Raw genomic sequence first — 50,662 nt, forward strand, 5'->3', positions numbered from 1 at the left:
TGTAACGTCTAACGTAGACCGTAGTCGAATTCTCAAAAAAAAAAAAAAAACTTTTTGTTCCTATATCTTAGATATGTTGAATATTTTTAACTTTTTATTATGTTAATTGTTATTCAGACAATTTTAACCATGCATACTCAATCAGCTGTGGTTGAAGGAATTCCAAGGCCGTCTTTATCATCCCAATTGAGAATAGTAACAGTATCTCTACCGGCAACCATAAAGTAAGAAATATCTAGACCGACGACCATAAGATGAAGTAACAAATATCTAAACCGACGACCATAAAACACAATAAGAAATATCTAGACCGACGACCATAAAATAAAATAAGAAGTATCTCTTTCCTCAACCACTCATCAAAATATCCCTCTAAAAGAGTTTTTTATTTCTCTAATTTTATTTTATAAAGAAAAATGTTCCAAAACGGAAATTGAGTGAACCAAAATAAATCATATGTCAATTTTATTTGTACCTCGCTTTCTTCAATAGGCGTGTTTTCATCTTTGAACAATAGTTCAGGAAAACAAAATTTTGGACTCAAAATTATTACTAAATGTGAGGGCCGACCCAAACATTTGGAGCGGCTGAAGCACCATAAAAAATTGGAGCCTTCGTAATAGAGGTTAGAAAAATAAATAAATAAAACAAATCATATGTCAATTTTATTTGTATCTCAGCTTTCTTCAATAGGTGCGTTTTTCATCTTTGAACAAATAGCTCAGGAAAACAAAATTTTAGACTCAAAATTACTATTAGATGCGAAGGCCGACCCAAACATTTGGAACGGCTCAAGTGGCGTAAAAACTTCCTCAACAAAGAAAAAAAAAGCATAAAAAATTGGAACCTGCACAATGGAGGTTAAAAAAAATACCATTCGTTGCAGGATCATGGAAGAAAGGAAGTTAGTGGAAGAATGAAGATGGGAATTAGTGGAAGAAGAAATAGTTAGTGGAGGAAGTGAGTGGAGAAATATGGAAAGAAGAAATTTTATTCTTATTGTTCTTACAAGATTACAAGGTTACAAGGTAAATTGCAAGGTACTCTTACAAATAAACTAAGTCTCCTTATATAGATGGAGCACTTACAAAACAACAAAACCAAATACATAAGCAATGACGTATTACAATTGCTTTTAATAAAGTAAAGGATTCGCATCATTGCTGGTAACAGTAAAGGAATCGCATTATTGCTGGTAACAGTAACCCCGGGTGCTCATTGGGCCCCATCGCCAGGTTATTAGTACTGCTAAAGCACGATTCTCTACCAAAGATAACTGGCATTTTATGCCGACACCTTAAAGTGTGAATATAATAATATTCTTCTTTAGACAAAATGCTTCACTTTAATAAAAGCGATCATGATTGAGATTTAGACTTCTATGCAAATGGGTCCTGGGAGTCTTGCATAGAGTCATCATCTTCAGTGTTGTCATCTTCATCAGATGAGTCGCATAAAATTTCCCTTAACTGCTTCTTTAGGTCTGACTTTGAAGAAGAAGCGAGCAGTTCTTTAAGAAGATCCGAAACATCCTTTTTAGGAGCCTTTGGAGGGGGTGCTGGTTCAAATGAAATAATTCCCTTTACCGAAAATATCGAATCCTTAAAGAATTCGAATTTATCCCACCATTTAATGAGAATTCTTCTTCCCAAATAAGGGACATGAGAGACAGTTATTTCAAATTTTTTAATAGGACAATTTGCAATAATAACGTCCCATTTAACTATCCACGGAACCTGATAATGAGCTGCAAAGATAAGCTCTGGATTTTTTAGTGATGGGTTGGATTTAATAAAATCATCAAATATACTCCTGACTTTGTCAGGGAAAATTATGGGGTGTGATCCCCAAGTGTAAAACCATTTGATAAACCACTGTGGAAGATTAGTGGTATTGAAATCACGAAATTGGAGGAACCAACTGTGTTTCTTTAATCTGTTCTCATAACAGAAGGCCCCTTCCCAGGCTTTTATGTAGTCGAAGTAGTTAAACCAATATTTGTCCAACTCTCTTCTCCCAGCTCTGGGTATTTCATGATATTTAAATAAATCACCCTGCCAAATTTCAGGGGTAACAACTTTCTTGATAAAGGCTTTAGAATAAGCCCATTCTGTGCCTGACCTTGTGACAGAATCAAATTCCACGGATTGAGTCACTTGCAGGATTGCGCAGTAAAAATTGTATTCCTTAGGATAAAGGAATGGGTCCGCTGATTCCCTAAGATAAAAGGATGAAGCTTCAGCTGGAGAAAGATGAGCGTATTTTAGCTCAATAGGTGCTATCCATAAAGTAGTGTAAGGAATATATGGATAGATATATTCGTTAGTCTGATTAGACTGAATTGCTGCTGAATAAGCATCTTCTCTTAATTTTAGCTCCTTAGGAGTCGCCTTTAAGGCTTCAGCTTTAAGCTGTTCCGTTGTTTTAACAATCATAGTCTTATAAGACTGAGAACTTGCGCTTGAGGGAGAAACTGCAAATTTAGCTTTCCCTTTGCCATTATCAGGCTTTTTACTCATGATCCTGCAAAAATTCACGAGTTAAGAAATCAGGTAGTGAATTACTACTTCCTTTGATAAATTCAATGTCAAAATCAAACACAGACAATATGCCCTGCCATCTAGCAAAAATTTGTTTTGATGCTATATTTTTAACATCTTTTTCTAAAACATCTTTGGCTGATTTACAATCAACCCTAACCAAAAATTTTTGGTTTAATAAATCACTTTCAAATTTTTGTATACACAGAACTATAGAAAGGATTTCTTTTTTAATTGTGGAATAATTTTTCCTTGGCCCTTGCCATATCCCAGAAGTAAATCTTACTAGGGTTTCTTTGTTATTAATCCTTTGTTTAAGGATTCCACCATAGCCTAATTCTGAAGCATCAGTTTCAACAATTTTAAAAGCTTCTGGATTAGCAATGGCAAGACAAGGGATTTCCTTAATCTTTAATTTTATCTTTTGGACTGCTTCTGTATGAACATTAGTCCAATCAGGAGGATTTTTCTTAAGCCTGTCAAATAAAGGCTTAGCATCAATTGCTAAGTTCTTATAGAAGTCAGAAATATAATTAAGACTTCCTAAAAACCTTTGCAATTGAGTTTTTTCTTTAATTTCATCTGGAAATTTATCCGCAAAAGTAATAGCTCTATCAATAGGGAAAATAGTCCCTTCTTTGATGGTATGGCCAAGAAATCTTATTTCTGTTTGAAATAATTTGATCTTTTTTGCTGACACAACTAAACCAGCATGTTTGACAGCATTAATAAATGCTTGAAGATGTTTAAAGTGTTTATCTATATTTTCAGAAAACACTAGAACATCATCGATATAAACAATACAGAATGACGTATAAGGACTGAAAATGTCATTCATTATATTTTGAAATTCTGATGGGGCATTCTTAAGCCCAAAAGGCATTACGTTCCACTCATAATGGCCAAATGGAACCGTGAATGCAGTTTTGTATCTATCCTTTTCATTAATCTGAATTTGCCAAAACCCAGATTTCATGTCAAATTTGGACATAACTTTGGCTGAAAACAGCCGATTTAATAAGTCCCTTTTATTAGGGATTGGATACCTTATCCATCTAAGAGCTTTGTTCAGAGGTTTGTAATTAATTACAAGCCTAGGAACACCTCTTTCAAGTTCAGCAGCATTTTCAACATAAAATGCAGGACAACTCCAAGGGCTGTATGATTTTCTAATTAAACCTTTGAGTAATAACTCATCAATCTCTTTTTTGCAAATTTCCAAATGGCGAGGTCCCATAGCAATAGGTCTAGCCTTAGTGGGAATTTGCCTTTCATTGAAGTCTGGCTCATAAGGCAGACTAACAATATGTTTCTTTCTTTCCCAGAAGGCATTGGGGATATCAGAACATATTGTTTTGACAATAAGATCATAAAGATCATTTATTTTCCTTTGAATTAAAGGATGTTTGATTTTTTCAGTAATTTTCATGTAACTGATCTCCTGAGATAAGGAGTTAAGAAAATTCTCTTTTCTTTGAATTTTCTTTTGTAACAAATCAATCTCGTGATAACGAGGTTTAGTAACGAAATTAAATGTAATTTCCTGAGAATTAATAGAACTTGTTATACCTTTCTCACTAATGCTTTTAATGGGATATAACATGTGAAGAAAAGGATTTCCCAAAATAACATCATGAGAAAGATTCTTTACCATTATAAATGGCATTTCTAAACAAATTCCATTATTGCAAACTGCAGTATTTTGTAGCTTGTAATTTACAAGCATTTTTCTACCATCTGCAGCATTTAAAATTTCAGTAGTTTTTGAAAAATATCTGGAGGGTATCAATCCTTCATTGATACAGTTTAAATCTGCTCCAGAGTCTACCATGGCAATTGCAGAGAGAGTATATTCTCTATGAACAATGATTTTAATTTTAATATGCCATTTATGGGTAATAACCCTATCTAACATATTAACATATGTTAAAGATTCATCCTTCGAAGATCCTTCGTCTTTTGAAGATTTATCTTTAACAGATGTTAAAGTATTTAATTTTTCCTTTAAGGAATTCCATTCTTCTTCATCTGACTCATGATCAGAATCAGGCTCAGAAAGAATAGATTTATCCTTTTTAATTTCAAGAGAAGTTACTCTAGATTTAAGAGTATTAATTTCTCTTTTGAGAATTTTGACTTCATGCAGTAATTCATTAATGCGAGAAGATTCTCCCGGAGTTTCTTCTTTTGATGTTGAAGCCTTAGCTCTTTGTAAAATTTCTTTTAGACTATAAGTCTCTGGTTCTTCAAATTTTAACCTTTTGTCACCTTTCTTTCCATTGTAATCTTCTAAATATTTTTGAAGCATTTGTCTTTTAACAATGGGATCAGAAAGTTGATCAATAAGGTCAAGGATGAAATTATCCTCTTTTGTTAAAGGAAATAGACCATTTGCCTGACATAAGGCTTTGTAGTAATCACAATTTCCCTCACAAGAGTCATCCTCAGATTCTTCTGTTTGATCAACAGATCCTTCTGACGATGATTCTTCCTCAGGATTATCTTCTGCAATAGCAGCTACTCTAAAATTTTTTCCTTCTTCATTAAGAAGTAATTTTTCAAGTGACCTCTTAAGGCCTTCATCAATATTCAGACTATTGATTTTCTTTTTCATTCTACACTTATTAGCGTAGTGGCCAGGTTTCTGGCATTTCCAGCAGACCGGGATAGTTTTTTGCCGAGAATTATTCTCGGGTTCAGACTGCCTTTTCTTCCCTCTAAAAATTTTTTTCCTTTTTTGTTTAGGAAAATACTTTTGCTTGGCATGGACCTTATTAGTCCTTTTCCCTCTATTTTCGATAGAGGTTCCAATAGGAGGTAAGCCAATTTGCTCACAAAAGTCCCCTATAATTCTTTTGCCAAGGACTTTCTCCTTTTGGATTTGTCTATGTAATTTTATTTCATTGCATAAATTAATGCCTTCAGCAACCACTTCCGAGGATAAATCCCCATAAGTGTATTCGGAATAAGGAATAATTCCATTGTGTCTTTGCTTAATACGATTGCGTATTTTTTCCGCAAAGAAATGAGGTAGTCCTGATAAGAACTTTTCTTTCCAAAAATCATTTTGACTATCATGTCTGGTGAAGACCTTCGAAAAGAATACGTCTTTATACCATTTGAACTGAGATAAGTTCTGACATTTTAAATTCATTAGTTGCTCTTGAGATCTGTCAATGAGCAATGATGTAGTGCCAATAAAATGTTTTGCTATAGTATACAAAAGTGTATTGACACAATCTGTAACTTGTACAGGCTGATTTTCTCTAACTTCTGTTTTAATAGCCTGTGAAATATGTATTTTGGCTTCTTCAGGAAGGTAGAAATCCCACCATCCTTTCAATTGACCAGTAAATCCTTGAGTTAAGGCTTTGGCAATATTTTGATCAGAATTACCATGTGTTTTACAAGCAGTTGCATACATAGTCATGTAGTGCAATACCGTTTGTATTTGGTATTCTGACATGCCATCTATATTCCATTCATTAATGGATTTTCCATCAAATTGAACAGTCATGAATTCATCATGTTGTTCTAATTGGAGATCTACAGGTGTAGGCCTATGATAATAGGGCTTTGCAGGAATATTATAAGCCATTTTCTTCTTGTATGAAGATGCAAGCTTATTTACTTGAAATTGATTTTCATTATTTTTTTGTTCTGATAAGAACATATTTTCCAGAAGATTGATTTTATCTTCTGTTTTTGAAGAATTTTCTGCTTCATCATAAGAAGCATCAGAATTATAATCTGACTCATGTGTCTCTAGAGGAGCACATTCATTGTCTTTAATTCCAAGATTTTTTAATCTTTTCATAATCTCATCAACCATTTCGGAATTCTGAGGATCCATCTTGAAATCAAAGTTTTCAGAACTCATTGGTTTGAATAAAACCTTTTCTTCAAAAGTAGTTTCTGAAATTTTAGAAACATTTGAAGCCTTTTCTTGTTTTTCAAAATCAATATTTTTCTCAATTCTATTTAATTGATCTCCCATTGTTTTGAGAGTTAAATTTGTAAAATTGTTTTGTTCAACAACAGCCTCAATGTTGTCGCTTTTCCTGTAAGGAGTTGCAACAACTTCTTCGTTGTTGATTCTTATTGCTAATTGGGTTTCCGGGGGATGAACACTCCTAAAAACTTTTCCATTTTTAGCAATAAAATTCTTATAAGAAGCTTCAAGAGAAAATATGAAATCTTGATCCTCGAAGTCAGGAAATTTTTCATAAGCACGTTCCATAAAATTGAAGAAATCAATAACTTCTCCATTTTTTATTAAAAATCTTTTATAGCGAGAAAACCATTTTTCATGACTCTTAGAGTCTTTAGCAAGGGAAAACCATTTTCTCTTTAATTTGTTTTCTTTGGAATAAAATAATTCTTTTGGAAGTCCCCTAAAAGGAAATTTAAATTTGAATTTTTCTTCTTCATGGATCGTTATAGGCGAAAGGCTATAATAACCCATATCAGAAGGAGTGGGGGATGTTCTTTCACTATTAATTTCAGAAGTGGGTAAATTAACCCTATATTCAGGTTGGTTTACTCCGTCAGAGGTAAATTTTGTTCCAGAAATTTTCTCAAAATTAGTTGTTGGAACTGACGAAGTAGAACTTCTACCTGGAATAACTTTGTTGTTTAGGCTTTCCAATTTTAACCTTGCAATTCTCTGATTAGAGAAGACAATTTCAACATCACCGTCAGGGAACTCTTTGATTTCTTCGAGTTCACGGTTATCTTTTTTAACAGGCTCATTAGCCTTTTCAAGTATCCAGTTTTCAGGTAAATTAACCTGATCCCATGTGATCGTTTTTGGGACCTTTAAATTACTTTTTTCTAAATTGGTTATAAACAAAGTAGTAGACCCCTTTTGATCTTGTAAAATATTTTTCATCTTGGGTACTACGGTGTTCATAACTTTATACTGAATCCTGTAAATAAGGATTATGTTTTCAGCTCCTTGCATCATATTAAATCCATCAGATTTAATGTCTAAGCAAAGAGAGTGCATAATTGTGGGGTCGTTTAACGACAGAGTAAAATTTGGAAAACACGAAAAGAATATGGGTCCGTCACAAAGACTAGACTCCACTATTCCAAGTAGTGAATCATGAAATTTATTGTGTCTTTTATCACGTACACAAATAATTGCGGACGTGTTTAAACCTAAACGGGTAGCAGGTTTCAAACCTACTTGAATTAACCCAATATGCAAGAATTTATATTGTTGTTGTCTATGTTTATCAATTAAATTTTTTGACAACAATTGGAATGAGTTGTAACCCTCAGTTAAGGGTATAGCCTCTTCTACCGTCTTTACGATATAGTCGGAGGTAAATTCAAAAGTTCCTTTCTGTTTATAAACAGAACTTTGAACTGGTAAATTCCAGTTTTGTAAGGATTTTTCGAAATTTTCTTTTATCAAAATTTCTTTATTATGGCTACTATTAGCCTTATCTTGTCTTTTAGACATAGCTCTAGTTAGCCCAAGCATATTTGCCTGATCACTGTCAACGCTTTAATGCCAATCCCTTAAAATGCCCTCACCGGCTACACGGGACTTCCAGGCGACGCGACTTAGGGTGAAAACCCGGGTTTCACAGGACAAAAATGCTTTAGTTCACCAAAGTTAAGCTTCAAGACTTAATAAGTATAGTAGTGTTTAAAGAAATTTAATTAAATAACAACTTAAACAAAGATAAGAACAAAAATATAAATGAAACTAAAAGAAATTAAAACATAAACTAAAAGAAATTAAAACTATGATATACACTAAACAAAAACAAAAACATAAATGACTACATACCTCCCTACGCACTTGGCTCTGATACTTATTAAGTCTTGAAGCTTAACTTTGGTGAACTAAAGCATTTTTGTCCTGTGAAACCCGGGTTTTCACCCTAAGTCGCGTCGCCTGGAAGTCCCGTGTAGCCGGTGAGGGCATTTTAAGGGATTGGCATTAAAGCGTTGACAGTGATCAGGCAAATATGCTTGGGCTAACTAGAGCTATGTCTAAAAGACAAGATAAGGCTAATAGTAGCCATAATAAAGAAATTTTGATAAAAGAAAATTTCGAAAAATCCTTACAAAACTGGAATTTACCAGTTCAAAGTTCTGTTTATAAACAGAAAGGAACTTTTGAATTTACCTCCGACTATATCGTAAAGACGGTAGAAGAGGCTATACCCTTAACTGAGGGTTACAACTCATTCCAATTGTTGTCAAAAAATTTAATTGATAAACATAGACAACAACAATATAAATTCTTGCATATTGGGTTAATTCAAGTAGGTTTGAAACCTGCTACCCGTTTAGGTTTAAACACGTCCGCAATTATTTGTGTACGTGATAAAAGACACAATAAATTTCATGATTCACTACTTGGAATAGTGGAGTCTAGTCTTTGTGACGGACCCATATTCTTTTCGTGTTTTCCAAATTTTACTCTGTCGTTAAACGACCCCACAATTATGCACTCTCTTTGCTTAGACATTAAATCTGATGGATTTAATATGATGCAAGGAGCTGAAAACATAATCCTTATTTACAGGATTCAGTATAAAGTTATGAACACCGTAGTACCCAAGATGAAAAATATTTTACAAGATCAAAAGGGGTCTACTACTTTGTTTATAACCAATTTAGAAAAAAGTAATTTAAAGGTCCCAAAAACGATCACATGGGATCAGGTTAATTTACCTGAAAACTGGATACTTGAAAAGGCTAATGAGCCTGTTAAAAAAGATAACCGTGAACTCGAAGAAATCAAAGAGTTCCCTGACGGTGATGTTGAAATTGTCTTCTCTAATCAGAGAATTGCAAGGTTAAAATTGGAAAGCCTAAACAACAAAGTTATTCCAGGTAGAAGTTCTACTTCGTCAGTTCCAACAACTAATTTTGAGAAAATTTCTGGAACAAAATTTACCTCTGACGGAGTAAACCAACCTGAATATAGGGTTAATTTACCCACTTCTGAAATTAATAGTGAAAGAACATCCCCCACTCCTTCTGATATGGGTTATTATAGCCTTTCGCCTATAACGATCCATGAAGAAGAAAAATTCAAATTTAAATTTCCTTTTAGGGGACTTCCAAAAGAATTATTTTATTCCAAAGAAAACAAATTAAAGAGAAAATGGTTTTCCCTTGCTAAAGACTCTAAGAGTCATGAAAAATGGTTTTCTCGCTATAAAAGATTTTTAATAAAAAATGGAGAAGTTATTGATTTCTTCAATTTTATGGAACGTGCTTATGAAAAATTTCCTGACTTCGAGGATCAAGATTTCATATTTTCTCTTGAAGCTTCTTATAAGAATTTTATTGCTAAAAATGGAAAAGTTTTTAGGAGTGTTCATCCCCCGGAAACCCAATTAGCAATAAGAATCAACAACGAAGAAGTTGTTGCAACTCCTTACAGGAAAAGCGACAACATTGAGGCTGTTGTTGAACAAAACAATTTTACAAATTTAACTCTCAAAACAATGGGGGATCAATTAAATAGAATTGAGAAAAATATTGATTTTGAAAAACAAGAAAAGGCTTCAAATGTTTCTAAAATTTCAGAAACTACTTTTGAAGAAAAGGTTTTATTCAAACCAATGAGTTCTGAAAACTTTGATTTCAAGATGGATCCTCAGAATTCCGAAATGGTTGATGAGATTATGAAAAGATTAAAAAATCTTGGAATTAAAGACAATGAATGTGCTCCTCTAGAGACACATGAGTCAGATTATAATTCTGATGCTTCTTATGATGAAGCAGAAAATTCTTCAAAAACAGAAGATAAAATCAATCTTCTGGAAAATATGTTCTTATCAGAACAAAAAAATAATGAAAATCAATTTCAAGTAAATAAGCTTGCATCTTCATACAAGAAGAAAATGGCTTATAATATTCCTGCAAAGCCCTATTATCATAGGCCTACACCTGTAGATCTCCAATTAGAACAACATGATGAATTCATGACTGTTCAATTTGATGGAAAATCCATTAATGAATGGAATATAGATGGCATGTCAGAATACCAAATACAAACGGTATTGCACTACATGACTATGTATGCAACTGCTTGTAAAACACATGGTAATTCTGATCAAAATATTGCCAAAGCCTTAACTCAAGGATTTACTGGTCAATTGAAAGGATGGTGGGATTTCTACCTTCCTGAAGAAGCCAAAATACATATTTCACAGGCTATTAAAACAGAAGTTAGAGAAAATCAGCCTGTACAAGTTACAGATTGTGTCAATACACTTTTGTATACTATAGCAAAACATTTTATTGGCACTACATCATTGCTCATTGACAGATCTCAAGAGCAACTAATGAATTTAAAATGTCAGAACTTATCTCAGTTCAGATGGTATAAAGACGTATTCTTTTCGAAGGTCTTCACCAGACATGATAGTCAAAATGATTTTTGGAAAGAAAAGTTCTTATCAGGACTACCTCATTTCTTTGCGGAAAAAATACGCAATCGTATTAAGCAAAGACACAATGGAATTATTCCTTATTCCGAATACACTTATGGGGATTTATCCTCGGAAGTGGTTGCTGAAGGCATTAATTTATGCAATGAAATAAAATTACATAGACAAATCCAAAAGGAGAAAGTCCTTGGCAAAAGAATTATAGGGGACTTTTGTGAGCAAATTGGCTTACCTCCTATTGGAACCTCTATCGAAAATAGAGGGAAAAGGACTAATAAGGTCCATGCCAAGCAAAAGTATTTTCCTAAACAAAAAAGGAAAAAAATTTTTAGAGGGAAGAAAAGGCAGTCTGAACCCGAGAATAATTCTCGGCAAAAAACTATCCCGGTCTGCTGGAAATGCCAGAAACCTGGCCACTACGCTAATAAGTGTAGAATGAAAAAGAAAATCAATAGTCTGAATATTGATGAAGGCCTTAAGAGGTCACTTGAAAAATTACTTCTTAATGAAGAAGGAAAAAATTTTAGAGTAGCTGCTATTGCAGAAGATAATCCTGAGGAAGAATCATCGTCAGAAGGATCTGTTGATCAAACAGAAGAATCTGAGGATGACTCTTGTGAGGGAAATTGTGATTACTACAAAGCCTTATGTCAGGCAAATGGTCTATTTCCTTTAACAAAAGAGGATAATTTCATCCTTGACCTTATTGATCAACTTTCTGATCCCATTGTTAAAAGACAAATGCTTCAAAAATATTTAGAAGATTACAATGGAAAGAAAGGTGACAAAAGGTTAAAATTTGAAGAACCAGAGACTTATAGTCTAAAAGAAATTTTACAAAGAGCTAAGGCTTCAACATCAAAAGAAGAAACTCCGGGAGAATCTTCTCGCATTAATGAATTACTGCATGAAGTCAAAATTCTCAAAAGAGAAATTAATACTCTTAAATCTAGAGTAACTTCTCTTGAAATTAAAAAGGATAAATCTATTCTTTCTGAGCCTGATTCTGATCATGAGTCAGATGAAGAAGAATGGAATTCCTTAAAGGAAAAATTAAATACTTTAACATCTGTTAAAGATAAATCTTCAAAAGACGAAGGATCTTCGAAGGATGAATCTTTAACATATGTTAATATGTTAGATAGGGTTATTACCCATAAATGGCATATTAAAATTAAAATCATTGTTCATAGAGAATATACTCTCTCTGCAATTGCCATGGTAGACTCTGGAGCAGATTTAAACTGTATCAATGAAGGATTGATACCCTCCAGATATTTTTCAAAAACTACTGAAATTTTAAATGCTGCAGATGGTAGAAAAATGCTTGTAAATTACAAGCTACAAAATACTGCAGTTTGCAATAATGGAATTTGTTTAGAAATGCCATTTATAATGGTAAAGAATCTTTCTCATGATGTTATTTTGGGAAATCCTTTTCTTCACATGTTATATCCCATTAAAAGCATTAGTGAGAAAGGTATAACAAGTTCTATTAATTCTCAGGAAATTACATTTAATTTCGTTACTAAACCTCGTTATCACGAGATTGATTTGTTACAAAAGAAAATTCAAAGAAAAGAGAATTTTCTTAACTCCTTATCTCAGGAGATCAGTTACATGAAAATTACTGAAAAAATCAAACATCCTTTAATTCAAAGGAAAATAAATGATCTTTATGATCTTATTGTCAAAACAATATGTTCTGATATCCCCAATGCCTTCTGGGAAAGAAAGAAACATATTGTTAGTCTGCCTTATGAGCCAGACTTCAATGAAAGGCAAATTCCCACTAAGGCTAGACCTATTGCTATGGGACCTCGCCATTTGGAAATTTGCAAAAAAGAGATTGATGAGTTATTACTCAAAGGTTTAATTAGAAAATCATACAGCCCTTGGAGTTGTCCTGCATTTTATGTTGAAAATGCTGCTGAACTTGAAAGAGGTGTTCCTAGGCTTGTAATTAATTACAAACCTCTGAACAAAGCTCTTAGATGGATAAGGTATCCAATCCCTAATAAAAGGGACTTATTAAATCGGCTGTTTTCAGCCAAAGTTATGTCCAAATTTGACATGAAATCTGGGTTTTGGCAAATTCAGATTAATGAAAAGGATAGATACAAAACTGCATTCACGGTTCCATTTGGCCATTATGAGTGGAACGTAATGCCTTTTGGGCTTAAGAATGCCCCATCAGAATTTCAAAATATAATGAATGACATTTTCAGTCCTTATACGTCATTCTGTATTGTTTATATCGATGATGTTCTAGTGTTTTCTGAAAATATAGATAAACACTTTAAACATCTTCAAGCATTTATTAATGCTGTCAAACATGCTGGTTTAGTTGTGTCAGCAAAAAAGATCAAATTATTTCAAACAGAAATAAGATTTCTTGGCCATACCATCAAAGAAGGGACTATTTTCCCTATTGATAGAGCTATTACTTTTGCGGATAAATTTCCAGATGAAATTAAAGAAAAAACTCAATTGCAAAGGTTTTTAGGAAGTCTTAATTATATTTCTGACTTCTATAAGAACTTAGCAATTGATGCTAAGCCTTTATTTGACAGGCTTAAGAAAAATCCTCCTGATTGGACTAATGTTCATACAGAAGCAGTCCAAAAGATAAAATTAAAGATTAAGGAAATCCCTTGTCTTGCCATTGCTAATCCAGAAGCTTTTAAAATTGTTGAAACTGATGCTTCAGAATTAGGCTATGGTGGAATCCTTAAACAAAGGATTAATAACAAAGAAACCCTAGTAAGATTTACTTCTGGGATATGGCAAGGGCCAAGGAAAAATTATTCCACAATTAAAAAAGAAATCCTTTCTATAGTTCTGTGTATACAAAAATTTGAAGGAAAAATTATTCCACAATTAAAAAAGAAATCCTTTCTATAGTTCTGTGTATACAAAAATTTGAAAGTGATTTATTAAACCAAAAATTTTTGGTTAGGGTTGATTGTAAATCAGCCAAAGATGTTTTAGAAAAAGATGTTAAAAATATAGCATCAAAACAAATTTTTGCTAGATGGCAGGGCATATTGTCTGTGTTTGATTTTGACATTGAATTTATCAAAGGAAGTAGTAATTCACTACCTGATTTCTTAACTCGTGAATTTTTGCAGGATCATGAGTAAAAAGCCTGATAATGGCAAAGGGAAAGCTAAATTTGCAGTTTCTCCCTCAAGCGCAAGTTCTCAGTCTTATAAGACTATGATTGTTAAAACAACGGAACAGCTTAAAGCTGAAGCCTTAAAGGCGACTCCTAAGGAGCTAAAATTAAGAGAAGATGCTTATTCAGCAGCAATTCAGTCTAATCAGACTAACGAATATATCTATCCATATATTCCTTACACTACTTTATGGATAGCACCTATTGAGCTAAAATACGCTCATCTTTCTCCAGCTGAAGCTTCATCCTTTTATCTTAGGGAATCAGCGGACCCATTCCTTTATCCTAAGGAATACAATTTTTACTGCGCAATCCTGCAAGTGACTCAATCCGTGGAATTTGATTCTGTCACAAGGTCAGGCACAGAATGGGCTTATTCTAAAGCCTTTATCAAGAAAGTTGTTACCCCTGAAATTTGGCAGGGTGATTTATTTAAATATCATGAAATACCCAGAGCTGGGAGAAGAGAGTTGGACAAATATTGGTTTAACTACTTCGACTACATAAAAGCCTGGGAAGGGGCCTTCTGTTATGAGAACAGATTAAAGAAACACAGTTGGTTCCTCCAATTTCGTGATTTCAATACCACTAATCTTCCACAGTGGTTTATCAAATGGTTTTACACTTGGGGATCACACCCCATAATTTTCCCTGACAAAGTCAGGAGTATATTTGATGATTTTATTAAATCCAACCCATCACTAAAAAATCCAGAGCTTATCTTTGCAGCTCATTATCAGGTTCCGTGGATAGTTAAATGGGACGTTATTATTGCAAATTGTCCTATTAAAAAATTTGAAATAACTGTCTCTCATGTCCCTTATTTGGGAAGAAGAATTCTCATTAAATGGTGGGATAAATTCGAATTCTTTAAGGATTCGATATTTTCGGTAAAGGGAATTATTTCATTTGAACCAGCACCCCCTCCAAAGGCTCCTAAAAAGGATGTTTCGGATCTTCTTAAAGAACTGCTCGCTTCTTCTTCAAAGTCAGACCTAAAGAAGCAGTTAAGGGAAATTTTATGCGACTCATCTGATGAAGATGACAACACTGAAGATGATGACTCTATGCAAGACTCCCAGGACCCATTTGCATAGAAGTCTAAATCTCAATCATGATCGCTTTTATTAAAGTGAAGCATTTTGTCTAAAGAAGAATATTATTATATTCACACTTTAAGGTGTCGGCATAAAATGCCAGTTATCTTTGGTAGAGAATCGTGCTTTAGCAGTACTAATAACCTGACGATGGGGCCCAATGAGCACCCGGGGTTACTGTTACCAGCAATAATGCGATTCCTTTACTGTTACCAGCAATGATGCGATTCCTTTACTTTATTAAAAGCAATTGTAATACGTCATTGCTTATGTATTTGGTTTTGTTGTTTTGTAAGTGCTCCATCTATATAAGGAGACTTAGTTTATTTGTAAGAGTACCTTGCAATTTACCTTGTAACCTTGTAATCTTGTAAGAACAATAAGAATAAAATTTTCTTCTTTCCATATTTCTCCACTCACTTCCTCCACTAACTATTTCTTCTTCCACTAATTCCCATCTTCATTCTTCCACTAACTTCCTTTCTTCCATGATCCTGCAACGAATGGTATCAGAGCCAAGTGCGTAGGGAGGTATGTAGTCATTTATGTTTTTGTTTTTGTTTAGTGTATATCATAGTTTTAATTTCTTTTAGTTTATGTTTTAATTTCTTTTAGTTTCATTTATATTTTTGTTCTTATCTTTGTTTAAGTTGTTATTTAATTAAATTTCTTTAAACACTACTATACTTATTAAGTCTTGAAGCTTAACTTTGGTGAACTAAAGCATTTTTGTCCTGTGAAACCCGGGTTTTCACCCTAAGTCGCGTCGCCTGGAAGTCCCGTGTAGCCGGTGAGGGCATTTTAAGGGATTGGCATTAAAGCGTTGACAGTGATCAGGCAAATATGCTTGGGCTAACTAGAGCTATGTCTAAAAGACAAGATAAGGCTAATAGTAGCCATAATAAAGAAATTTTGATAAAAGAAAATTTCGAAAAATCCTTACAAAACTGGAATTTACCAGTTCAAAGTTCTGTTTATAAACAGAAAGGAACTTTTGAATTTACCTCCGACTATATCGTAAAGACGGTAGAAGAGGCTATACCCTTAACTGAGGGTTACAACTCATTCCAATTGTTGTCAAAAAATTTAATTGATAAACATAGACAACAACAATATAAATTCTTGCATATTGGGTTAATTCAAGTAGGTTTGAAACCTGCTACCCGTTTAGGTTTAAACACGTCCGCAATTATTTGTGTACGTGATAAAAGACACAATAAATTTCATGATTCACTACTTGGAATAGTGGAGTCTAGTCTTTGTGACGGACCCATATTCTTTTCGTGTTTTCCAAATTTTACTCTGTCGTTAAACGACCCCACAATTATGCACTCTCTTTGCTTAGACATTAAATCTGATGGATTTAATATGATGCAAGGAGCTGAAAACATAATCCTTATTTACAGGATTCAGTATAAAGTTATGAACACCATAGTACCCAAGATGAAAAATATTTTACAAGATCAAAAGGGGTCTACTACTTTGTTTATAACCAATTTAGAAAAAAGTAATTTAAAGGTCCCAAAAACGATCACATGGGATCAGGTTAATTTACCTGAAAACTGGATACTTGAAAAGGCTAATGAGCCTGTTAAAAAAGATAACCGTGAACTCGAAGAAATCAAAGAGTTCCCTGACGGTGATGTTGAAATTGTCTTCTCTAATCAGAGAATTGCAAGGTTAAAATTGGAAAGCCTAAACAACAAAGTTATTCCAGGTAGAAGTTCTACTTCGTCAGTTCCAACAACTAATTTTGAGAAAATTTCTGGAACAAAATTTACCTCTGACGGAGTAAACCAACCTGAATATAGGGTTAATTTACCCACTTCTGAAATTAATAGTGAAAGAACATCCCCCACTCCTTCTGATATGGGTTATTATAGCCTTTCGCCTATAACGATCCATGAAGAAGAAAAATTCAAATTTAAATTTCCTTTTAGGGGACTTCCAAAAGAATTATTTTATTCCAAAGAAAACAAATTAAAGAGAAAATGGTTTTCCCTTGCTAAAGACTCTAAGAGTCATGAAAAATGGTTTTCTCGCTATAAAAGATTTTTAATAAAAAATGGAGAAGTTATTGATTTCTTCAATTTTATGGAACGTGCTTATGAAAAATTTCCTGACTTCGAGGATCAAGATTTCATATTTTCTCTTGAAGCTTCTTATAAGAATTTTATTGCTAAAAATGGAAAAGTTTTTAGGAGTGTTCATCCCCCGGAAACCCAATTAGCAATAAGAATCAACAACGAAGAAGTTGTTGCAACTCCTTACAGGAAAAGCGACAACATTGAGGCTGTTGTTGAACAAAACAATTTTACAAATTTAACTCTCAAAACAATGGGAGATCAATTAAATAGAATTGAGAAAAATATTGATTTTGAAAAACAAGAAAAGGCTTCAAATGTTTCTAAAATTTCAGAAACTACTTTTGAAGAAAAGGTTTTATTCAAACCAATGAGTTCTGAAAACTTTGATTTCAAGATGGATCCTCAGAATTCCGAAATGGTTGATGAGATTATGAAAAGATTAAAAAATCTTGGAATTAAAGACAATGAATGTGCTCCTCTAGAGACACATGAGTCAGATTATAATTCTGATGCTTCTTATGATGAAGCAGAAAATTCTTCAAAAACAGAAGATAAAATCAATCTTCTGGAAAATATGTTCTTATCAGAACAAAAAAATAATGAAAATCAATTTCAAGTAAATAAGCTTGCATCTTCATACAAGAAGAAAATGGCTTATAATATTCCTGCAAAGCCCTATTATCATAGGCCTACACCTGTAGATCTCCAATTAGAACAACATGATGAATTCATGACTGTTCAATTTGATGGAAAATCCATTAATGAATGGAATATAGATGGCATGTCAGAATACCAAATACAAACGGTATTGCACTACATGACTATGTATGCAACTGCTTGTAAAACACATGGTAATTCTGATCAAAATATTGCCAAAGCCTTAACTCAAGGATTTACTGGTCAATTGAAAGGATGGTGGGATTTCTACCTTCCTGAAGAAGCCAAAATACATATTTCACAGGCTATTAAAACAGAAGTTAGAGAAAATCAGCCTGTACAAGTTACAGATTGTGTCAATACACTTTTGTATACTATAGCAAAACATTTTATTGGCACTACATCATTGCTCATTGACAGATCTCAAGAGCAACTAATGAATTTAAAATGTCAGAACTTATCTCAGTTCAAATGGTATAAAGACGTATTCTTTTCGAAGGTCTTCACCAGACATGATAGTCAAAATGATTTTTGGAAAGAAAAGTTCTTATCAGGACTACCTCATTTCTTTGCGGAAAAAATACGCAATCGTATTAAGCAAAGACACAATGGAATTATTCCTTATTCCGAATACACTTATGGGGATTTATCCTCGGAAGTGGTTGCTGAAGGCATTAATTTATGCAATGAAATAAAATTACATAGACAAATCCAAAAGGAGAAAGTCCTTGGCAAAAGAATTATAGGGGACTTTTGTGAGCAAATTGGCTTACCTCCTATTGGAACCTCTATCGAAAATAGAGGGAAAAGGACTAATAAGGTCCATGCCAAGCAAAAGTATTTTCCTAAACAAAAAAGGAAAAAAATTTTTAGAGGGAAGAAAAGGCAGTCTGAACCCGAGAATAATTCTCGGCAAAAAACTATCCCGGTCTGCTGGAAATGCCAGAAACCTGGCCACTACGCTAATAAGTGTAGAATGAAAAAGAAAATCAATAGTCTGAATATTGATGAAGGCCTTAAGAGGTCACTTGAAAAATTACTTCTTAATGAAGAAGGAAAAAATTTTAGAGTAGCTGCTATTGCAGAAGATAATCCTGAGGAAGAATCATCGTCAGAAGGATCTGTTGATCAAACAGAAGAATCTGAGGATGACTCTTGTGAGGGAAATTGTGATTACTACAAAGCCTTATGTCAGGCAAATGGTCTATTTCCTTTAACAAAAGAGGATAATTTCATCCTTGACCTTATTGATCAACTTTCTGATCCCATTGTTAAAAGACAAATGCTTCAAAAATATTTAGAAGATTACAATGGAAAGAAAGGTGACAAAAGGTTAAAATTTGAAGAACCAGAGACTTATAGTCTAAAAGAAATTTTACAAAGAGCTAAGGCTTCAACATCAAAAGAAGAAACTCCGGGAGAATCTTCTCGCATTAATGAATTACTGCATGAAGTCAAAATTCTCAAAAGAGAAATTAATACTCTTAAATCTAGAGTAACTTCTCTTGAAATTAAAAAGGATAAATCTATTCTTTCTGAGCCTGATTCTGATCATGAGTCAGATGAAGAAGAATGGAATTCCTTAAAGGAAAAATTAAATACTTTAACATCTGTTAAAGATAAATCTTCAAAAGACGAAGGATCTTCGAAGGATGAATCTTTAACATATGTTAATATGTTAAATAGGGTTATTACCCATAAATGGCATATTAAAATTAAAATCATTGTTCATAGAGAATATACTCTCTCTGCAATTGCCATGGTAGACTCTGGAGCAGATTTAAACTGTATCAATGAAGGATTGATACCCTCCAGATATTTTTCAAAAACTACTGAAATTTTAAATGCTGCAGATGGTAGAAAAATGCTTGTAAATTACAAGCTACAAAATACTGCAGTTTGCAATAATGGAATTTGTTTAGAAATGCCATTTATAATGGTAAAGAATCTTTCTCATGATGTTATTTTGGGAAATCCTTTTCTTCACATGTTATATCCCATTAAAAGCATTAGTGAGAAAGGTATAACAAGTTCTATTAATTCTCAGGAAATTACATTTAATTTCGTTACTAAACCTCGTTATCACGAGATTGATTTGTTACAAAAGAAAATTCAAAGAAAAGAGAATTTTCTTAACTCCTTATCTCAGGAGATCAGTTACATGAAAATTACTGAAAAAATCAAACATCCTTTAATTCAAAGGAAAATAAATGATCTTTATGATCTTATTGTCAAAACAATATGTTCTGATATCCCCAATGCCTTCTGGGAAAGAAAGAAACATATTGTTAGTCTGCCTTATGAGCCAGACTTCAATGAAAGGCAAATTCCCACTAAGGCTAGACCTATTGCTATGGGACCTCGCCATTTGGAAATTTGCAAAAAAGAGATTGATGAGTTATTACTCAAAGGTTTAATTAGAAAATCATACAGCCCTTGGAGTTGTCCTGCATTTTATGTTGAAAATGCTGCTGAACTTGAAAGAGGTGTTCCTAGGCTTGTAATTAATTACAAACCTCTGAACAAAGCTCTTAGATGGATAAGGTATCCAATCCCTAATAAAAGGGACTTATTAAATCGGCTGTTTTCAGCCAAAGTTATGTCCAAATTTGACATGAAATCTGGGTTTTGGCAAATTCAGATTAATGAAAAGGATAGATACAAAACTGCATTCACGGTTCCATTTGGCCATTATGAGTGGAACGTAATGCCTTTTGGGCTTAAGAATGCCCCATCAGAATTTCAAAATATAATGAATGACATTTTCAGTCCTTATACGTCATTCTGTATTGTTTATATCGATGATGTTCTAGTGTTTTCTGAAAATATAGATAAACACTTTAAACATCTTCAAGCATTTATTAATGCTGTCAAACATGCTGGTTTAGTTGTGTCAGCAAAAAAGATCAAATTATTTCAAACAGAAATAAGATTTCTTGGCCATACCATCAAAGAAGGGACTATTTTCCCTATTGATAGAGCTATTACTTTTGCGGATAAATTTCCAGATGAAATTAAAGAAAAAACTCAATTGCAAAGGTTTTTAGGAAGTCTTAATTATATTTCTGACTTCTATAAGAACTTAGCAATTGATGCTAAGCCTTTATTTGACAGGCTTAAGAAAAATCCTCCTGATTGGACTAATGTTCATACAGAAGCAGTCCAAAAGATAAAATTAAAGATTAAGGAAATCCCTTGTCTTGCCATTGCTAATCCAGAAGCTTTTAAAATTGTTGAAACTGATGCTTCAGAATTAGGCTATGGTGGAATCCTTAAACAAAGGATTAATAACAAAGAAACCCTAGTAAGATTTACTTCTGGGATATGGCAAGGGCCAAGGAAAAATTATTCCACAATTAAAAAAGAAATCCTTTCTATAGTTCTGTGTATACAAAAAATTTGAAAGTGATTTATTAAACCAAAAATTTTTGGTTAGGGTTGATTGTAAATCAGCCAAAGATGTTTTAGAAAAAGATGTTAAAAATATAGCATCAAAACAAATTTTTGCTAGATGGCAGGGCATATTGTCTGTGTTTGATTTTGACATTGAATTTATCAAAGGAAGTAGTAATTCACTACCTGATTTCTTAACTCGTGAATTTTTGCAGGATCATGAGTAAAAAGCCTGATAATGGCAAAGGGAAAGCTAAATTTGCAGTTTCTCCCTCAAGCGCAAGTTCTCAGTCTTATAAGACTATGATTGTTAAAACAACGGAACAGCTTAAAGCTGAAGCCTTAAAGGCGACTCCTAAGGAGCTAAAATTAAGAGAAGATGCTTATTCAGCAGCAATTCAGTCTAATCAGACTAACGAATATATCTATCCATATATTCCTTACACTACTTTATGGATAGCACCTATTGAGCTAAAATACGCTCATCTTTCTCCAGCTGAAGCTTCATCCTTTTATCTTAGGGAATCAGCGGACCCATTCCTTTATCCTAAGGAATACAATTTTTACTGCGCAATCCTGCAAGTGACTCAATCCGTGGAATTTGATTCTGTCACAAGGTCAGGCACAGAATGGGCTTATTCTAAAGCCTTTATCAAGAAAGTTGTTACCCCTGAAATTTGGCAGGGTGATTTATTTAAATATCATGAAATACCCAGAGCTGGGAGAAGAGAGTTGGACAAATATTGGTTTAACTACTTCGACTACATAAAAGCCTGGGAAGGGGCCTTCTGTTATGAGAACAGATTAAAGAAACACAGTTGGTTCCTCCAATTTCGTGATTTCAATACCACTAATCTTCCACAGTGGTTTATCAAATGGTTTTACACTTGGGGATCACACCCCATAATTTTCCCTGACAAAGTCAGGAGTATATTTGATGATTTTATTAAATCCAACCCATCACTAAAAAATCCAGAGCTTATCTTTGCAGCTCATTATCAGGTTCCGTGGATAGTTAAATGGGACGTTATTATTGCAAATTGTCCTATTAAAAAATTTGAAATAACTGTCTCTCATGTCCCTTATTTGGGAAGAAGAATTCTCATTAAATGGTGGGATAAATTCGAATTCTTTAAGGATTCGATATTTTCGGTAAAGGGAATTATTTCATTTGAACCAGCACCCCCTCCAAAGGCTCCTAAAAAGGATGTTTCGGATCTTCTTAAAGAACTGCTCGCTTCTTCTTCAAAGTCAGACCTAAAGAAGCAGTTAAGGGAAATTTTATGCGACTCATCTGATGAAGATGACAACACTGAAGATGATGACTCTATGCAAGACTCTCAGGACCCATTTGCATAGAAGTCTAAATCTCAATCATGATCGCTTTTATTAAAGTGAAGCATTTTGTCTAAAGAAGAATATTATTATATTCACACTTTAAGGTGTCGGCATAAAATGCCAGTTATCTTTGGTAGAGAATCGTGCTTTAGCAGTACTAATAACCTGGCGATGGGGCCCAATGAGCACCCGGGGTTACTGTTACCAGCAATAATGCGATTCCTTTACTGTTACCAGCAATGATGCGATTCCTTTACTTTATTAAAAGCAATTGTAATACGTCATTGCTTATGTATTTGGTTTTGTTGTTTTGTAAGTGCTCCATCTATATAAGGAGACTTAGTTTATTTGTAAGAGTACCTTGCAATTTACCTTGTAACCTTGTAATCTTGTAAGAACAATAAGAATAAAATTTTCTTCTTTCCATATTTCTCCACTCACTTCCTCCACTAACTATTTCTTCTTCCACTAATTCCCATCTTCATTCTTCCACTAACTTCCTTTCTTCCATGCAATGGAGGTTAAAAAAAATAAAAAATAAAATTGTAATAATAAACATTGGAAGATTTTAACCCTTGTTCTATTGCACATGACATAAACTCTTGACCACTAAACTGCAACTTAAATCATGTTATAAGTTTGTTTATGATATAATTATTATTTCGAAACTGACATACAAAATCCAAAAAAAAAATCTTTTAATATGGTGGAGTCCAAAGCGACGACCCCTTTAACTGTTTCGGGTCCGGACCACCCTTGCTAAATGCACAAGCCAATACCAACCAAGAAGCTAGCTTAGTTTGGTGGACAATGCTTGTTTTCTTAGTCACCCTCTCAAAATGAGATACTTGGATCATGAATTGAGTTATTTCCCAAATAGTCCCTAATATTGTGACCAGTTTCCTGCCTAGCGTCCTATTTTATCAAAAATACTCAGATGATCCCCTTTTTCAGTTACCGTTATAATTTCGTTAACTAGTCATCACCTCTCTCTCTCTCCTCCATCTCATCACTTCTATCTCCCACCTCATCTTCTCGCCACTTCACCGGCGAAGGTCGTCGGCCCTTCAAACATTAAAAAAAACTCCTCTCTCTAAAAGAAAAGTTTATTTTTTTTAGAGAGAGAGAGGAAAGGAGAGGAATTTTTTTTGTTATGTTTGAAGGTTGCCGGCCAGCGACCTTCGCCGGTGAAGACGATGAGGTGGCGAGAAAATGAGGCGACGGAGAGAGACGATGAGATGGAGGAGAGAGAGGTGATGACTAGTTAACGGAATTGTAACGACAACTAAGAAAATGAGTCATCTGAATATTTTTTATAAAATATGAGACTAGGCGGGAAGCTGGTCACAAAGTTAGAGGATATTTGAGAAATAACCCTCATGAATTTAGATGTCTGTTTTCCAAAAAAAAAAAGTATGCCTATATGTTTTTGTTTTAACATATTTATCAGTAATAGTGTGAGAAGATGAGTTGGAAGAAAAGGGGGCCGACTAGTTTCGACATTTTGCTCTTTTTGAATGGTGTTTGAAATTTTACACTTTTTACCCTTTAGGAATGGACCCTACCTTATTTGTCTCCTAACAAAAGCCCTAAAAGTGAAGTTCTCTTTTTATAAATAACCACCACCACCCCTTCATACATCCTCATAATCTTCTTCCTTCATTTCAAAACAAACTTTCAAAAAACAATGGCTTTAACAATTCATTCTTCATCTTCTTTCATCAATCCAATAGACACCAAAACCCTAAAAACACAAGAAGAGTCCTTGGGGTTTGTTAGTTATTCTCAATTCAATCCACCATGTCGTTTACGTGCAAAAAGCTCCACGAAAGTCGAAGCTCTCCCACATGAGAAAAGCATGATTTTTTATGGAGAGAGAGATCATGAGATCTTGGAGAGGCTTCATGGGATATCCGGTGGCCGGAAGACAGGCTCGGAAGTGCCAGTTTTTGTGATGTTACCCCTCGATACGGTTTCAATGGGAGGGAATTTGAATAGAGCAAAAGCCATGAATGCTAGTTTGATGGCATTGAAGAGTGCTGGAGTTGAAGGGGTGATGGTTGATGCATGGTGGGGTTTAGTAGAGAAAGATGGACCTTCAAAGTATAATTGGGAAGGGTATTTTGAGCTTGTCCAAATGGTTCAAAAACATGGCCTTAAGCTTCAAGTTGTCATGTCTTTTCATCAATGTGGAGGAAATGTTGGAGATTCTTGCAGGTAAGAAAAATTTAATTTATAATTATTATAACTGAAAACTAAAATATACAAATAAACATATAACAAATTTTATTTAATAATATCTTCGATGAAAAGAGGTCCTTAGAACTTATAGTAATCTCTTTTCATCGAAGATATTATTAAATTTATTAAAACCTATGTGTTTGTAATTCTTTTCAATTATCAGGACTTTGTACTCACAAAAATACAATTATTTTATACAAAATACATTCAAAAAATGATCATTTTTTTAATATTTGTGCTCTGTGATTGGAAATTTGCAGTATTCCTTTACCTCCATGGGTACTTGAAGAAATAAGCAGGAATCCAGATCTAGTATATACAGATAGATCTGGTAGAAGGAACCCTGAATATATTTCCTTGGGTTGTGATTCATTGCCTGTTCTTAGGGGAAGAACACCCATCCAAGTTTACTCTGATTTCATGAGGAGTTTCAAGGAAAGATTTTCAGATTATCTTGGATCTGTTGTTGTGGTAAGACATCTATCTATCTATTTAAACTTATGTCACATGTTCCGACTAGAAGGTTGTTGGAGTCGGCTATGGGTAGAGTAAGAATCAACCCCCGATAACACGCCACAAATATCTCATATGAGAAGTTTGTATGTACAGACGTATTGAGACTCTGTCTATATAGAAATATCTAAGTTACGAGACGTATTATATAGAAATCGTTCTACAGTTTAGGTTAGGTCCCCGATGAAGCTAGATTTCTTGAAAAAATATCTTTAAATCATGCAGAAACACTAGAAAAGATTAGGTTTTATTTTTTAGTCATTTTGTGTCTCTAAAATATTATCTTGAACCACAAATATGGTTGGTTGGATTTAAAGATGAATAATACAATTCTTCTTTTTGAATTGAGTAATATCTTCAGTTGTCTGGGCCTACACTTTCAGTCCCTTTCAAAGAAAAAGTAGACAAAATATCTAGACTTTTTTGTTTGAGAAGAGGAGAATCTTTGATGAGTTGAGTTTGATTAAATTTTAATGTTTATTATTATTATTATTTTCCAGGAGGTGCAAGTTGGCATGGGACCTTGTGGGGAGCTTAGGTATCCAGCTTATCCAGAAAGCAATGGAACTTGGAAATTTCCTGGCATTGGAGAGTTTCAGTGCTATGACAAGGTATACTTCTTCAAAACCCTAATTTTATCAAAGATAATCCCAATCCCCACAATCTCCAGAACATAATACCACATGATCAAAATATAGACATGTATGAAATAAAAATATCATTCAAGTTGTTCTTTTTTCCTTTTTAATAATCTCTGAACAAGCACCATTTGATGTTAAAAACAGTATATGAGAGCTTCCTTGAAAGCAGCAGCAATGGCAATCAAACAGGAAGAATGGGGTAGAGGTGGCCCACACGATGCTGGTCAATACAACAATTTCCCGGAGGATACCGACTTCTTTAAGAGAGACGGAACATGGAAGACTGAGTATGGACAATTCTTTCTAGAATGGTACTCTGAGAAACTACTCGAGCACGGTGATCAACTACTAGGAGTTGCAGAGGGAATTTTCCGAGGAACTGGAGCAAAATTATCAGGAAAAGTTGCAGGAATTCACTGGCATTATGGAACTAGATCTCATGCGGCTGAACTAACAGCCGGTTATTATAACACGAGGGATAGAGATGGGTACGTACCAATAGCCAAAGTGATGGCGAACCGAGGGGTTGCTTTAAACTTCACCTGTATGGAGATGAGAGATGAAGAACAACCTTCATATGCAAATTGCTCACCTGAAGGATTAGTTAAGCAAGTTAAGATGGCAACTAAAACAACTGGAACAGATCTTGCAGGTGAAAATGCATTAGAAAGATATGATGAGAGAGCATTTGATCAAGTGTTGGAAACAAGTAGATCAGATTCGGGTAACGGATTGACAGCCTTTACATATTTGAGGATGAATAAGAGGTTATTTGAAGGCGAGAATTGGAGGAACCTGGTTGCATTTGCAAAGAGCATGTCTGAAGGTGGCCGGAAAGTCGGATTATCAGAGTATGATACTGGCCGATCAGATCTTTACGTTGGTATCATCATCAAGAAGAACACGACGAACAAGGAGGCTGCATTAGTATAGGTAATAAAAATGTAATTCGAAGTGTATTTTAGAAAGAAGAAAAGATTAGGAGTGGTACACAAGTACATATACTTATATTTCGAGTGTTATTTGAAAGACTTGAAATACCTAAATAAAAAAGAAAAGGAGAAGCATTATATTCCGCCAAGAATCACGAAGATTATATTTATGAGTTAGTGATATCAAGTGGTGTCTAAATGAATGGTTTTACCATAATTCTTTTCATGGTAAGAAAAACATGTCAAGTATATGAAATGAATTAGAACAAGAGCAGTATTTATATATTATAATTTACTCCCTCCAAAACAACGAAAGCCAATCCTATATTTATGATTTAATGTTGTCACGATATCTATAAGAGCACGGTTACTACTTCTACTCCCCGTGTGTTATCCCGATTTTTGTGAATATTCATAGTCGACGGTATGCTCTGGTGTTTCTGTATCAGTGAAAACATATAAAGCAATTTGTATTTAGTCTAAAAAGTTTGACAAAGATTGGTATGCATAATTGTTAGCATCGTTTGTAACTGTAAATGTTGACCCTATTTTCATGTGCTACGAATTGATCTACCTGACAACATCCTAATTGCTAACAACCACTGGAGCACAAATAAGGGTGTGAATAGTTGCAGAAGTTCAAAGAATAATAAGCCGAGGATAACTACGGTCTAGTTAATTGTCTAGCACAAGACCAATTACGCTGTAGGACTTCAGAGCTAAACTTCGTGTGTGCGAAGTTTAATGAAATAGACATTGTACGCACAACTTGCTTATGATCATTATTTATATGTTCCGCTTCCACTCTCACCTATCCAACATTAAAGCAAACTAACAGAAACAATACGGAATGAAGTCATTCACATTTTGAATTATCACCGAATGGTGCGCAGTTATGTACATTATAGAAGATCTTCTATAGGTCGTCCGGATTGGTTTCGTGAACATGTTTTCTCAGGTGCAATATTGCTTTCAATGTTTCCGAAAAATTTGTTACAAGAACATGGAAAAAAGAAAATTCGAACCCTGAAGGGCCTTATTGTCACTGAAGTTAGATATGAATATTTATGTAAGATGAAAAAGCACTGACTATAACCATACTTCAAAGATCATTTTCTACCTAACGACATCTATATCTAGATTAGATGTCGAAATTTGATTTCTCGACATTCAGACGCATATGAACACAATATTATCATTGTTTTTAGTCAAGGTCCTACTATTCAAAGAAGAGTATCCGTTTGCAGCTTATGCAGGAAGGTAATAAGACTTGGAATCAATCCCAATTTGAAAGCAATTGATGGATTGTTTAAAGGCTCAAAACTTCTCAAACAAAACGCTTAAAGTTACAAGAGACGAGAAAGCAACAATTAACTCACACAGCAATCTACTCTATAAATTAGAAAACTTAAACACTAATACCAATTACCAACTAACAAACAAAGACTGAAAGGGATGGACTAACAAGAGAGAAAGATAAAAACGCCTCTAACTAACAACCAAACCCTAATTGTATTGGACACAACGCGTTGCACAGTCATGGACTCATCCACGCAACTTGTATATATTGAATATTTGATGCAGTCACATATGTAGGATACGTGAATGACTGCGACTTCTCCATAAATTTCTATACACCTCCGCCTCATTTTACAATGAAACCCTTTTCATTCTAATGAAACCTCAGTTGGCAGTTTACTCTATTTATCTATGTCGTTGAGCTAGTGAGTCGATTCAGACACGGCTCGTCTCCCCTTTCCGTTCTTTATTTGTGTAAAATACGAAACTTAGAATAGTGATATATAATTTTTCGACATAGGAATTAATCACGATCTAAATTAAAAACCATTTTCCATGATCTTTACAAGAAAAGAGAACAAAATTTCACAATTGTTTTCATTCGATAAGTAGAAATACAATCTAAAGTCAAAGGTCAAATAAATGCACCTCATTATAAGATTGAAATTTTAGGGATTAATCACGAGTTACAGTGTCATTAGGATTGTTCCCTCGACGAAGATCATCGATGATATTCCCGAGCTCTTTACGAGAAGATTCTCTACCAAACATAAATCCATACCTGATTATAAATCATGAAATAAAAAATGTATTAGGTCATGAAAGAATTGAAACCCTAACCCTAGTTTAGAAACTATATATATTACCAGAAGGCAACAGCAGAAAAGACTCCAGCAGCACCTACTGTTTGAAGAAGACTGAATCTTTTATCCATCAAATCCTCTCTCTCTCTCTCTCTCTCTCTAAAAATTTCTTGTGTTGAAACGCTTCTGAATGAATACAGTATGAAGAGAGTGTGCAAGGAGAATAGAGTACTTGTGATATTTCGGCTTGGGACGCATTTTATTTGGCAGTTCTTGTCTCGAAATCCGAATAATATGAATTACTCGAAGTGGCTCTTTCGGGCATTCACGGAAAGGATGTAATTATTTCGAATTTGACCAATTAAACGAAACCTTCTAAAATCTGACTACTCAATTCAATTCAAACATCTGAATCTGACTTGGAGAAAAGAAAAAAAAAACCATTAAATTCTGACTTGGTAAAAAGAACCCATGCCGGAATGGCTATTTGATTTGATCCACCCATGGGATTCAAACTTGAAGTCAGATTTTAGATCTGACTTGAAAAAGTATGGCAGTGTAGTGGAGTTGGATACCGCAGAGCGTGAAGAATTTTGATACCCCAAGTCTTAGCAGTTATTAATATAGTTTCTGCTTTAGACATCGTAGATAAGGAGTTTTGTTCTTGGTGAAGACTCTATGAAACCATCAAAAAGACCTCAACACAGGAGTTTTGTTTTTGGTGAAGACTCCATGATCCCATGAAAAAGACCTCAACACTTACTAATTTTCGGCAGAACACCTATAGCCCCAGACTCTCTTGTTATCGATGTGGGAATTTCACTAGACTTGTTTAGCTAATCTGTGCGTTATATCAATTCTCCGTTCAATAGTTGAAGCCTCAGAAATTGAGATAATCTTTGAAACCTCTCTTTGAACTCGTTACTAGACAAATCCAAATTGAGTTTTCATTTAGATTTTTGGTTCAATCTAACGGTGAACTTTAATAATTTAATTGATTTGGAGGAAGTGTTTGCAGAAAGATAGATTACAACTCAACTGTAAGTTCATACCATTATTCACGTAAAAGGAATGGGCATAATTTTGGTTCACAAAACATTACCATCACTGCTAAATCCAATTAAAATAGTTGGATTCAAACCGAAATTGATTACCAAAACTGGTTCGAAGTCTACCATTCATATTTAACAACCTAGAGGGAAGAAAAGCTTTGTCTCATCAAATGGTACATCTTTAACACAAGTTGATATAATCTCAAATTGTTCAACGAAAGTAAATGAAAATACAAAATATTCAAAAATACCAGAGAAAAACCAGCTCACTCTGCATAAACACAAGTTCCCTCGCTCGCTAAAGTACACCAAGACATTAAATCACAAAACACAATCACAAGAAAACATCACAATTTACCGTCAACGAAGACACGCGCTTCATCGAATCGACTGAAGAAGAGAAACTGAACAATTATATCATCAGTATGGCGCAAATTGCATCACAGCAAAAAAACAGACGGTGACTTCATAAATATATTCTACATTCAACTCATTTATTTCCTTTAGCCCTGAATTAATCTGAGGTTAAAACTGGGTAGGTAGCTCATCTAGATAAGAAATGATTAACATCCACCTCTCATGCGTTCGTAATTTGAATGTGCACACGATATATGTTGAATAGATGTCCTTCTGATGCTAGCTAGACTTTGTCTGGGATCCAAAGAAGTTTTCGACTTTGGGCTGGTGGTGCAAGTCCAGGAATGTCACGAATGTCCTTGTTGTTTGGATTTACGAGCTGATAATCCAAAAAAACACAAATTATTTTAGAGCAGTTACATGAATTATAATGACAATCAGTAGAGCATATTATGTTTAATTAACATGAAAAGAAAATGCCAGAGTCAACAAGTAACGGCTGGTTCTTTTGCTTATTTAATCAGATCAGAGGATAATTCAAGTTAGAAATAGTTCGGAAAATACAGAGTTACTGATCACCAAAAGTACCAAAACGGTAGGGAGAATCTGGAAGACAATAGGGGAGGGCTTTGTCCAAGTGACTAAAGGTAGAAAATGTGTTCCTTGAATTGGTTAACATCTTGGCAAGGAGTTCAATTTTCATGTATCTTTGAAATCACTTAGAAAGAAGAAATAGCATAAACAATGTGGAGAACTTCAGGAATAAATCGATAACAGGTCACCCAAAAATTTAAAATTTTGTTGTAAGATGAGATAAGCGTTCAACAAATTGTTTAAGCCGTAAGCAAGGGCGGGACTGTACAATACTGAAAACTCAACCTCCTCCCCTTGCTGGGTAGCGGATTCCTCAATCAGTTTTGAGCACTTGGTCGATACAAACTCTAAATATTGTGTACAAGTAAGTTTATATTTGATGGAGATGGAGTTGTTTGATAACAAGTGGATCTATTTAGTGTACATAGTAACCCCAAAATTGTTCAAAAGCCAAAAGGTCACGCGGTCCAAACTAATGCGCACTGAAAAGGTAAACTCCTGGCGCCCCCACCGAAAACATGGTAATGTACAATAGGCATCCCAATAACATTGAATAAGACATGAAATTATTTAGAAACCAGAAAGAAAAAGGACGCCAAACCTTCACAATAATGATGGCTATGACTCCAACAACAACTAGAAAAAGCAACGCCATTATACACCGATCAGTAGCAACCTGAAAGAACAACTTTCATTCAGCACACGAAAATGGCAAACAGAATCTACAAGTCGGAAACCAGACAGGGTTAGAGATTGACCTGCCTACCGATTTCCTTAACCAGTTTGGAAGCCTTTTTGATGGAGAAATGAATTGAGTCCAACTCATTAACAATCCTACTCATTTGTTCTGTCTGTATATAACAAACATTGAGTTCCCAATACTTGCAGTAGCCATATATTGATTCGAAAAATGAAATTTTGAAGATTAATAGTATGATTCCTTTAATAACTATAAGTACCTGTGCCTTGAGAGCAGCTGCAGTCTCAGCTCCAACATTAACTGTGTCTTCGACAACCTATATCCATGAATGACATGAAAGACAGGATTATGTGAAAATCTACATTTATGTTTGGACTTAAAATCTATAATACACTAAATTACTTATGTTCAATGAACAAATTTACGCTCCAACCAGATGCTCCTCCAGATACGTCTTTCTTATGCATATCTTCCCAGATAGATAACTAAGGTCTACCATAGATAGACATAGGATGAGAAGATGGAAAATCAAAACTTGTACTCATTTTCTGGTTATTTTTTCAACTAGTCATCCCTTGTTCTATTATTAGAGCTTTTCATTTATTGAGCAACGAATATTAATCTTCAAGTGTAAAATAAGTTTGAAAGGAGGAGTTTGAACTTTGAAGCAGTATGAGGTCATGTTAGCACCCCGCTTCAGCAACATTCCTAGCGCTGATAAACTCAATGCAGTAGTCCAGTTTCAAAATAAACACGCAAGGTTCAAAATACTACAATGTTCTCGCAGGAAATAATTAACCTTCTTTGACCTCTCGATTGCTTGATCAGTCTCATCCATCATCCGGTTACCACTATCTATTAGCTGCTGATTGTTCATAGCTGCAAAAGTAGTAACAATTGTGCTTCAGAAAACAAAACATATTTGGGTAAATTAAGCTCTCTGCAACCTGCCCATTAACTTATATAAAATCCACATGTTAACATGCGAAAAGAATATCAAAATGTTAAATGTCCATGTGTCTGTGACTAGGATATATGAAAAAGAAACATCGGGGCGATCAAACCTCCTAGTTCAAAAATAATATCCATCTAAAGTGGCGTTTTGGGTTATAGTTAAACTTATATCTTTCTATAAAATCATTAAAATAAATTAGTGATGAATTCGATAATATGTAATTTTTTGCCAAGTTGCTCATTATCACCTCAACTTCCCCTTCATAGGGGCCTGCTCTAACGGGGAGGATCCCTCAAGAGCATGATATAAAATCAGTTTTATGACAGCCAAAATCCTTCATTTCCTATTTTCTCCATTTCCTTTCTTTGCCCCATCAATACCCAGTAAGTACAATATTTCAACTAAAGAGCTCAGCTCTTAAGTAAAACCAGTTGCTTAACATAAACACCGATAGCAAATATGTGAAAGCTGTGAAACAAAGGAAGGAGGAAGTTAACACTAAACTATGTGCTTACTTGAAGCCAGCAGAACATTTTCTTCACCAAATTCCTCTCCACCACCAGGCCCATCAAAAAGATCAACTCGCTTGTTGTCAAGAGTACTTGCATATCTGTCATTAGCAACATCACTAGTACTAAGCAATGGAAGATGAAATCTGTAAAGATACTAAAAAATCTCTAACAGATGGTGGAAATAAAACTAAAATCCATATATATATAATGATGAAGGTAAGCATGTAACAATCCTTTTGTTAAATATGTCTTCGTGCCTTTGTGGAAATTTTAGTTAACTTACTTAAGTCTATCTTAATGAAGATGTATATCGATAAAAGAGATTTTCAGAACTGATGCCAAAACTTGTCGCTCAAGCATTGTCGCTCAAGCATTGCGTATGAATACATTGTGCTGGCAAAACAAGTAAATCTACTAGGAGTCCCAGAAATACTTATAACAATATGGTGTGGAATATTAGTATATCATGACTCATGAGAACAATCTACAATATGGTCAGTGTTTTGGAGATACAAAAGAAAAAGTCTTAATGAAGCAAAAAAAGAATAAAATGACTAAAATTGGGTCAACCGGTGAAGAATAAATGCTCAAAAGTACATTGCAAATGATGATCTGATAAAATGATTTGATTTGCTAACAATGTTACAGATATGCTTATTGCAGCATTAATAGAATATGGTTACATCGTGTGTAGCTCAAAAAGTTCGAGGTAACAAAATAAAAACAAATTTAGAGGTTTAAAAATTGCCAAAGTAGAAATCAATGGTTAAATTTATGATCCATAACTTTTTTGGTGTTGAAGACAGAACAAAAGGAAAAGTAAATTTAAGAAGATAACTCACTGCTTCTTGAGAGCAACATAAGAGTTCAACTCTTTGATCTGGAAAAGAAATAACAACAGAATTCAGTTTAGTTATCATATCTACAACTGAAAATGGTATGATCTTTAATCTTTTAGCATCATCTAAAAAATCACTGTTCAAGGAGTCAACACACCATTGACTGTTTTTTCTCATTGAGCATTCTGTTTGTATCTGGACCATTTCTACTCTCCCCATCCTTTACTTCTCGGTCAAACTCCTTAATCAACCTGGTGAAACAACACATTCAATAAGCAATCTTGCCTCTGCTAGCTCTCCCTGTTGAATATGACTTTCACCAACCTTGAATGATCAGAATCATATAGGTAATAGGTTAATGAAATCAAAATAAACACTCTCTTCAGAATCTCTAAATATGACTAATAAGATTATTCCGGCAAAAGCATTTCTTACAACCTACAGACACGCTTCAACTTTGCATTGCTTCAGTGGGTTCAGTGACAGAGAAGCCCTGCAATACTAAGCTATTACTTATCTTCTCTCCTTTCTCACAAATCAAAATATGAAGATAGCTACTACAAAGTAACTTGAAACAAACTTTCGCCAAATGACCAAGCATTTCATATAGTTTTTTCAATCATGTCATGTCTAAAGGTAACGCGACAGTTTTCAACCACTAAAGAGTGTGTGATTCAATTTCAGATTGTTCCATTTGGGAAATCCTAAATGGGTAATTTGCGTTGCTTGTCCTTCATCAGTTCTCTTCATAAGTAGTTGCCGTTCAAAATTCCACTTAACAATGAAATGAGAAAGGATAATTTTACCTCTTACATTCGCGCATCTTTCCCGTGAGCTCTTCCAATTGTCGGCTTTGCCTATTTGAGTCCTTAATCTTCTCCAACTTCTGAAACCCATTACTGTAATAAAGGGTAAATGACCAAGTCAGTAACCCTTTTCTAGAAAGTAGACACTTAATCTTATCACAAGTTAATAGATCCTAATACTCCATTATCAGTATATTTCAAGTATTGAACCAATCAAAATTCAGACATTATCATCATCAATGCAGAAAGTAAAATAAAAATTAAGCCTTGAAATGTTGAAATTCAAACTTACGATAAAGCTCTAAAGATATCGCTAATTTGTCCATCGATATGAGCTAGCTCATCACTTATATCAGATAAATCCATCTCCAATCTAGATTTCTAGGTATTTCGTTTCTAGAATCAAAGCTACGCCCTTTTCCACTACCAAAATTCTACGTCCCGCATCAAATCTACAAAATCAAAATACAAAATATTCAACACAAAAACATTCAAAATCTTCAAAAAATCATCAAATATAGCAATAGAAAACCTTTACCTCTATTCTCAGATCCACATCGATGATTTCAACAACAAAAAAAAAACTAGATCTCACGCATCAAATCCGAGCAAGAAACTTCAATATCGTTTAACAATCTTTACGAAAGAGATCAACTTTGAAATCGATCAAATAACCCTAAAATATGAAGTCAATCACTCTCAAATGTAATGATTTAACACCAAATTGAAGAAAGAAACCTGTCTCTGAATCAAATCGGTTCAATGTAGGTCAACTATGTTGAAATCGGATAAACTTAATCGAGGAAACCAAAATGTTAGGTTTTTTTTCAAGGGTTTCTTCCGGTCTTCTCTGCCGCTGAAAGATCTATGATAATGTGTGATTCTTGTGATTTTTTACAGAAGAAGATTTTTTTTTTTTTTCTTCTTCTTTCTCTCTCTTGTTTTTGTTTTGTTTTGTTTAGTTTCTCTCTCTAGATTTAAATGTCGCGCTGAATCATCCGTTTAAATCGCTATTGTTCGTAAGGAACCTACGAGCACGTATTGTTCATGAAAGTGATTAGTTATAGTTTAAGGTAGTGCTTCGGGTAGATTCTATCTGTCGATTATAACGGCGGCTCTCACATTTTCCGTCCACTCTGGGTGTATATCAGCTGTTTTTTAGAAATGGAGGGGTGGTCCTTATATTGTTATTAAAGTGGGGGGCTGTGTCAAAATCTCCCTTATATCATTGACTTCTCATTGCAAATTTTAGGTGTGGTTTGTTTTCATGCACTTAGAAATTTTGTCTGTCATTAACTTTTAGTTTGTCAAATACTAATTTTCTATTCTCTTCAGATTTAGGTTAGGTTTGTTGGGTGGATCAAGGTCTGAATTTGGGCTCTCAACAAAAAACCAAAAAAAAAAAAAAAGGTATGAATTTGGATGTATACCCCACATCCGTAATAGTGTAGTTGTTTGGATTCGCTTCTAAAACTTTTGGGAGGTTGTCAGTTCAATTCCTAAGAGTTCCAGTTTACCGTCTTGAATTATCTCATATAATTTATACTATAAATAAATGTTGTGTCAAATATTAGTTAGCTTTAACCAGTCAAGAAGCATGTGACGGATCCATGAATACACACGAGCGCGACAAAACCAACAGAGAAGTGGTCTAAAGAGTTATGTCACCTAAACTCTTAGATGGGAGGTCGCAACGAGTCCCCTAGGCACCTTCAACTGTGCCACGACTTAAAGGCCAATAGAAGGGTGGATCTGCGTCAAATATGCAACCTGAACCTTGGAACGGGAAGTCTGCAAAAGTACACTTGACACTTTGATCTCTGTTCTGGTGGGAGAAATGTTTGTTACGCATAAGCCTCTATCCTTAGAGATACAAAAGAACCAACAAAGGTACGCGTGACTGAAGTTAAGCCAAACCCAATTATTGAGGATGTGATGGAAGTCAATGAGGGAGATTCCATCGTGAGAAATGAAGAGATTGGAGAGCTCAGCCTTGAGCCAACAAAAATCAAAGCAGAAGATATGATGGAGTAAGGCGTCTCAGAAGATATGAATGATCCCAGTACAAATCGAGATCTTAGAGGCAGAGGTTACCTATGTGGGAAACACCCTCACAGAAGCAGAAAGACAAGAACTGACAAAGTTCTTAAGAAGTTATCGACGCATCTTTGCCTTCAACATGGAGGAAGTGGCTAGCATAGATGGCGCCATAATCTCCGACAAGTTGATCTTGACACCAGAACACCAACCCATCGAGCAGGAAAAGAGGAATCTCGCCCTAGAGAAATAGATAGAGATAATCAACTAGGTAAGAAAGCTAGTGGCGTCAAGAGTAATTAGAAAGGCATATTACCCTGAGTGGCTTGGCAACGTAGTGTTGGCCCCAAAGAAAAGCAATAGTTGGAGATTGTGGGTGGACTACACTGACTTGAACAAAGCTTATCCCAAAGACAACTTCCCTCTACCTTTGAGAGATCGGCTAGTAGATTTGTCGACATGATATGTTCTATTAGGTTTCACAGACGTCTTTGTTGGGTACCATTAGATAGCCATGCATCCCGCAAAACTAGAATCATACAACATTCAGAATGGTGATAGGGTCACACTGTTATAATCAAATCTATTTCGACTTGAAAACGACGGGGCAACTTACCAGAGTTTGGTTAAAGAGATCTTCCTAAATCTGATCGAGAATACAATAGAGTGTTATGTGGATAACATGATTGTAAAAACTATGTCCAGACATACCTCTTCCCAAACCTGACAATGACATTTGCTAGACTCTAAACATATAAGATGATACTAAATCCAAAGAAGTATGCTTTTGAGGACGTCCGACAAGTTCTTCCGCTTCATGATCATCCACAGAGGAATCGAGGCCAACCCTTCAAAGATCATCGCCCTGTTGAAGATGTTGAGCCCAATGACGACGAGATAAAGGAGAAGTGTAGAGACTCACTGGCAGCCTCGCCTCTTTCTCTCGGTTTTTGCGCAAAATGGGACACAAAGCGTTGTCGTCATTTTAAATCCTGAGGAAGTTACACGGATTAGAATAGACAGAGGATGCAAAACGAGCCTTTTAGTGAGGTTATACTATTTTTATGGCTCTACTGATATACGTCGTTGGAAATAGTAGGGTTTCTCGCCACTATTCAACCACTATTTCTGGGGCATATATCAATAAAGCCATCAGAAATAGCCTTTTTTCGACGGAAGGAGACCCGTCGAAAAAAGTGTTTCCTACGCCACTATTTCCGATAGACATCAAATCACTTTGTAGCTTTTTGTATACACCTTTTCCAAACTTAAACTAAAATGTTATAACATAGAAAAACTCTCCTCCATCGTTGATTGTATAGGTGATGGAGCCACAATTAAAATAAGGAAAGACCGAAGTATCCCTCTACTCCTTTTAGGGAAACATATTCCCATCATTAAACCCCCTTCTAACATTTTTTTAGCTTTGTTACTCGATCATCGATCCGAACCAGTGGAATACGTTGCTCCTTTTAACTAGATGTTATTTAATCAACAAATCAGAGGCAATTCTTAAAGGTTGCGGCTATGGGGAATAAAGAAAAATCTCCGGGGCATAAAGACTTAGTCAATCAAAGTTGACTTAGAGGGCATATTTATTTGTTAGCCCAAAAATAAATCTGATTGCTTTTTAACTCTTATTCTTCAATTCCCGCCTTTACCCATATATTTCCTCTTTCTTTTATTCTCATTCCAAAAGCCTGCAAGCTTTCTTAAGCTTGTTTTAAATCCTCTTCACTTCAACTCTTCCTCTACCCATTATCTCTCTCTAAACTTTCTCTCTCTAAAGATAATAACCCGAATGTAATACCCTATAACACAACTGGTTATTCTAGTGAGAGAAATGATATCATGAAAGAGGGAGAATGGAGTACAGATCATACTTGTGTTGTTAGTAGTTTATTTGGGTAAGATTACAATTTATAAGAAAGGAAAGATTATGTCATATTAAAGTATTGATTTCCATTGTTTTAAAAGTGAAGAAAGAACAGATGTAAATTGATGAAAACCCTAAATTTACCCAACCACCACTTAGGCAATTCTCTTTACTAACAAAATGGAAACAAAACTCTACGTTCTTGTTGTCTATTACTTTCTTAATTTCTCATATTCCCTCTCTACATAAATTAAATTCATTCTAGATTCTACAGAAACATTAGGGTTTTTAGAGAGCGAAAGAGGAACAGACAATTGGTAAGGTTAAATATGTGGTGGTAAGTGAAAGTGGGGACGGTCGATCATCCGTCACTGTTTTTTCACCACCACCATAAGTTTGAGAAAGATGGAAAAAAGAGACAGAGCAGAGAAAATAAAATGATAGCGGTGGGTGAAAATTATGGCGGTGATGGTCGGAATGTGTGGATGAAGGTGAGGTGAAGATGGAGTCTAAGGGTTAGAAAACAATTTGATATATTTTAGGACTAAAAAATAAATATGCCCCCTAAGTCAATCTTGATTGACTAATTCTTTATGCCCCGAAGATCTTTTGTTATTCTCCAAAGCCGCGACCTTCTTAAAACCCAACTTTCTTATCAACAAACAAGGAACACCATACATCTAGCTTGGGAAAATTCACATCAAAATCTTACTATAAGTGTGAGGAACATCACCTACACAATCAATTGTCTCCCAAGATCCTCATATTCAGTTGACACCTCGCCAACAATGGAATAGCAGTACTCATACGCATTGGAAAGATCAATTTTATTATTGATTATACATTCTACCTATGCGAACAAGTGTATGACACAATTGATCACTTATTTTGCCAGTGCCCGATCGTCACAACCATCTTCAGTGCCAGAAGGATCCGACTGATGCAGGACTAAAGATTAAAATCACAGTCCATCTTACCACTCATTGACTCGAGGTCAAATCAGGTAAATATTGAAGTATGTGCTTGTGTAATTGTCTTCAACGTTTAAAAAAGGAAGAAAGAAAGAACATATTTATGAGTCTTCATTTCATGATTCCATCCATAATCTATTATTACAAACACACTAACAAATATCTTTTCACTCTCCCAAGTCTCAAGGTTGTATACACCCGGTTCCACCTAGCGAGGGAACAACTAACCACCTTGTCCAGTCGAGACCCTAGCTCAGGACATCAAGATCAATGTCGATGGTCCCTTTACAACCTCGAAGGTCAGAGCAGTAGTCACCCAAGATGATTATGGTCCTTCCGTAGGAGCCTCATGTAAACAAATCCATGCACAATTGGCTGACAAAAGCAAGGTGCAAGCTTACTTACTCGATGTTCAACTCACGATCCATTTCCCGTCAACAAATTTTACCATCAAAGGCGACTTGCAAGTGGTGGTGATTGGTGAATAGTCTAAATAGCACAGTCAAGAAATACCATGGAGGCACCAAAAATTAGGAGAGAAGATCTTTTCATTAGTTGCGGCTTATGACAATATCCTGTTTCGTCCAAACCATCATTGTCCGAAATTTTGATGTAACAAGATTTTGGAATATATAGAATCCTCCAGTCTGTATAGAATCTAGTCTACATGAACCTATGAAATCTGTCTTTGACAAAAAAAAATTAACTTATATAGGCCCATAGAAAAGCTACATGTAAATATAGCACTAGTTCAAAAAGGTAAACTTTTTTTTTTTGTTCAACTAGATATTCATATATTAAATAACAAAGTTATTACAATACTTATTAACTAACATACAAGGGACATTCCTTCATAGTTTAGTAGCTTCCTTCTTTCTCGCTCATTTCGCTAATTTATCTGCACTGGAGTTGCATTCTCTCTTCGTGTACTCGAATTTCACCGCTTCAAATTCGTGTTTATTATCGCAAATTTTTCGTATGTGCATCAGGGATTGCCAGTGAAGTGAATGATATTTATTGTGAAGATGTTTGATGAGATTGATATTGTCGCTTTCCATAATGATATTCTTGTGATTGTTCTCTTTTGCCCATTCAATTCCGAATAATATATCCATAGCCTCCCCTTCTTCACTATTTCTGGCTCTGGTAGATTTTACTTGAGCTGCTCTAAATTTAGATTCTGCATTGTGAACAATCAAGCTAATTTCAATATTGGATGTTAGGTCAATAAAGGATGCATCAACGTTAATTTTTATGAAATTTTGAGCTGGCGGTTGCCATTTCTCGTTAGTTTTTTGTTTGATTTTCTCTTGTTTTTTCGTGATTTTAGGGAAGTTTTCAATCATTCTAATTATTTTTTTGAGATCGTTGATTTCATGTTGAAAGCAATGATCGCATCTCACTTTCCAAAGGATCCATAATATGTTCGCAAAGTGAATATTCTCTTTGGTATAACAGCCGTTATCATCTGCTTCCCAAGAGAATATCCATTCAGAAATAGAAGTAATGTTTTCAGAGATGATATTGTAGTGAAACCATATATTTTTAGCCAAAGAACAATGTAATAAAGCATGTTCAATAGATTCTGTATAAGTGCAATTCGGGCACGAAATGTTGTTGTCAATGTATTTTCCTATTCTTTCTTTAACAGGCAGAGCTTTGGTAAAGATTTTCCATATAAACATCTTTATTCGCGGTATAGTTTGGATAGACCAAATGAAGTTCCAGTTCTGATTACTTGTATTAGTGTTCATATGGTTGGAGCTAAGATGCTGGTACATAGAGGTAACTGTGAATTTGCCCGACTTGGTAAGCTTCCACCTGAGCTTGTCTTTTCCTCCAGTGTTAAGCGGTATTGCTCTAATGAGATTCTGAGTAGTAGCATCAAAATTCTCTCTGAGAATATCAATATTCCAATTGTTGTTAGAGATAAGTTGAGATACTTTAGTAAGTTCGGATTGATTGTTGTTCGAGATTGTACTATTGATCTCAGGGATCCAATTGTCAGTCCATATGTTGATGTCATTTCCCGATTGCACTTCCCATGCTGTTAATTCTTCAATTTGATTATAATGTTTCCTTATAGTTTTCCAGTTCCATGAGTGATGCGCTTTAGCAGGGCCCGGGGTTTGGGAGTGAGGAAAATATTTTGCTTTAAGTAGTTTAACCCAAACCGCCTCCGGCTCTGTTTTGATTCTCCACGTCATTTTAGAGAGTAAAGATGTATTATCCAGATCTGGCATGTGGAGCCCTAGGCCTCCCTGATTCTTTGGTTTGCAAATATCTGACCATGCTTTGGTGCAAATTCCTTTAGACTTACCCCACCAAAAGTTCCGCTGAGCGGCATTAATTAAATCCATCGTTTTTTTTTTATTAAAACGGAAATACATTAAACTTTAAAGTAGTCTACAATACAAATAATACAAATCAAAATTATAAAAAATGAGGAAATGCATGATGTATCTTCGATCTGGTTGAATGGGAGATGAAACTTGTACCTAGCATCCTTCGTCTTCTGTTTCCACCATCTCTTTAGTTTAGAAGATACGGAATTTCTATAAGCTCCCCGTATTATCTCTATAGGCACCACATTTACACATGAATCCCTCAAAAATCTTGGTTGCAAAAAGCACGTAGCGGTAATGTGGGGTGCCTATAGACCTACCCTAGAAGACATACACAACTCTTGAGAAACCCATGTGTCTTTTCTTATTTCCTTTGACATTATATTCCGAGAGTCCAAACATTTACCTGACATTGCTGTTACATAATGAATACAATATAGAATAACATCATTAATTAAATTAGCATAACAACTACTATATATCATAAAGACATTTGAACCCTAAAGCATATAAAAACCCTTATGTCATCTTAGGTGCCAAGAAACAATCTATTCCTAATTTTACTTATTGTCTTAATTACATGGAATAATATTAATGATATATTGCTTTCACCGAAGTTTGATCTCAAGACCTCGTTAGATAAAGAAAAGGTAGGTACCAAATGAAAAAAAATGGTAAATCTGTCTTTTATCCTTGTGTGAAAGACAAACAAAAATGATATCAACCGAATGGATTGTTTTTTATTTATTATTTATTGTCGTATTATCGAATTATAAATACAAACAATTAACAAAAAATTGCTAGTCTTTTATCGATATAACTTCCTTTAGTGGATATAATTACCAAAATAGATCGATATTACATGAAACAATAAAAGCAACAAAATAGAACCACATAATAGATTCCAATGAATATATTAACTAAAGGAAGTTATTCTCATCCTTATTTTATCCATAAAAATTGGAACAAAGTTATAACCAATTTTTTAAGTTCAAGCGATCATAATATCCTCAGGAGTAAGACCCAATGCGGCTATAACTTTACCGCAAGAAGCAAGTGGTTCTTTCTTCAAGAATCCCAAAGAGTTAACGAAACGTACTGGAGAGGGAATACCACTGTTGCTTGTAATAAGAACACGACCCATGGTTCGGCCGGGTGCCTTTTCGTTGCAGTCTTCTCTTGGGCTCTCTTTTGCAATAACTTCACAAACTTCTTCTTCGTGATCTCCATTTGCTGCGATCGAGTAAATACCTTTGTCGTTGGTTTCACCGTCGGCGGTGTATGTTACGTGTCCACCTTCACGATCTCTGCATTCTAGTGTCACCTTAGCACCTAGACACACAAAAAGAAATACGGTTATAACGGAGAAAGAACGACGACCATAAAATTTTGAACGAGTATAAATATTGATATTACCTTTGATAGGTTCGGTAATTTCAGTTTCAAATCCGGCCCTGCATGTATCGCAGTAAATCTTGCCTTCGACATGAAAATCATCGGCACGAGCAACAGACAAGATGCATAGAGCAGCAACAAGAAAAACAACAATTTGAGAAAACTTTGCCATCTATTGAATATTTTGTTTTGAAACTAATTGCTTGAGAAAAGATGGCTGAGAGAATTCTCTAAAACAAGATTGCTTGATATTAAAGATAAACATTTAATGGGCTTATATAGGGTATTAAGTAGTCTAATTTTAGATAGGTGGTTGTTATTTGTTAGGCATTTTGTTCGTTTATTTGAACTAGTCTAATTAAAGGACAATTATTTGTGGGAAGGAGAAAAAAGGGGACAACCCTAACTTACTAACTTACGTGTAAGAATTATTAGGTTGTTTTCTAAATTTATGTATCTTTACTTGATTTTATTTGTTTTGCTCTTTGATCCAAAATTTGAAAATATTTTGTTTTTATCCCTCGAAACACTTATTTCCACTAATATTTCTTTGCACTTTACCACAATATCAGCAAAACTTAGGGATAATGTTTGTAGTCATGTGTAATGGATAACGCGATTTTGGACAATAACCTAAGTTATTGCAACACAATAACTAGGTTATTGCAACAAGAATACTTGAAGTAATTGAATAATACAAAGGGGATATGGTCACAGTTGAGTATCATGTTACATGTGAATGATTTGCATAAGCAGCAAGATCGATCAAGTGCAATAGTATTACAACTTCTATAGCAGAAAATAAATAAAATAGATTCAATAGAAGATGCTTGATGATGGACATAGAAAATGATGGAGCTTAGATCCCATCCAATAACTATGTACAAGACGTGATCCACCATCCAGAAGAGTCACTAAACACCGCCCCACATGCCGAGTCCGTTGCAATGATCGCCCGTGAATATGTATTTTAGAGTGGTGGTTCGGTGCTTAAGCCGTGGTAGGCCCTGATTAAGAAATGTTTTTTGTAATACGTGAAAGTTGGTAACCCTAGTATGATAAAAATAGAGCGCGGCTTCGGAGAATAAAGGAAAATCTTTGGGGCTTAAAGAATTAGTCAATAAACGTTGATTTGGGCATTTCTTATTTTAATCCAAAAATTGACTTGATCAAACATTGCCCCCTAATCTCAATCTCCCCCCCCCCCCCCCCTCTCCCTCATGTTCTCTCTTTCTCTTTCACTTATTATCTCTCTCACGTTCTGACTTTAGATCTTTCTCTCTTTCTTTTATTGTAGATAACTTTCATCTCTCTCGATGCGGGCATATTTCTCTGTAGATTAGTTTCTCTTTTTCTCTTTCTCGCAGTCTTTATCTTTTTTTTCGCAGTCTCTGTCTCTCTCCCCCTCTCTCTCTCTCTCTCTTGCAGTCTGCATAGATCTCTTTGTAGAGATCACAAAGTTTGTGGCCACGAAATGTTTTTTTGCCACAAAATGGTCAGGGCCACGAAACGTTTTGTGACCACAAATTCTCGGAGGGTTTTGCCAGAAACCTCCCTCGAGGTCTGGTCACTTCCCTTCACCGAACAATGTTTGTGAAAGAGAGAGAGAGAGAGAGAGAGAGAGAGAGAGAGAAACAGAGTGAGAGAGAAGCGAGACCGATCAAGAAATAATAAGAGATTGAGAGAAACACAGTGAGAGATCGAGAGACATAGATAGTGAGAACAGTAGAGAGAAAGCCCAACAAAAAAGATAACAATCAGTGTGAAAAGAGAAGAGAGGAGAGAGAAGAGGTGACAATGGTGGTCGGAATGGTGGTGGTAGGAAGTTGTGGTGGTGAAGGTGATAGAGAAGGTGAAGATTAGGGGGTAATGTTTGATCAAGTTAATTTTTGGGTTAAATAATAATATTCCCCCGAAAATGTACAAAAATCATAGATTCCCTAGAGATTTTATTCCCCAAACATTATTCTTTATGCCCCAAAGTTGCGGCCTAAAAATAAGCCAAAAATGTCATTATTTAATTATTACATGTTAATATCAAGTTAATAAAAGTCTTTATTGCATGTCATTGTAGGCTCATATCACTAAAAGACCATAACGTTTCAATTAACATTAAAACAAAAAAAGAAAAGAAAACAAACTTAGTAACTTAATCAACTTTGATCTTGATCGATTTGTGGGTTTCGATTCAGATCTTCTAGTGTAATCCACTATCTTCACTGGAAAGGCGTCATATCTTGGGTTTCTATTTCTTTCGATATCCATCTTCGTCTAGTCAGAAGCAATGGCAAAGTCATGTCGTTAAATGACTTAACTCTCTTTGTGTCGGTGCTTTCTTGTTTAGTTCTGCTTACTTGATGATCTAAATTTCATGTTTCTTACTCCATCTCTCTGGTAAGGTCTTTAGATTTTCATTTTTTAGCCACAATTTATCTTTTGTGTTTTAAGTGGCTATCCCTTCATATGTGCTTGGTAAGATTCTGAGTTTTATGCCCTAAGTGTTCTGAAGTCGAGATTGATAGCTTTATAACATGAGTTGGTTTTTTGTTCATTAACCATATGATAGTTGAGTAACTGAAAAAATTTAGAGAACGTCGTTCTCAATATTGTGACTGCATGATTAAATTTGAGGCATGAAACATACTAAAGATCTTATAAATCATTTGTTCATCAGCAGTGGATCTCCGCCTACTTCAATCGTGAAACAATGCAAAGACTATTGTTATATGCAAAATTCTTATTATAAAAACAGGTCAGTTGGTTATTTTAGGTTACTCTGACCGTTCATTTTTTCGGAGAGTTCGATAGGGATCATATTCGACTGATGATATAAAATCATTTTTATGTAAATAGATGATGTGACATGAAAATGTCACATTTGAAGCGCCTAACTTAGACTAATTAGTCCGTTTCGAGTGTTATTTCTAACAATTTATTTCTTTTTCTTGTTAGGTATCTTATTTGGAGTTAGGCGTTTGATTTAGAATAAAACGAAGCAATTATCACTTTTCATCTCATGCGGCCAAAACCGATAGCTCAAGGGTACTTTGGTCATTATGTACTAGAGGTATTTTGGTCATTATGTATTAAGGGTACTTTGGTCATTTTGGTTAAAAGCAGTGTTCGGGTGACAAGTGGATCCATGGTGATACCGACGGCGAAAATGAAAGTCAAATCGGAGTACGGACGAGCAAGTTATCGAGGGAAGAAGTCGATGTACATTTCGCCTCTTGAAGAGATTTTAATTGTAGAGACATGATGAAGGCAGCCATTGGGTTTCAAATGAAAGCCAAAGCTCAAACCCAGAGCCGTAGCTAAGAGCCCAAAGAAGGATGACAAAGAGAGAATTTAGGAGCACCCTCTTCTAAGTCCAAGTTAAATAACTAAAGTTGACCAAGTCTAGGGCTTTAGATTTTAGTGAAGGGTTTGATTAAAAGAAAAATATACCAGGATAGAAGAGGGTCATCTTCTACAACAAATTTGGAATGCTAGGATTTTAGAACTTGAGAAAGAAGGGAAAAAGAAAGAAGGATCCGGCCAAGCTAGGTCAACCAAAGCTTGGTCGGCAAAGTCGCGACATGGGCAAGGCAAGAAGGGACAGCAGCTCGAGTGAGCTTGGACAGCAGCTCGAGCTAGCTTGGACAGCAGCTCGAGCTAGCTTGGACAGCAGCTCGAGCCGCTTCTTCACGCCGAAATAGCAGCACGGGAGGGCAAGATAGCAGCTCGGGATGTTGTGTTCTTCATCTTCAATACACGGGACGGCTCGGGAAAGGAAGCAGCTAGAGCGAGATGCACTTTGTAGCTCGGCAAAGCACCTATGTCGGCGGATTCTTCTCTTCTTCGGTCAGAATTTTCTAGGGTTTCCGGCCACTAGCTTGAGTGGAAATCATAGGGCTTTTACTCCCCATTCTATAACCTAGCTACCCATGTTTTTTTATTTGATTTTGACTTGAAATTTGTTAGAGAGAGAAAGCTAGGGTTAAGCTTTAATGGTGATTGGTGATAAATGGAGAAGATGATGATGATTGTTATAGGGAACCTAAAATTTCACTAAAGGGAGAGCGGTTGCACCTTAAAGACTCACTTTTTCCGACGATCTTAGCCTCACACCACATCGAAAAAGGGGGATTCTCTAATCATTTTCTTGTAATTTATTATTCATTCACCATGTTTAGCTAACTTTAGTGTGTCGATTATGAGATGAATTTGTGATTATCTTTGTGATGATTTAATGTTTTGATAATAAATCGATGTTCTGTTATTTCGATTACTTGTTTCAATCGTTTTCCATGTGTCTTGTCAAACACTTTGCATAGTTAATCGATTAGGCGAAGTGATCGATATCGATCGTAGTCTAGGTTAAAATTTCATGTGTCTTGTCATGCACTTCACATAGTTAGGCGACTAGACGACATTTTCGATGATTTGGTTTTTTTCGTTTAAGAAGTTTGCTTGAATAAGTATTATCTCCGAACTTACGTAGTGCTTAGAAACATCCACATGAGGAATCGAGACTATGTTTGTATCAATTCATTCGATTGGACCGTATATAGTTGTAGGTTCACCACAACGGATTCCCGGACCTCGACGCTTCTCTCACTTGTTTGTCTCCCGACTCTTGTTCCTCCGACTCTTTTCTCGAATCTCTCTCGCCCGTTTTACTTAGATTATTTAGTTTAGTTTTAGTTTTTTTTTTTTTGCTCATTTGATATAAAAACCCTCGTTTATCTTTGTTCCTTTCTGTTTTAGTCTAAGTTAGTTTGTCACACTTAAACCGGTGAACTAGACCATTTGATATCGGATTTACCTTCCTATCCTTGGATCGACCTCGATTTTACCGAGTTACTACTTGATACCTCCGCTTGGGTGGGCAACCTTTCGGGGGCATCAATAGACTAAAAAAAAGAAGGGGATTAGTGTCAAAATCGATTATGATCTCCCTGTAATAACTACTCCCACATTCTCCCTACTTTTCTCTCTCAAGATTTATACTCAGTTGGGATATCCATTCCTAATTTCTCTTCACAACTACGCACCATATTTCTTCTCCCTTACCTTCTTTATTTTCTTTCCCAAAAGTATATTTTTATTATGTTTCTTCTTCCTTCCTCATAAAAAAAAAGTTTAACGATATCTTCATCTTCTCCCTTTGGAGTAAATAAAAAAATATGATTTATCGGCGTTAGCCAAGAAGGATCTGCCGCGTCCGTAGAACATGGAGGAAACCTAGTAGAAGTAAAATCTTGTCGTTGGAGATTTATGAAATCATTGCGAGCTTTTGGAATGATGGTCTTCTTAAGGTGATCATACCTATCTTTCAAAATATTCCATAAAGTTAGTGGTTCTGCCACATACAAGTATCCTCACTCAAGGTCATAGTGTATGTGACGTCTTAATTGAGTTAAAGCATGAGCATGTAACATTTTGTATGCATGCATTATTCCTTTAATAATAGTATTTAGAAGACCTCTCTATATTTTAAGTTAATCTTACTTCCACGACACACTCCATATAATTCTTTCCGATATGTCTAGAGTTGTAAAATCAAGTCTAGCAAAGTTAGACATCTGTAAATAAAAATATTATACCTTCACTGATATCGATGTCAAAAAGCGAGTAGTGTAACGGATTAGCTGGTTCAGTTTGGATTGACCAATGAATAAAATAACTATACTCTCAACTGACTAGAGACTCTTGTCGATAATGTTATAATTATAAAAATCGGAGTGAGAAGATTACATAAACAAACTATAGTATTTGACTCATAAATATCTATGGTAAACTAAAGAGTAGCAAACCACTTTTATTCTCAAATCTCTCTACATAGAATAGTAGAAGGATGGGTATTTATGCCCAACTCCAAATTATAACAAAACAACACGTATGCTTCTTGCTTATAATAGGTCAACAACAAGTGCAGATGGATAATATTCGAGATTTTATTGCTGACAATATTGCTCGTGCGAATGATGTGAATAAGGATGATGATTAAGTTATACATTTTCCTGAGATATTTCAATACTTTTTGCATTTAATTGTTTGGATTCTATAACCAACATATGTTACAATTATTTTAATAAAAATTGAATAAGGATGATGATTAAGTTATATATATATATATATATATATATATATAACATAAAATATTAACAAAAATAGTAGGATATATATATATAAACATAAAATATTAACAAAAATAGTCCTACTATATCTCATCTCCTGTTTGCAGATGATTAAATCCTTTTTGGTGTTGCATCAACTCAAAATCTGGATTCAATTATGGACCTAATGACGCAATATTCCAACTTCTCGGGTCAGTCAGTGAACTTTGATAAGTCCTCTTTCTTCTTTAGTACTGGTGTCCCTCATCATATCCAGAACGAATACATTACCACGTTAAATGCTCCAAAGATGACGAATGAAGCTAAGTATTTGGGAGCGTTAATCCTAAAACCAGGAAACAGGATATATAGTCATGATTGGCTACTGGAAAAATATCAAAAAAATTTATCGGGTTGGAAACAAAAGCTCATATCTCAAGCTGGGAGGACAGTTCTTCTTAAATCAGTGCTTAATGCGTATTGTACATATCCTTTCAGTTACCAATTAGTTCCGAAACATACTCATAAACAACTCGAGCAAATGGAACGAAATTTCTGGTGGGGTTACTCTACAGAAGACAGGAAAATGCATTTTGTAAGATGGGAAATAATTTGTAGTCCTGAACATCAAGGTGGTCTTGGCATCCAAACATTATCAGAAGTAAATGAAAGTCTCATAGCCAAAATGACATGGAAACTCATAAGTAATAGTTCAGCTATGTGGTGCAAATTACTCAGATCAAAATACTTAAAGAATGAAGACTTTTGGAACTCTACAACTACTTATTCAGCATCCCTTTTCTGGCTTTCAATTTTGAAAACCAAAGAAACAATGAAGACAAATGTATTGTGGGTGGTAGGAGATGGATCCACTATCAAGATAGAAACAGACCCATGGATTCCACAAATTGAAGATCACAAACCTAGGATGCTATTACCTCTACCACAGAGTATTAATTTTGTCAGAGATCTCATGC

At 34.9% G+C, this 50,662-nt stretch overlaps 4 protein-coding genes across 5 annotated transcripts; 1 reads left to right on the forward strand and 3 right to left on the reverse strand.

The window, feature by feature from the left end:
* The first annotated feature begins 24,192 nt into the window (after positions 1-24,192).
* CT-BMY (chloroplast beta-amylase) lies at positions 24,193-27,192 on the forward strand. The gene is made up of 4 exons (XM_086641200.1): positions 24,193-24,933; positions 25,218-25,428; positions 25,971-26,081; positions 26,256-27,192. The coding sequence occupies exons 1-4, from the start codon at positions 24,404-24,406 to the stop codon at positions 27,042-27,044; spliced, it is 1,641 nt and encodes a 546-aa protein (XP_086497326.1). The 5' UTR covers positions 24,193-24,403; the 3' UTR covers positions 27,045-27,192.
* Positions 27,193-27,221: 29 nt separating this feature from the next.
* Positions 27,222-29,709, reverse strand: LOC147536796 (Putative membrane lipoprotein). Of its 2 annotated transcripts, XM_086641202.1 has the most exons (4): positions 29,504-29,709; positions 29,209-29,376; positions 28,991-29,123; positions 27,222-27,483 (listed from the first exon to the last, which is right to left on the reverse strand). In XM_086641202.1, exons 2-3 carry the CDS (start codon positions 29,274-29,276, stop codon positions 29,018-29,020), a joined length of 174 nt encoding a protein of 57 aa, XP_086497328.1. In that variant the 5' UTR covers positions 29,277-29,376; positions 29,504-29,709; the 3' UTR covers positions 27,222-27,483; positions 28,991-29,017. The 2 variants fall into 2 exon arrangements, with proteins under 2 accessions (XP_086497328.1, XP_086497327.1); XM_086641201.1 differs by lacking the exon at positions 27,222-27,483 and having other exon boundaries at positions 28,918-29,123.
* A 645-nt stretch (positions 29,710-30,354) lies between these two features.
* On the reverse strand, positions 30,355-36,035 carry LOC147536797 (putative plant SNARE 11). The gene is made up of 11 exons (XM_086640143.1): positions 35,499-36,035; positions 35,253-35,412; positions 34,961-35,053; positions 34,312-34,405; positions 34,158-34,195; positions 33,319-33,413; positions 32,648-32,727; positions 32,108-32,164; positions 31,907-31,999; positions 31,750-31,824; positions 30,355-30,933 (listed from the first exon to the last, which is right to left on the reverse strand). The coding sequence occupies exons 2-11, from the start codon at positions 35,324-35,326 to the stop codon at positions 30,838-30,840; spliced, it is 795 nt and encodes a 264-aa protein (XP_086496269.1). The 5' UTR covers positions 35,327-35,412; positions 35,499-36,035; the 3' UTR covers positions 30,355-30,837.
* Positions 36,036-42,995: 6,960 nt separating this feature from the next.
* LOC147536798 (olee1-like protein) lies at positions 42,996-43,899 on the reverse strand. Its single transcript, XM_086644079.1, has 2 exons — positions 43,606-43,899; positions 42,996-43,521 (listed from the first exon to the last, which is right to left on the reverse strand). The coding sequence occupies exons 1-2, from the start codon at positions 43,754-43,756 to the stop codon at positions 43,181-43,183; spliced, it is 492 nt and encodes a 163-aa protein (XP_086500205.1). The 5' UTR covers positions 43,757-43,899; the 3' UTR covers positions 42,996-43,180.
* Between the last annotated feature and the right edge of the window lie 6,763 nt (positions 43,900-50,662).

The sequence above is a fragment of the Eschscholzia californica genome, unplaced genomic scaffold (genome assembly GCF_041429995.1).
Source record: "Eschscholzia californica isolate CP2 unplaced genomic scaffold, dmEscCali1.0.p SCAF_5, whole genome shotgun sequence".
Classification (NCBI taxonomy): domain Eukaryota; kingdom Viridiplantae; phylum Streptophyta; class Magnoliopsida; order Ranunculales; family Papaveraceae; genus Eschscholzia; species Eschscholzia californica.

Coding starts and splice junctions, on each gene's coding strand:
- CT-BMY (XM_086641200.1), top strand. CDS start 24,404: ATGGCTTTAACAATTCATTCTTCATCTTCTTTCATCAATCCAATAGAC. Junction 24,934..25,217: donor AATGTTGGAGATTCTTGCAG/GTAAGAAAAATT, acceptor GGAAATTTGCAG/TATTCCTTTACCTCCATGGG. Junction 26,082..26,255: donor AGTTTCAGTGCTATGACAAG/GTATACTTCTTC, acceptor TGTTAAAAACAG/TATATGAGAGCTTCCTTGAA.
- LOC147536796 (XM_086641202.1), bottom strand. CDS start 29,276: ATGGATAAAAGATTCAGTCTTCTTCAAACAGTAGGTGCTGCTGGAGTC. Junction 29,124..29,208: donor TTTTCTGCTGTTGCCTTCTG/GTAATATATATA, acceptor ATTTATAATCAG/GTATGGATTTATGTTTGGTA.
- LOC147536797 (XM_086640143.1), bottom strand. CDS start 35,326: ATGGATTTATCTGATATAAGTGATGAGCTAGCTCATATCGATGGACAA. Junction 34,406..34,960: donor AAGATGCGCGAATGTAAGAG/GTAAAATTATCC, acceptor TTGTTTCACCAG/GTTGATTAAGGAGTTTGACC. Junction 31,825..31,906: donor TTAAGGAAATCGGTAGGCAG/GTCAATCTCTAA, acceptor TTGTTCTTTCAG/GTTGCTACTGATCGGTGTAT.
- LOC147536798 (XM_086644079.1), bottom strand. CDS start 43,756: ATGGCAAAGTTTTCTCAAATTGTTGTTTTTCTTGTTGCTGCTCTATGC. Junction 43,522..43,605: donor AATTACCGAACCTATCAAAG/GTAATATCAATA, acceptor TTGTGTGTCTAG/GTGCTAAGGTGACACTAGAA.